At 47.9% G+C, this 72,089-nt stretch overlaps 1 protein-coding gene across 2 annotated transcripts; it reads left to right on the forward strand.

Moving 5' to 3' along the window:
- The first annotated feature begins 682 nt into the window (after positions 1 to 682).
- On the forward strand, positions 683 to 18,186 carry LOC149432912 (ephrin type-B receptor 4-like). 2 transcript variants are annotated; one of them, XM_089664815.1, is made up of 13 exons: positions 683 to 932; positions 1,072 to 1,401; positions 1,481 to 1,617; positions 2,918 to 3,080; positions 3,227 to 3,329; positions 3,507 to 3,571; positions 4,203 to 4,316; positions 6,453 to 6,700; positions 8,819 to 9,034; positions 9,808 to 9,957; positions 10,034 to 10,227; positions 15,756 to 15,914; positions 16,699 to 18,186. In XM_089664815.1, exons 1-13 carry the CDS (start codon positions 698 to 700, stop codon positions 16,811 to 16,813), a joined length of 2,229 nt encoding a protein of 742 aa, XP_089520941.1. In that variant the 5' UTR covers positions 683 to 697; the 3' UTR covers positions 16,814 to 18,186. The 2 variants fall into 2 exon arrangements, with proteins under 2 accessions (XP_089520941.1, XP_089520942.1); XM_089664816.1 differs by lacking the exon at positions 15,756 to 15,914.
- Positions 18,187 to 72,089: the final 53,903 nt, after the last annotated feature.

The following is a 72,089-nucleotide window of genomic DNA, read 5'->3' on the forward strand; positions in this document are numbered from 1 at the left end:
CATTACCCCCTCAACTGCCAGACCGGCCCATACTAGACTTGCTATCCCTCTCCCTGCAGCTCATTAATCTCATAACTGCCGATCTGCAGCTCCTTACCCCTCAGCTGCCAGACTGACACTTATCTGTGACCTGTCTACTCTCCACTGCAGCTCATTAATCCCTTATCTGGCTAACTGCAGCTCATTAACCCCTCAGGTGCTGGACTGACCCATACCGGCCGCTTTTTAACCCCTCAACTGCCAGACCGGTCTGCCACTCATGAATCCCTTAACTGACTAATGACACTCGTTAACCCCCCAGCTGCTGGATTGAGACACACTGCTCATTAATGACCTGACAATATGCTCCTTTTAACCCCTCAATTGCCAGACCAGGGCATATTGGCCTCATTACCCCTCAGGGGCTGCTCGTTAATCTCTTTTGCTGATTAACTGCTGCTTTGTTAACCTCTCATCTGCTGGACTGACACACGCTGCCTCTTGTTTACCCTCAACTGCAGCTCATTAACACTTCGGTGACCAGACCTACCCTCATCTTTTACCTGTTGCTCTTTAACCCCTCAGTTGCCAGGCTGACACAGAATGCTTGTTAACCCCGAGCTCTTTAACTTCTTAGGCCGGCTATACATGGGTCGATTTCTGAACGATTTTTCGTTCGAGAATCGAACCTAAGAATAATCGCTCTGTTAGTGGGGCAATGGCAGTGGGGCAACCGCACTGTCTATTCCCTCGACTCCGGAGCTCACAATCTAATCTGACCCTTTTCCTCTTTGCAGTTTGTCCCCCGGGAACTTTTAAACCCACCACTGGAGAGACGTTATGCCAGTCCTGTCCGGCGCACAGTCAGTCAACGACCTCCGGTGCCACCATGTGCAACTGCAAACCAGGGTATTTCCGGGCCCCTGGGGACCCCGTCAATTCCCCCTGCACCAGTAAGTTACTAAGTTGTGATAATCCCTATACTGCTACTAGAGCCCTATATATGATCGATGGTCATTTTATTACTATAATAATCAGAAAATAAAAGCTAGCAAGTATTGTTTCATTTTAATTCTTTTTCTCTGCTCTTAGCTCCGCCCTCGGCTCCTCGGAGTATTGTGCCGCATGTGAATGGCTCTACCGTAGATCTGGACTGGAGCGAGCCCCTTGACGCTGGTGGCCGGTTGGACTTGTATTACGAGGTGCAGTGCTCAGAGTGCGCCAGCGGTGTCACCTGCATCCCTTGTACCCGCTTGTCCTTCTTCCCCCGCCCGCAGAAGTTGATGGAACGCAGGATCCGAGTGTCAGGGCTCCGCCCCCGAGTTGCCTACACCTTCCGGGTCCTGGCGTTGAATGGCGTATCGGATCGCAGCGGATCGGCAGCCTCAGGGGAGGAGCTAAACGTCACCACCGACCGCGACTGTGAGTCACTTGACCTGCTGTGAGTTGTACGTTTGGGAAGCAGTACTACAGATCTAACCCTTCTCCTTCTGTCTTGCAGTGCCCCTCCCTGTGAACGGGATCCAGCAGATTACCGTGTCTGAGTCTTCTCTGACTCTGCGGTGGACCCCTCCGCTCCCTCCACAGTCACCAAATCGGGGGAACATTCTGGATTACGAAGTCAAGTACTATGAAAAGGTGCAGAATGCTACATTTATGTCCTTTGGGTTTAGATGTTCTTTAATATGGGGGTGAATGACTTTACACCGTTGCCCCAATGGGGAGGGTTTATTGCCTTCTTTTTGAAGCAAAACTGCTGAAAACCTCAGTTGACCTTGTCGTCTATCTTTTCTCATGAAGTCATGTCTCTCCTCAAGAGGATCTATCTCTTCTTAGGAGGACCTGTTTTTTCTTAGGAAGATTTGTCTTTTCTCAGGAGAACTTGTCTTTTCATAGGAAGACCTGTCTTTTCTCAAGGTCTTCGCTTTTCTCAGGAAGACCTATCTCTTGTTTGGAGGACCTGTCTTTTCTTAGGAGGACCTGTCTTTTCTTAGGAGGACCTGTCTTTTCTTAGGAGGACCTGTCTTCTTAGGAGGACCTGTCTTTTGTTAGGAAAATTTGTCTTTTCTCAGGAAGACCTATCTTTTCCTGGGAGGACCTATCTCTTCCTAGGAGGACCTATCTCTTCTTAGGTGGGCCTATTTCTTCTTAGGTGGACCTGTCTCCTCTTAGGAAAACCTGTCTTTTGTTAGGAAGATTTCTCTTTTCTCAGGAAGACCTATCTCTTCGTAGGTGGACCTGTCATCTCTTAGGAGGACCTGTCTTTTGTTAGGAAGATTTGTCTTTTCTCAGGAAGACCCATCTCTTCCTAGGAGGATCTATCTCTTCCTAGGAGGACCTATCTTTTCCTAGGAGAACCTATTTCTTCTTAGGTGGACCTGTCTCCTCTTAAGAGGACCCATCTTTTCTCAGGAAGACCCATCTTTTCTCAGGAAGACCTATCTTTTCCTAGGAGGGCCTATCTTTTCCTAGAAGGACCTATCTTTTCCTAGCAGGACCTATTTCTTCTTAGGGGGAACTGTCTCCTTTTAGGAGGACCTGTGTTTTGTTAGGAAGACCCGTCTTTTCTCAGGAAGACCCATCTTTTCCTAGGAGGACCTATCTTTTCCTAGGAGGACCTATTTTTCATACGTGGACCTGTCTCCTCTTAGGAGGACTTGTCTTTTCTAAAGAGGACCTGTCTTTCCATAAGAAGACCTATCTTTTTTCACAAAGGCCTGTCTTTTCTGAGAAGGACCTGATTTTCCTTAAGAGGACCTCTCATCTCTTAAGACGGCCTCAAAAGGATCTGTCTTTTCTCTTTCCTTAGGATGCCCTGTATTTTCTTAGGACACTCTGTCTTTCCTTAGGATGACATGTCTTTTCTTCAGGAGGACCTGTCTTTCCTCATGAGGACCCATATTTCATGGCATTAATAATCTCCTTCTCTGTTCCTCAGGATCAGGAAAAACCCCTCATCATGTTTCTGAAGACCCCTGGCAGCGAGGCACGCCTGGTAGGACTCCGCACAGGGACGGTATATGTGGTACAAGTGCGGGCGAGGACGGAAGCCGGTTATGGGGCGTTTAGCGGAGATGCCCTCTTCCGGACACTTTCACAGGGTGAGTGCAGGGGAAGGGGCAGTGTATGCCTCAGATAGCACCATTGATAGCCACCGTGAGATGGTCTAGCCCCAGTGTCCCTTCACTGTTTACTTCACTCTGTGTTCCCTGTAACATTATGGCTGACACATTGAATCTTGTTTCAGACCCAGCAAAACCTCAGCCTCAGGTGGAACTGATTGCTGGGACGGCCGGTGTGGGGGCAATCCTGGTGATCGTGGTTATCATCATTGCGGTAGTGTGTGTAAGGTAAGTGCTCCCAAAATGTATTCCTCTCTTCCATCACATGTGTGAGGAATTTGGAGTGCAGACCTCAGGGGTGAAGTCGCCTCACCCACTTTCTGAATAGCTCTTGCAAGTACAACAAACCTTTTCATTGCCATAAATAATCGATTTCCAACCTTTGCCATCTCTCTTTGTGTACAGGAAACATGGAAGCCACAAAGAGCCGGAGTACTGCGACAAACCGGGCCAGTACCTCATAGGACACAGTAAGTTGAAACAAACAACTAATACAGTATATCGAAAGCTTCAGTTACATATTCCTTCAGGGAACATGGAATCCATATTTGGTCCAACCAGTGTGATTCCCAGAAGTCTATGAAACAATAATTATATCGGGTTGTAACAGCAAACATTAAACACCTTATCTCCTCTGACCTCCCCATTAACTGCAGCCGGCTCTGAGATGCTACAACCACAACATCTGGTGCCACCAGTTGTCACATGCTCAAAGCCGCTTAGATCAGCCCTGGATCCATTCTGATGTTGGCAAGACAGAAGCTGAATGTCCTCAGCATGTTAGCATTGCCTTTATGCTTTAATTTGCAACCATGTGATTGGCTATTTTGTAGTGTGTTGTTATTGAGCAGCTGTATCTTCTAAAGCGGACATTGGGTTCATGTGTTTTTCGGCTGTGTCTTCATCTATGCCTTTTTAACTCCCAATTATATGGAAATGACATACTCAAACAGCCTATGTTTTTCTTTAAAGATACAGATGGGAGTCAAACCGTAAAGTCTTTCGGCCCTACTAAATATATGACCCAATAGGGCTTATGTAAAGTTGAAGTTGCCCTTCTTGTTTTTTTGTACTCCTTATTCATGGTTTATTCTGTTTCAGGCACAAAGTTGTACATCGATCCCTTCACCTACGAAGACCCCAACGAGGCTGTGAGGGAATTCGCCAAGGAGATCGACGTCTCCTACGTGAAAATTGAGGAGGTTATTGGAGCTGGTGAGGATCAAATATTGGAGGATGGTGGAGGTTGTTTCTTGAGTTATGGTGGATGTTTTTTGGTGGGGGATTAAACTGGGAGCAATTAGGGCATCAAAGGCTAACTAGGAAGTGTAAATGGTGTGTACAGAAGACACGTTCTAGGTTATCAGAGCTGGTGAGGACCAGACTGGGGATGGTGGAGGTTGTTTCTTGAGTTACGGTGGATGTTTTTTGGTGGGGGATTAGGGCATCAAAGGGTAACTAGGAAGTGTAAATGGTGTGTACAGAAGACACGTTCTAGGTTATCAGAGCTGGTGAGGACCAGACTGGGGATGGTGGAGGTTGTTTCTTGAGTTATGGTGGATGTTTTTTGGTGGGGGATTAAACTGGGAGCAATTAGGGCATCAAAGGGTAACTAGGAAGTGTAAATGGTGTGTACAGAAGACACGTTCTAGGTCATCAGAGCTGGTGAGGACCAAAGACTGGGGATGGTGGAGGTTGTTTCTTGAGTTACGGTGGATGTTTTTTGGTGGGGGATTAAACTGGGAGCAATTAGGGCATCAAAGGGTAACTAGGAAGTGTAAATGGTGTGTACAGAAGACACGTTCTAGGTTATCAGAGCTGGTGAGGACCAAAGACTGGGGATGGTGGAGGTTGTTTCTTGAGTTACGGTGGATGTTTTTTGGTGGGGGATTAAACTGGGAGCAATTAGGGCATCAAAGGGTAACTAGGAAGTGTAAATGATGTGCACAGAAGACAGGTCTAGGTCATCAGAGCTGGTGAGGACCGAAGACTGGGGATGGTGGAGGTTGTTTCTTCAGTTGTGAGGGATTCTACTGGGCACAATTAGAACATCAAAGGTTAAATAGGAAGTGTATATGACCAAAGAGAAGGCTGTGTAGGAGATGGGTGAATGTAGGAAGGAACAGGGCCATGAATCTATGTAGTAGAATTCACATTCTGTGTCGTCGGAGCTGTTGAGTATCAAAGATGGGAATGGTAGAGATTGTTCCTTTTTAATATGATGGATGTTTTTTTTGTTGACAGAATAAAATGAGCAGAGTTACACCATTGTAGGTTAAGTGGGAAGTGTGACTAACCAAAGAGAAGGTTGTGGTAGAGAATATGTAGGGGATGGGTGAACGTGTGAAGGAGCAGGGCTATGAATCAATTAGGTGTACAGAAGTCACGTTCTAGGTCATCGGAGCTGGTGAGGACCAAAGATTGGGGATATGGAGGTTGTTTTTTGAGTTATGGTGGAGGCTTCTTGGACTTAAGTTGGGCACTATTAGAGCATCAAAGGTTAAATAGGAAGAGTGAATGACCAAGGAGAAGCTTGTGTAGGAGATGGGTGAAGGTAGGAAAGAGCAGGGCTGTGAATCTTATGTGGTGTGTACTGAAGACACATTCTATGTTATCGGAGCTGGTGAGTACCAAAGATGGAAATGGTAGAGGTTGTTCCATTGATTATGATGGATGTTTTTTGTTGAGCGATTAAATTAGGCAAAGTTAGGTCATTGTAGGTTAAGTGGGAAGTGTAAATACCAAAGAAAAGGTTGTGGTGGGGAATTTGTAGGAGATGGGCGAACGTGTGAGGGAGCAGGGCCATGAATCTATAGGGTGCGTACAGAAGACACATTCCAGATAATCGGAGCTGGTGAGTACCAAAGATAGGGATGGTAGAGTTTGTTCCTTGAAGTATGATGGATGTTTTTTCTTGAGAGATCAAATAGGGCAGAGTCAGGTCATTGTAGGTCAAGTGGGTAGTGTAAATACCAAAGAGAAGGCTATGATGGAGAATATGTAGGAGATGGGTGAACATGTGAAGGAGCAGAGCCATGAATCTATATTACAGTATTACAGCACAGAAGATACATTCTAGGTAATTGGAGCTGGTGAGTACCAGAGATGGGGGTGGTGGAGGTTGGTCCTTGAATTATGATGGATTATGATTTCTGAGAAAGAAAAACTAGAAAAAAAATTGAAGTTGTAGAGAGATAGTGGGAGCAATTTAATTAGGTTTCTTCATATCGACCCTGTCGCCACTAATACCTAAATATCTAAAGAACATACGTTCAGTATTTGTGGGTGTTCGTTGGTTGTCTAGTAACAGTCAATCTTGTTGTATTTCTAATAACCTTTCCTCTCTGGCAGGTGAGTTTGGGGAAGTGTGTCGCGGCCGTCTGAAAGTTCCCGGGAAAAAAGAAAACTATGTGGCTATCAAAACGCTAAAGGGCGGATACACAGAACGTCAGCGGCGGGAGTTTCTGAGCGAGGCCAGCATCATGGGGCAGTTTCACCATCCTAATATCATCCACCTTGAGGGGGTCATAACCAACAACTGCCCTGTCATGATTATCACTGAATACATGGAGAATGGTGCCCTGGACTCCTTCCTTAGGGTAAGAAAACTTCCACATCCAGAGCTGATGACTATTTGTGGAATTGGCGTCTTGCAAGACTGTTTTTTGTATAAAAAACACATTCTAGAGAGAAACATGAATTCATATGATAACATTAGAAGTGTATTAGAGTATATCTCTGAATGACAAGTGGGATAGAGAACCACTGTATAATGGTATGGTTTGATAGTGGAAGAGATGATGGAGGAAGGGGTCATGGTGGGCTGGAAGAGATGATGGATAATGGTGTGATGATAGAAGGTGTGATGCTGGAAATGGTGATGGAAGGAGAGATTGAAGGTAATGGGGATGAAAAAAGGGATGATGAACAATGGCATAATGGAGGAAGGGGTGATGGTAGGTGGTCGATGTTGGAAGTGTTGATGGAGATAATGGCACAATGGAGGAAGGGGTGATGGTAGGTGGTCGATGTTGGAAGTGGTGATGGAGATAATGGTATAATGGAGGAAGGGGTGATGGTAGGTGGTCGATGTTGGAAGTGGTGATGGAGATAATGGTATGATGGAGGGATTGGTGATGGTAAGTGGTTGATGTTGGAAGTGGTGATGGAGATAATGGTATAATGGAGGAAGGGGTGATGGTAGGTGGTCGATGTTGGAAGTAGTGATGGAGATAATGGCATAATGGAGGAAGGGGTGATGGTAGGTGGTTGATGTTGGAAGTGGTGATGGAGATAATGGCATAATGGAGGAAGGACTGATGGTAGGTGGTCGATGTTGGAAGTGGTGATGGAGATAATGGCATAATGGAGGAAGGGGTAATGGTAAGTGGTCGATGATGGAAGTGGTGATGGAGATAATGGTATGATGGAGGGATTGGTGATGGTAAGTGGTTGATGATGGAAGTGGTGATGGAGATAATGGTATGATGGAGGGATTGGTGATGGTAGGCGGTCGATGTTGGAAGTGGTGATGGAGATAATGGTATGATGGAGGCATTGGTGATGGTAGGTGGTCGATGTTGGAAGTGGTGATGGAGATAATGGTATGATGGAGGAAGGGGTGATGGTAGGTGGTTGATGTTGGAAGTGGTGATGGAGATAATGGTATGATGGAGGGATTGGTGATGGTAAGTGGTTGATGATGAAAATGGTGATGGAGATAATGGTATGATGGAGGGATTGTTGATGGTAAGTGGTTGATGATGGAAGTGGTGATGGAGATAATGGTATGATGGAGGGATTGTCGATGGTAGGTGGTCGGTGTTTGAGCTGGTGATGAATAATGGTGTTATGGAGGAAGGGTGATAGTGGAAGGAGTGATGGAGGAAGGTGTGATGTTGGAAAGGGTGATGGAAGGAAACATTGATGAAGATAAGGGGAAGGAAGAAAGGGATGCTGGACAATGGTGTGATGGAAGTAGGGGTGATGTTGGAAGGCATTATGGAAGAAGGATTTGATGTAGTAAGGGTTGACGTACAGTTGTGTGATGGAGGAAAGGGTGATAGACAGTTGTGTGGCAGCTGAACAGTGGAAAATGTGATGGAGGAAGCTTTGTGTGATGGAGGAAGCTATGATGGGTGATTGTGTGCTGATGGAGGAAAGGTGATTTTGGGTGGTCGATGTTGGAATGGTAATGAATAATGGGATGATGGAAGAAGAGTGATGGAAGAATAGGGTTGATGGACAATTGTGTGATGAAGGGAAGGGGTGATGTCGGAAGGCATGATGAAGGAAGGATTGATGGAGTAAAGGTTGATGGACAATTGTGTGACGGAGGAAAGGGTTGATGGGCTGCGGTGGAAAAGGTGATGGAGAATGGGGTCACGGTTAAAGGGGTGATTGAGAAAACGGCAAAGGTGGAAATGTGATGAATGATTGTGTGATGGGCAGTTGTGCGATGGAGGAAGGGGTGGTACACAATAGTGTCCTGATGGAGGAAGGGGTGGTGGAAAATAGTGTGATGATGGAGGGTGATTGAGAGGTGATGGTGGAAAGGATGATGGAAAATGGAGTGAAGGGATGAATAAGAAGGGGTAAAAGAGAAAGACGTGATGAGTAACGGTTTGGCAGAGGAAGTTGTGATAGACAATTGTGTGGTCATAGTGGCAGCGGTATTGTACGTTTCAATTTTGCGTTTGTTGTCTTGGCCCTGACAGGCGAACGACGGGCAGTTCACGCCTATCCAATTGGTCGGGATGTTGCGTGGGATCGCTTCTGGCATGCGTTACCTAGCAGAGATGAATTACGTCCACCGAGACCTGGCGGCACGGAACATTCTGGTGAACAGCAACCTGGTGTGCAAAGTGTCCGATTTCGGCTTGTCCAGGTTCCTGCAGGAAGGATCCACTGACCCAACATATACGTCCTGTCTGGTAGGTAGTGGCTTTGAAAAGGTTTGGGGAACTACAACCAAAATGAGGGAACCACCATCTCTTGTTGGAGAGTTAACCTCCTGACAGTCTCTTCCTCTGTCTTCTTGAAACTATGTTAGGGAGGTCCCTGTGGTAAGCTCTTGAGTCTGTACACCTGCTGTGTCCATTATGAGGGGTTCCCACCATCCCTGTGCTGAGTTCCTGGGTCTGTACACCCGCTGTGCCCAGTATGAGGGGTTCCCTCCATCCCTGTGCTGAGTTCCCGGGTATGTACAATTGCTGTGCCCATTATAAAGGGTTCCCACCATCCCTGTGCTGAGTTCCCGAGTCTGTACCCCTGCTGTGCCTATTATGAGGGGTTCCCACCATCCCTGTGCTGAGTTCCCGGGTCTGTACACCCACTGTGCCCATTATGAGGGGTTCCCACCATCCCTGTGCTGAGTTCCCGGGTCTGTACACCCGCTGTGCCCAGAAACTACAACAAGGGCACTTTGCCTTTGAAGTCCTCACAATATAAAAGAAAGTCCATGAGGGGTCAGCACACCGGACTCCACCTATAGCTAAGATATCACATTCTGGAGACAAATGACATCATGCAGATAGTTTGCATTGCCATGTTTCTTTGTTGGGGACAGCAGGGGGCCCGAGCTTGGCAGGGGTCTGCCTGTCGGTGGGGCCCTGTCAGATAGACTGTCCTGGGGCCCCATTATATGTAGAAGGAAAGGAGTACAAAGCAAAGGTTCATTGAGCAACCTGCATCTGTCTCTTCTCAGGGCGGCAAAATACCGATTCGCTGGACAGCGCCAGAAGCCATCGCCTTCCGCAAGTTTACCTCCGCCAGTGACGTCTGGGGCTACGGCATCGTCATGTGGGAGGTCATGTCCTTCGGAGAGCGGCCATACTGGGACATGTCCAACCAAGACGTGAGTTCTCTCCTCTTCGTAGAGTCACCTCGCCCTCCCGAGGTCCCACTTACTAATCACGTGTCTATCCCTCTAGGTGATCAATGCCATAGAGCAGGACTACCGGCTCCCGGCGCCCCCCGACTGCCCCTCTGCGTTGCATCAGCTCATGCTGGACTGCTGGCAAAGGGACAGGGCTGCCCGCCCCCGCTTCTCGGAAATCGTCAGCGCCCTGGACAAGCTCATCCGCAACCCCGCCAGTCTGAAAATCACCGCCAGGGAACAGCCGGGGTAAGTGGGTGCCTGGACGCCAAGCGTCAAGTTAAGGGTTCAACCATGAAAGACAAAGAGTACCTGTCACCCATACATACGGCCTTGACTTGGGTCACTAAAATGAGCCATGTTTATTGTGATCACGGGTCTCTAGTGAATTCCTAGGCTGTGGCCTATTATTGCAGGCATTGTTGTGTATGTGTGACAGGTCCCCTTTAAAGACCTGTCCTGTTATCTATGACAAGAACGATGACAAAACATGGTTTCCAGACCCCAAAAAACTGGGGTTGAGGTAGGGGTGGGGGGTTCCGGCTGCAACAAATAGATATCAGGTAAACATCAGGAGCTTTGTGGTGCCTAGAAAAATAACTGCAGGCTCAGAAAATGAGAGTCACCAGACAGCTGCATAGGGAATGCTAATGGGAGCGAAGAAAGATCACAAATAAAAATGTCCCTTCTAACCAGGGGAGGACTGGCAATTTGGAAATTCGGGCACTGCCCGAGGGCCCGGGGTCAGTAGGGGGCCCCATGAGATGCCCCGGTACCTTTTTTATAGGCTTTTTTGAGTTTGGGCAAGGACACAGGGGCCCCATGATCCCCTATTGCCCGGGGGCCCCATGAGTTGTCAGTCCGCCCCTGCTTCTAACTAAACTGAATTTGATGTTTTACATTTTTTTTATAATATATTTTAATATTATGAAATTATTTAAAATATTATTCAATTATTATTAAAAATTGAATGGAAGGATTATACTTCAGTTATTATTACATAGTTAGTCTGGCTGAAAAAAAAAACAAAAGTCCATCCAGTTCAACCAAAAAAAAAAAAAGTTATAATCCGACACCCACAGTTGATCCAGAGGAAGGAAAAAAAAACAGCAAAGAACGATCCAATTTGCTCCTGCAGGGAAAAAGATTCCTTCCTGATCCCCCGAGAGGCAATCGGATATTCCCTGGATCACCTTTCCCTATAAATGTTATATCCAGTTATATTCTGTGTATCCAAGAAAGAATCCAGGACTTTCCTACAGCAATCCACTGAGCTGGCCACAACCAACTCTTGAGGGAGTCTATTCCACATTCTCACAGCTCTTACTGTGAAGAAACCTTTCCGTGTTTGGAGCAGGGGCGGACTGACCATTTGGAAACTCGAGCACTGCCTGGGGTCAGTAAGGGGCCCCATGAGACGCCCCTGGTACCTTTCATAGGCTTTTTTGAATGTGGGCGAGGACACGGGCCCCATGATCCCCTACTGCCCGGGGGCCCCATGAGTTGTCAGTCTGCCCCTGGTTTGGAGATGACATTTCTTTTCCTCCAGACGTAAAGAGCGCCCCCTTGTCCTCTGTGATGACCTCAGGGGGAAGAACTCTACGAGTTCATTATATGAACCACTGATGTATTTATACATTATTGTAGAAAATTAATTATATTTATTATAAATGAAAATATTATTGGACACATTTATATTATTGTAATATTTTATATTTCAATTAAAAAACTTCTTTATACTTTTTATAATACTCATACTATAATACTTTTATATTTTTTGAAATACTATATGTTACACGAGGAACATCCTTCACTTCCTTTCCCCGGGGACACGACAGGAAGTGAGATGAAATCTCCCCTCACAGGTGTCCCCATTGGAAGATTTCCCCTCTGTTCCTGTTTGGTGTTTGGATTTCCCTTTCTGTGACACCTGGACAAATAGAGGGTGAATCTCTCCATCGGGGACACAGACAGCAGTAAATACATGGCAGACTGTCTAACCCTTCTCGGCTACATCCAGAACGTCGAATGATACATTGTTGCAATGGATAAGTAAATGATAAAATCGCAGATTAATAATAGTGGTTCCCTAGGAGGCTCTGTAGGGTCTTGCTGGAGTGCAGCACTGAGGGGGTTATGCGAAGCGGGGGAAGCGAGACTGATTGCGGGAGCATTGCTCTCCAGGTCTGAGGTCGCAGTTCAGAGGTTAGAATGCAGCAGGGAGGAAGCCGCCATTGAAAGAACGGGGCGTAGCGGGGAGAGATAATGGGATTATTGTGCACTCAGCTTCCTAATTAACAGGCTCCGGCCCGGACAGATCTATCCTGTGCATGAAGGACGGAGGAAGGGGACGGTGCAGGAAGTCGGCTGCGTCGGGCCCTCATAGGTTAAATGTTGAAAATGTGAAATTCTTCATCAAATGCATCTCGTGTAACAAAGACGCACAGTGAAGTATATCTTCATTGTTTTTAGCCGCAGTTCATTATGATCCCTTTTATTAAAAAATTGGGGGGCGACTTTTCTTCCCTCTGAAATCTCAGAACAAGCTCTGCATTCTCATCTTCTGAAGTCTGAACCCGGCTGGTGATCCTGCCAGAAACCTTAACAAATGTCCCCTTCCTGTTTGTGACTGACCACGCCTGGAATGGAAGCAGATCTGTCTCAGTGTGGTCGGAGGGCGTCACTTCTTCTGACTTGGGAATTATGGGAAGCCGTTCTGACACGTGTCATGTCTTAAAATCGGATTACAGCAGCCACACCCACCTATTTGGGTGGCAGAGGCTCCTGCATGGTCCTGCCTACAGCTCCAGAGTGCAAGGTCCCCTAGAACCATTGACATTAGCTGCCATGTCCCCTCCAGGTTAAGTGACAGCGGCTCCTACAGCCTAAGTACTTCTTCTAGGGCCATCGCTCTCAGCTGCCATGCCCATGGTTGAGTGACAGTGCCTCCTGCATGTCCCTGCCTACAGCCTGAGAATGCAAAGTCCTCTAGGGCCATTGACTTCAGCTGCCATGCCCCCTCCAGTCTGAGTGAAAGTGGCTCCTGCACATTCCCACTAACAGCATGAGGATGCAAGGTCCTTTAGGTCCATTGACTTCAGCTGCCATGCCTCCTCCAGTCTGAGTGACCTTGCATCCTCATGCTGTAAGTGGGAATGTGTAGGAGCTGCTGTCACTCAGACTGGTTGCATTCTCCAACTACAGCATGAGGATGCAAGGTCCTCTAGGTCCATTGACTTCAGCTGCCATGCCCCCTCCAGTCTGAGTGACAGCAGCTCCTGAATTTCTATACCTACAGCATGAGAATGCAAGGTTCTCTAGGCCCATTGACTTCAGCTGCCATGCCCCCTCCAGTCTGAGTGACAGCAGCTCCTGAATTTCTATACCTACAGCATGAGAATGCAAGGTTCTCTAGGCCCATTGACTTCAGCTGCCATGCCCCCTCCAGTCTGAGTGACAGCAGCTCCTGAATTTCTATACCTACAGCATGAGAATGCAAGGTTCTCTAGGCCCATTGACTTCAGCTGCCATGCCCCCTCCAGTCTGAGTGACAGCAGCTCCTACACATTCCCACTTACAGCATGAGGATGCAAGGTCCTCTAGGTCCATTGACTTCAGCTGCCATGCCCCTTCCAGTCTGAGTAACAGCAGCTCCTAAATTTCTCCACCTACAGCATGAGAATGCAAGCTTCTCTAGGCCCATTGACTTCAGCTGCCTTGCCCCCTCCAGTTTGAGTGACAGCAGCTCCTACACATTCCCACTTACAGCATGAGGATGCAAGGTCCTTTGGGTCCATTGACTTCAGATACCATGCCCCCCCTAGTTAAAGTGACAGCGGCTTCTGCATATCTTCACCTACAGCATGAGAATGCAAGGTCCTCTAGGTCCATTGACTTCAGCTGCCATGCCTCCTCCAGTCTGAGTGACAGCAGCTCCTGAATTTCTCCAACTACAGCATGAGGATGCAAGGTCCTCTAGGGCCATTGACTTCAGCTGCCATGCCTCCTCCAGTCTGAGTGACAGCAGCTCCTGCATTCTCCAACTACAGCATGAGGATGCAAGGTCCTCTAGGTCCATTGACTTCAGCTGCCATGCCTCCTCCAGTCTGAGTGACAGCAGCTCCTGCATTCTCCAACTACAGCATGAGGATGCAAGGTCCTCTAGGTCCATTGACTTCAGCTGCCATGTCCCCTCCAGTCTGAGTAACAGCAGCTCCTGCACATCCCCTGAGAATGCAAGGTTCTTTAGGGCTGCTGATGTTAGCTGCCACATCCCCTGCAGTTTAAGTAACGTCAGCTCCTGCATTTCTCCATCTACATCCTGAGAACACAAGGTCTTCTAGGGTCCTTACTGTCAGCTGTCATGCCCAAGGTTGAATGACAGTAGCTCCTGAACATTCCCGCCCACAGCCTGAGAATAAAAAGTCCTCTAGGACCGTTGATGGTAACTGCCACACCCCCTTCAATTTGAGTGACAGCAGCTCCTGCACGCCCCTGCTTACACTCCGAGAATGCAAGTTCTTCTAGAGCTGTGGACATTGCTGTCATGCCTCCAAGGTCCTCTAGGGCCATTGACATCAACTGCCATTCGCCCTCCATTTTGAGCAAAAGCGACTTCTACCAACCCCCACTTACAGCCTAGGAATGTGAAGACCCTCTTGGGCCATTGCCATTACCTGCCACATTCACTCCAGTTTTGAGTGGCAGCAGCTCCTGGACATCCGAGATGCAAGGTCTCCTAGAACCAAGAACGTCAGTAGCCACGCCCCTTACAGTTTGAGTGACAGCAGCTCTTGCATGTCCCTGCCTACCGCCCAAGAACACAAGGTCTCCTGGGGTATGTGACGTCCCCTGCAGTCCTCACCCCCAGCCTCTTCTTCGGGGGATCAAGCAGTTGCGTGACCTCTGCTAAAAGTATTTCTTTGATATTTTTATTGGAAATATGTTTTTGAAAACTTTTTTTTCCCCGCTCGGTGTATTGTGTGACAGCTGCAGCCTGTTGGTCTCAGCCGGCAGTGTGGCTCTCTATGTGCTGGAGCCAGTAGGTTTGTTTGTAAACGAATCTGGTGTGATTGCCTTTCTGGGCTGCCAGTCACACTGATTTGGACAGATCATTGAGTGTGGGCCAACGGCCATCGATTACTCCATGAAGTCTTGGAGAACATGAAGAACATTACACCTTGCAGGCTCCTTGTCATGCTGGCCTTCCCGTGGGCCTCTTAGCATAGAACTCCAGGGCGAGTCCAGAGGTGGCAAAAAAAAATTACCCAAATGATGCAATATATGTGCAAGCTGAAATCAGGCTCTCGGTGGGAGTCAGCTTTGTGTGGTAGAGTGGTGGGATACTTTGCTCCAGGGTTGGAAGGTGGGTTTGCTCCAGGGTTGGAAGTTTGGTGATGTCACCAGCAGCCCAAAAAAGCCATTGCCATATAGTCTACCAATTGGGAGGAGGGCTCACAAGAGTACCTGCAGTAACCAACACATTTTTGGCCATAGGCAGTAAGATTTTGATTGGTGCGTTCGGGAAAATTCACCAACTGATTTGTTACACAAAGAGACCGCCTGAATTGAATGAGTTGGTTGTTTAAAAACTGACCACTGCCCTCCTTTGAGGAATCGTCCTATCAAAATCTTAAAGCCGTGACTCTGTGGTGCATCAGGTCTGTTTTGCAGAGCATAGACATTGTCCCTGGAATTTGGGGGGTCGGTTGTGTTTCTGCAGCATTTCTGACCACCGTGGATCTTCTTCTCCCCCCCCCCCCCACTTACCTCGGCAGGTCATCGCAGCAGCCTCTCCTGGACCAGCGCACACCCCACTACTCCTCCTTTGCCACGGTTGGCGAGTGGTTGCACGCAATCAAGATGGGCCGTTACGAAGAGGGATTCAGGAGCGCCGGATTCACCACCTTCAGCCGAGTGCGGCAGATCACCACAGAGTACGTCATCCAAGCAAGGAAATGTTTTGTCAGTGTCTGAAATACGAACTGTCTGTGTTACCCCCATAGCCTTGAGTCAGACTCTAAAGCTTCAGACTCAAGAGTCATTCGACCCACCTGCTTCTCATTCATGGACATCCTCATCTGCAGTCAGTCTTGTCTGGAAGACATCCTGCATCACCCAGACCTCTCATTAATTACCATCAAGGACTCTCCCCGTGTAGTCCAGGAGGTGTCCTCATTAAGCTGACTCTCATCAATGATAGAGGAGTTCTTTTCTCTCCTATCACTGCCATCCTTATATCCATCTATGCCAGCCCATAGGCCCACCCTTACACTCGCAGAATGCAGTCATAAAAGGCCCTGAGAGCCAACCACTTGAACTTTGAAGGCAGAGTGCCCGTGCGAACTGCAGTCTACAAAGGGCTTCTAACATTACTCTTCTATAACGTGCACTTACCTTGTAGGTAATTCCCATAATCACTAAATCTTTTCCATTTCAATGGGCTGGTCCTGTGGCATTCTGTGACTCCTCCCACTGGGAGCCTGAAATGCTAAGAGCATCGAGGACCTTGTTCATAATAACTACTTCAGTTTCAGTAATATGTAATAACAAGGCAGTAGAGGAGGTACCCGAGGGGGTTCATTGTTATCCAACAGGACATAGGGAACAGTAGAAAGTTCTTTACACGGAATGTAGGCTGGGGTTGTGTAGGGCCAAATTTAGAGAGAATTGGTTGGTTGGGCTCATGCATATTGAGTATAACTGTTGTTTCTCTTCCAGGGACCTCTTGCGGATGGGCATCACCCTGGCTGGCCATCAGAAGAAAATCCTATCCAGTCTACAACAAATCATTCCGCCGGAGAAGCTTCCGCCAGTTTCTGCACCGTGTTACTAATGGTTTTCAAAAGACTGTTGGACTGTAACCCAGTGCCTCCAGGAACTGACAGTTACCCAGTGCTTTCAAAGGCCAGTTGGACAGTTGCCCAGTGCCTTCAAAGGCCAGTTGGACAGTTACTCTGCCTTCAAAGGCCAGTTGGACAGTTACTCTGCCTTCAAAGGCCAGTTGGACAGTTTCCTAGTGCCTATATAGGAGAGTTGGACTGTTACCCAGTGCCTCCAAGGACAGTTGGACTGTTACCCAGTGCCTCCAAGGACAGTTGGACTGTTACCCAGTGCCTCCAAGGACAGTTGGACTGTTACCCAGTGCCTCCAAGGACAGTTGGACTGTTACCCAGTGCCTCCAAGGACAGTTGGACTGCAACACAGTGGCTTCAAAGGACAGTTATCCAGTGCCTTTAAGGGCCATCAGACTATCACCCGTTGCCTCAGTTAGGCAGTCGGACAGTCATCCATTTCCTTCAAAGGCCAGCCCACACAGTTGCCCAGTGCCTTCAAAGGATGGATGGACTGCGATGTGCTGCCTCCAAAGGCTTCTGGATTACAACTTTGCTCTTCACGTGATTACCGAACTGCAACTCAGTGCCTTCAGCCATTATACTGCAAGCTCGTGCCAAGAACTACCCAAGAGACTGCAATGAGAGTTTGCATCCTCTCCGTTTCTTGAACCACAAGTGGCCATTAAAGACAACGATTGGTCATTGAACCGTATACACTACCAGTTAATGTAACCCCTCTGTGACAACATTTTGACCGCAGAGTCAAAGACATCTTCTGAACCCTTGACGCTGGGCCACAATTAACCATTCCGTTGTGACCTTCGGCCTACAGTGAGCATTATAAATGGCCTGGTCAACCAAATGATGGACCATCGTTGGCCTACAGAGACCACTGGACTGTTACCATTGGCCTACAGCTGACCAGATGATTGACAATCTGGCTTACAGAGTCCGCTGGACTGTTATTGTTGGCCTACAGCTCACCAAAGTCTTCGGTCTTGGACCATGAGTCCAGGCATCAGGAGAAAGCCCCAATAATGATTTCTGCCGCCCAGTTGGTGTCCTCCATGATGTCACCGACATCACTGCAATATAAAGTGTGTGGCCACAACGTATAAGGCCTTCTACACGATGAACAGGGAACAGAATTATCGTACGTGCCTTTCTGCCGTGTACGCCGACCGATGCAACCGCCTCGCCGCCCCGTCTGGAACGTACATGTGGTTTCGTTATATAGCAGCTGTGAAGACCGCGGTTACTGACGATTGTACAGTACATGTATATATTTATATATATGCATTTGTGAAGATTCCATTCTGTTCCTTCCTTTTTATATTAAATTATTTGATATAAAAAATGGTGGAAGACTCAATTCTTTCCGGGGGGGGAACCCCTCACATGGCGTCATTGACATGAGGCATCACTTGATATTTGTTCAGGGCCCAGGACGTGAGCGTGACTGGTTTAGGTGCTCTTGAAGGCCATTTCCCCCACCAGTGTTTAAAGATTGCCACCAGAATTCCCACCAAACTACTCAAGAGAGAGCTTCATTATGGCTTGGTGGGAGGGGCAGAGACAACCTACTGCAGGGAAATTCCCCATTGTGGGAGGGGCAGAGACAACCTACTGCAGGGAAATTCCCCATTGTAGGAGGGGCAGAGACAACCTACTGCAGGGAATCTCTCCATTGTGGGAGGGGCAGAGACAACCTACTGCAGGGAATCTCTCCATTGTGGGAGGAGCAGAGACAACCTACTGCAGGGAATCTCTCCATTGTGGGAGGGGCAGAGACACAAACTACTGCAGGGAAATCTCCCCATTGTGGGAGGGGCAGAGACACAAACTACTGGGGGGAAATTAATTGTGGGAGGGGCAGAGACACAAACTACTGCCGGAAATGTCGACATTGTGGGAAGGGCAGTGACAAACTACTGCAGGGAAATCTCCCCATTGTGGGAGGGACAGAGACACAAACTACTGCGGGGAAATCTCCCCATTGTGGGAGGGGCAGAGACACAAACTACTGCGGGGAAATCTCCCTATTGTGGGAGGGGCAGAGACACAAAACACTGGGGAAATTTTCAATTGCAATAAACGAATATATAGACCGTGACAACCTACCACAGCCAACGCCGACTGATTCATGGTGTTGTCAGAAGCTCTTGGTGGTAGGTTGCATTGGTCTACCCAGTCATGCAACCAAAAGGTGCTTGAATTTGCTTGGAGATGGCTGAGTGTTTGGCTGGCATTGGATAGCACAGTGGGTGGAGCTGGGAACCCCCAGAGAGCATGGCTTCTTAAAATGCTAATTGCTTGGCTGGCATGGTGATCCTATCCAGTATCCCCCAGAAGTGAGTCCCCCCCTCCCCCGGACTGTATACAATATATATATATATACAGTATCCCCCAGAAGTGAGCCCCCCCTCCCCCGGACTGTATACAATGTATATATATATACAGTATCCCCCAGAAGTGAGCCCCCCTCCCCCGGACTGTATACAATGTATATATATATATACAGTATCTCCCAGAAGTGAGTCCCCCCCTCCCCCGGACTGTATACAATGTATATATATATATCCAGTATCTCCCAGAAGTGAGTCCCCCCCCCTCCCCCGGACTGTATACAATGTATATATATATATAGTATCTCCCAGAAGTGAGCCCCCCCCTCCCCCGGACTGTATACAATGTATATATATATCCAGTATCCCCCAGAAGTGAGCCCCCCCTCCCCCGGACTGTATACAATGTATATATATATCCAGTATCCCCCAGAAGTGAGCCCCCCCTCCCCCGGACTGTATACAGTGTATATATATATATCCAGTATCCCCCAGAAGTGAGCCCCCCCTCCCCCGGACTGTATACAATGTATATATATATACAGTATCCCCCAGAAGTGAGCCCCCCCTCCCCCGGACTGTATACAATGTATATATATATATACAGTATCCCCCAGAAGTGAGCCCCCCCTCCCCCGGACTGTATACAATGTATATATATATACAGTATCCCCCAGAAGTGAGCCCCCCCTCCCCCGGACTGTATACAATGTATATATATATATATATATATACAGTATCCCCCAGAAGTGAGTCCCCCCTCCCCCGGACTGTATACAATGTATATATATATATACAGTATCCCCCAGAAGTGAACCCCCCCCTCCCCCGGACTGTATACAATGTATATATATAGTATCCCCCAGAAGTGAGCCCCCCCTCCCCCGGACTGTATACAATGTATATATATATACAGTATCCCCCAGAAGTGAGCCCCCCTCCCCCGGACTGTATACAATGTATATATATAGTATCCCCCAGAAGTGAGTCCCCCCTCCCCCGGACTGTATACAATGTATATATATATATATATATATATATATATATATACAGTATCCCCCAGAAGTGAGTCCCCCCTCCCCCGGACTGTATACAATGTATATATATATATATACAGTATCCCCCAGAAGTGAGTCCCCCCCCTCCCCCGGACTGTATACAATGTATATATATATATACAGTATCCCCCAGAAGTGAGCCCCCCCTCCCCCGGACTGTATACAATGTATATATATATACAGTATCCCCCAGAAGTGAGTCCCCCCTCCCCCGGACTGTATACAATGTATATATATATATACAGTATCTCCCAGAAGTGAGTCCCCCCTCCCCCGGACTGTATACAATGTATATATATATATACAGTATCCCCCAGAAGTGAGTCCCCCCTCCCCCGGACTGTATACAATGTATATATATATATACAGTATCCCCCAGAAGTGAGTCCCCCCTCCCCCGGACTGTATACAGTGTATATATATATATATATATATACAGTATCTCCCAGAAGTGAGTCCCCCCCCCCCCTCACATAGTTGTCATTACCACCTCACAGGATTTTCTTTTGCTTTAATGTTTTTTATCTCTGGTATTTATCAGTTTATATTCATTTTATAGAGGATGTATATATATATATTTTTAGATTTTTAGCCCAATTCACAATACATGATTACAAATATTTTGGTGAAATATCAGGTCTGACCCCTATAATAGGGAACTGTATAAATCCATTTTTGTGATTGTCATCAATTGTTCAGGTACTGGCCAAATAATTTTTTTCATACATTTATGTTTTTTACCTATTCAAATTTTTTTTACTTTTTTATGTGTTAACATTTTTATGATGTATTTATATTTATTTTTTATCATTTTAGCCCAATTCATAATAAATTATTTAAAAATATATATATTTTGGTGAAAGATCAGGTCTGGCCCCTTATAGAGAGGACCTGTATATAATTTGGTTTTCGTTTTATTTTATCCATTTTTTTTTTAATGTTCGATTGGAATCGATCGGTCAGGTATTGGAATTTAGTGACTAAATAATAATTTTTTTTTTTTTTTAATGAAAATGTTTTTGAGACAATTTTGTGATTGGCGGTAACTAACGTTCCATGGTGAAGTATATGTGATACAACATGGCAGCGCACAAAAAAAAAGGTGAATTTTTTGTGCGTTGGCAGCGCATTTATTGATGAGCAGCGACATGTCCTCTACTAATTCTGCTGTCCTAGGCGGCGGTTGTGTTGGCGCCCCCCCCCCCAGCTGTTCAGCTCTGCTCAGGAAATGGTTTAATCTCGGCACAATGCGGAGTGTGATGGGGGGTCATTATATACAGATAAAGGCCGGGTGTGGCCCCCATATTGTACACTCATTTCTCTGTGTGTCTGAAGGACAATTGTCTTCTCTCTTCAATCAGCGCCTGTCCACCCCCCTGGGACCTCCTGACCTCCATTATCTGCTGCCTCTTCCTCCAGCCGCCCACCAGCCACTGTCCAGCCTGGATTCATCGGCCTGATGGATGGAGGGAGCTGGATAATCATTGACTGATGGTGGAGCTGACTCTCCAAAATGTCACCCGGCTCATCAGGGCAGCCCTGGGGTCACCGCTCACACAGGGGCCCAGCCCTGGGGTCACCGCTCACACAGGGGCCCCGGGAAGAGAAGCCAATAAAAGAAGAGTTGTAGGATCTGAGGAGCTTCCATGAGGGATTTCGGGTCTCTAGACAACCCCATTCCTGGAGATGATCAGTCCACCCAAAAATGATATTTGTATAAGAAATAAACATCTGGGTGGTGGGAACCCCTCATAATGGGCACGGCGGGCGTACAGGCCCGGGAACTCAGCACGGGGGTGGTGGGAACCCCTCATAATGGGCACGGCGGGCGTACAGGCCCGGGAACTCGGCACGGGGGTGGTGGGAACCCCTCATAATGGGCACGGCGGGCGTACAGGCCCGGGAACTCGGCACGGGGGTGGCGGGAACCCCTCATAATGGGCACGGCGGGCGTACAGGCCCGGGAACTCGGCACGGGGGTGGCGGGAACCCCTCATAATGGGCCCGGCGGGCGTACAGGCCCGGGAACTCGGCACGGGGGTGGCGGGAACCCCTCATAATGGGCCCGGCGGGCGTACAGGCTCGGGAACTCGGCACGGGGGTGGCGGGAACCCCTCATAATGGGCCCGGCGGGGGTACAGGCCCGGGAACTCGGCACGGGGATGGCGGGAACCCCTCATAATGGGCCCGGCGGGGGTACAGGCCCGGGAACTCGGCACGGGGATGGCGGGAACCCCTCATAATGGGCCCAGCGGGGGTACAGGCCCAAGAACTCGGCACGGGGATGGCGGGAACCCCTCATAATGGGCCCAGCGGGCGTACAGACCCGAGAACTCAGCACAGGGATGGTGGGAACCCCTCATAATCACTCCAGGGCTCTGGCCTCACCACCTACTAATAATGGAAGAAGCATAAAGGACAGGAGTTCAGACTTCACTGGCTGCATGCTTGGTGGCTCACCAGGTCCAGGATGATGGGCCCAGTGCAGGGGCGGACTGATAACTCATGGGTCCCATGGAAAATAGGGGATCATGGGGCCCCCAGAAAATAGAGGATCATGGGGCCCCCAGAAAAGGAATCATGGGGCCCCTGTGTCTTCACCCACACTCAAACCACTCCCAAAAAAGCCTATGAAAGGTACCAGGAGCATCTCATGGGGCCCCCTACTGACCCCGGGCCCTCAGGCAGTGCCCGAGTGTCCGAATGGTTAGCCCGCCCCTGGCCCAGAGCCTGTACCAGTGGCCAGTCTCACTTCTCTACCCTCCACCCAGAACTGATATTTCAGTGTTTGGTGGGTTCCGGGGTGGTAAGACGTCGGCTTCTAGAAGTTCCAGGACAGGAAGGGGGATGGAAGAATCCGGGGGAAGGTGACCCCGGCAGACTCCAACCACAATCAAATGATCAGATTTGGGTGGAGCCGGCCTGGACCTGGCAGCGATCATCATGGATAATTCATTGATTAGTTATTGATGAGGGTCCCGGGCCCCGATCAGGATGACAGTCCCTGGAAGGGGGGGGGGGAGTGAGCCCCCATCTGGAGTTTATTTAAGGCTGGAGGGGTAATTAGCAGAGTTTGTTTAAAGCTGTCTGCTGATGTTGGCGGAGGGGGGAGGGGGGGGAGTTTTGAGGAGGGGGGGGGCGGCTGAGCCGCGCTCAGGAAATGGGAGCCGACATGTTTACATTGCGCCAATTAGTGTAATTATTATAAATTGAGGGCTTTTTAATGAGTCCCCTCCCCCGCTCTTCCTGGGGGGAATCTGTGTGTGTCCTGAGCTGTGCTCTCCAGAGGTGCCCACCGGCCCTCCAGGGGTGCCGCTGAAAAGCGCCCCTCCACCCTCCCCCACCAAGGCGGCCCGGGTCTGACGTCTGGGCGCAGCGTGATTCCTGATTCATAGTCACATCATCATCGATGTATAAAATCGATCACCGAACTGATCAGATCCGGACGCAGGGACCTGACGCAGGATGTATATGGGATTGCGGGCCCCTGGGGGCCCCCTCACAGGCTGCAGTCCTATTCAGTCCCAATGCATGAAAAAAGGAAAAAACATTTCTAATTTTTGCAATGTGTTGTCCCGCGTACACCACGCAATACCGCACGTCGCGGTGACACACATTAATGTTGGATGGTATATATTGTGTCAGCCCTGGTTCCCCTCCCCCTCCCTCATCAGCATTTCTAAATAAAACTCTTCCATTTTCATGACATCCCTTATTTTTAGATCCGGTCATTGTCATATGTCATTTCTGGGTCTCTGTGCTTCTCTATGCAATGCTAAGCAGACTGTGGCTGGTGGGAGGGGCCGGCAGGGTGCTGTACATAGTTTCCTGAAGACATCACAGCCCTTTGCATCAGTACTCCTCTTGAGAGCCTTCAGTCCTAATGCAAGCAGTGGGCGGGCTCTTGGGAGGGGTTATGCAAATGTGAAAATGCCTTGATGAGGGAGGGGGGTGTCAGTCTGGAGGAGTGGGCGTTCCTAGGCAGGTTAAATTTGCATGAAGATGTCTATGTGGGATGCTAAGGCCTTTGTTCATGAAGGAACGGAAATGCAATGAATGAAAGGGGCGGGGCATTGGACTGTCAGGCTGGGGAGAAAAGAGCTGGATGGTGCTGGACGTCCTCCAGCCAGGAAATGAGGTGGAGCTCTGACTTACTCCATCTTCTAATGCACATTGTGAGAAGTTCCCAGTGTGCAGTGACATCAGAGGAAGCCATTCCAGTCCAGGTGAGGAGCCAGTACACCTGTGCAAGACTGAAGGGGAGGAGCCGTTACACCTGTGCAAGACTGAGGGGGAGGAGCCGGTACACCTGTGCAAGACTGAGGGGGAGGAGCCGGTATACCTGTGCAAGACTGAGGGGGAAGAGCCGGTACACCTGTGCAAGACTGAGGGGGAGGAGCTGGTACACCTGTGCAAGACTGAGGGGGAGGAGCTGGTACACCCATACAAGACTGAGTGGGAGGAGCCGGTACACCTGTTCAAGACTGAGGGGGAGGAGCCGGTACACCTGTGCAAGACTGAGGGGGAGGAGCCAGTACACCTGTGCTAGACTGAGAGGGAGGAGCTGGTACACCTGTGCAAGACTGGGGGGAGGGGCCGGTACACCTGTGCAAGACTGAGTGGGAGGAGCTGGTACACCTGTGCAAGACTGAGGGGGAGGAGCCGGTACACCTGTTCAAGAGCTTCATGGATTGGGTTTCCATGGCCGAGCAGCTGCATCCAAGGCTTACATCACCAAGTGCATTGCAAAACGTCGGATGCCGAGGTGTAAAGCACGCTGCCACTGGACTCTAGAGCAGTGGAGACGTGTTCTCTGGAGTAACCAATCACACTTCTCTGTCGGGCAATTCGATGGACATGTCTGGGTTTGGCGGTTGCCAGGAGAACGGTACTTGCCTGACTGCATTGTGCCAAGTGTAAAGTTTGGTGGAGGGGGATTATGGTGTGGGGTTGTTCTTCAGGGGTTGGGCTTGGCCCCCTAGTTCCAGTGAAGGGAACTCTTAAGGCGACATTTTGGACAATTCCATGCTCCCAACTTTGTGGGAAGAGTTTGGGGATGGCCCCTTCCTGTTCCAACATGACTGCCCACCAGTGCACAAAGCAAGGTCCATAAAGACATGGAGGAGCCAGTTTGGGGTGGAGGAACATGACTGTCCTGCACAGAGTCCTGACCTCAACCCCATAGAACACCTTTGGGATGAATTAGAGTGGAGACTGCGAGCCAGGCCTCCTCCCCCGACATCAGTGCCTGACCTGACAAATGTGCTTCTGGAAGAATGGTCCAACCTTCCCATAGACACCCTCCTAAACCTTGTGGACGGCCTTCCCAGAAGAGGTGAAGCTGTTATAGCTGCAAAGGGCGGGGCCAACTCAATATTGAACCCTACGGACTAAGACTGGGGGGCCATTAAAGGTCATGTGTGGGGAAAGGCCGGCTGACCAATACTAGGGGCAATATAGTGTATTAGGGGTCTTCAGATGTGATAAGTGCATTTGTGTTCTTTTTTTCATGCTTTCTACTTCCCTATTTTCTCCCAGTGATCCTGCCAGTAACACACTTCCTGTACTGGGGTGACAACGCTCGCTCACTGCATCTGTGGAGGAGTAGCATTGTCCCCCAAGGACAGGACTACAACCACCCCCCCTCTCCTAATCTCCTTAACATCGAGGGGGAGGTGTTCTGTAGTTAGCAGAGGTGAGCTGAACAGGAGGTTAGCACAGTGGATTTTCTGGCAGGATCAACTGGTTATTTTTTTTGTCCATTTAGTGAAGGTACACTTGGAACCACTTTCAATGGGATCATTAACAGACAAAAGGGAGCCAATAAGAGACCATTGTTGGGGGGTCCATAGACATTAAGGTGGATTCTGGTGGAGTTTAAGGGTACACTGGGCTTTAGATGACTCCTGGAGCCCTGTTCACCGATCTTGGAGCCCCGTTCATTGATCTTGGAGCCCCGTTCACTGATCCTGGAGCCCTGTTCACCGATCCTGGAGCCCCGTTCACCGATCTTGGAGCCCCGTTCACTGATCTTGGAGCCCCGTTCACCGATCCTGGAGCTTCGTTCACCGATCCTGGAGCACCGTTCGCCGATCCTGGAGCCCCGTTCGCCGATCTTGGAGCCCCGTTCACCGATCCTGGAGCCCCGTTCACCGATCCTGGAGCCCCGTTCACTGATCCTGGAGCCCACGCACTCTAACTATAAATAATTGAAGAGCCGATTCTTTCTATTTCACCAGAGAAGCTGAATTCGGTCTTCTGACGAATGTCGTCGAGTGTGAGCAGACAAACATCCCACATGGAAGTGTCGATCATCTGAGTTCACCTTTCAGAGGTCTGTGCAAGCATGCCGCATGGAGTGTAGAAATCTTCCCGGCACATCATCAGCCCCATTGTACCGGATGACAGATTTGTTGATCATTTGATTCCTGTGCACACAAGTACACAACAAGCACCTCGTATGAGGCATTGTCTGTGGCCCCGGGCCATGTGCCGGCCATGACTCAACCCAAAACAGAACGGATGGAAGTCCACAACTAGTACAAGGATTATTATTCCTGTAAGTTCTCAGAGGGTTTCCTTTTTCTACATAGATCTTTATATCACTAGAGGGGTCACCGGCAGGAGGAAGGAGGTCCCGATTCCTCTATATAGATCTCTAAATCACTAGAGGGGTCACCAGCAGGAGGAAGGAGGTCCCGATTCTTCTATATAGATCTTTATATCACTAGAGGGGTCACCAGCAGGAGGAAGGAGGTCCCGATTCTTCTATATAGATCTTTCTATCACTAGAGGGGTCACCGGCAGGAGGAAGGAGGTCCCGATTCCTCTATATAGATCTTTATATCACTAGAGGGATCACCGGCAGGAGGAAGGAGGTCCTGATTCCTCTATATAGATCTTTATATCACTAGAGGGGTCACCAGCAGGAGGAAGGAGGTCCCGATTCCTCTATATAGATCTATATATCACTAGAGGGGTCACCGGCAGGAGGAAGGAGGTCCTGATTCCTCTATATAGATCTTTATATCACTAGAGGGGTCACCGGCAGGAGGAAGGAGGTCCCGATTCCTCTATATAGATCTCTAAATCACTAGAGGGGTCACCAGCAGGAGGAAGGAGGTCCCGATTCTTCGATATAGATCTTTATATCACTAGAGGGGTCACCAGCAGGAGGAAGGGGGCCCTGGTCCTTCTATATAGATATTTAGTTAGACCTCATATAGAATACTGTATCCATTTCTGGAGACCTCACCTACAAAAAGATATTGATAAGATCTGGAGACAGGCAACAAGAATGATGAAAGTTCTGGGGGATAAACCTTATCAGGAGAGACTTCAAGAAGTTAATATGTACAGTCTGGAGGAAAGAAGGGAAAGGGGGGAACATGATTGAAACCATTAAATACTTTAGGGGTGTAAATAAAGTTCAGGAGGGCAGGATTACAATATGGGGATAAGATCAACAACACGGGACATGACCTCAAACTAGCAGGAGGAAAGTTCAAAACTAACCTTAGGAAGTATTATTTTACTGAAAGAGTAGCTGCAGCTTGGAACAGTCATCTCATCAGTAAAGTTAGACATGCTTGGAACAAACAGAGATCTATACCCAATCAATCTCTCTCTCTGTGTTCAGTAGGGTTGAGATCAGAGCTCTGTGCAGAACACCCACATTCCTCCACACCAAACTGATCAAACCATGTCTTTATGGAGCTTTCTTGACTTCCTGCAAAATTTTGGATTGTGTCTGTGGGAATTTGTGCTCATTCACCCAAAGGAACATTGGTGAGGTCAGATATTGATACTGGATGAGAAGACTTGGCTTGCAACCCATTTCATCCCATAGGTGCTCAGTAGGGTTGAGGTCAGGGCTCTGTACTGGACACTCGAGTTCCTCCACACCAAACTGACCAAACCATGTCTTTATTGAGCTGATTCCACTCTCCTGGGAAGACTTCCTACAAAACTTTGGATTGTGTCTGTGGGAATTTGTGCTCATTCACCCAAACGAACATTAGTGAGGTCAGGCATTGATAATGGATGAGAAGACTTGGTTCACAACCCATTTCATCAAAGGTTTCCAGTAGGGTTGAGGTCAGGGCTCTGTACAGGACACACAAGTTCCTCCACACCAAACTGACCAAACCATGTCTTTATGGAGTTGTCTCCACTCTCCTGGGAAGACTTCCTACAAAACTTTGGATTGTGTCTGTGGGAATTTCTGCTCATTCACCCAAACGAACATTGGTGAGGTCAGGCATTGATAATAGATGAGAAGACTTGGTTCACAACCCATTTCATCAAAGGTTTCCAGTAGGGTTAAGGTCAGGGCTCTGTACAGGACACACGAGTTCCTCCACACCAAACTGACCAAACCATGTCTTTATGGAGTTGTCTCCACTCTCCTGGGAAGACTTCCTACAAAACTTTGGATTGTGTCTGTGGGAATTTGTGCTCATTCACCCAAACGAACATTGGTTAGGTCAGGCGTTGATAATAGATGAGAAGACTTGGTTCACAACCCATTTCATCAAAGGTTTCCAGTAGGGTTGAGGTCAGGGCTCTGTACAGAACACTCAAGTTCCTCCACACCAAACTGACCAAACTATGTCTTTTTGGAGCTGTCTCCACTCTCCTGGGAAGACTTCCTACAAAACTTTGGTTTGTGTCTGTGGGAATTTGTGCTCATTCACCCAAAGGAACATTGGGGAGGTCAGGCATTGATAATGGATGAGGAGACTTGGCTCACAACCCATTTCATCAAAGGTTTCCAGTAGGGCTGAGGTCAGGGTTCTGTACAGAACACTCAAGTTCCTCCACACCAAGCTGGCCAGACCATATCTCTATGGAGCTGGCTTTGTACACAGGGGCACAGTCATGCTGGAACAGAAAAGGGTCTTCACCAAACTGTTCCCACAAGACACACCATATATTATCATTCTGCTTGTATCACTAGATCACATGAAGCAGATGTGTGAACATAGTATTTTTTACTCCATCGCCCAATAAAAATATTTAATCATTAAAAAAACACACACAGCTAAGCAGTTTAACAAATGTTTCCCCAAGTCAGACAGAGATGACTCTGCGATGATGTCACTGTACGCCGCCACTGGGAGTCACACCGGGAGTAACGAGATCTGTCTGGGGTGCCCCTGCGTATCTCATCACTGAGGGGTTAATGTGGCCCTAGAGGCAGAGGATAGCAGCACACCTGCTGCCAGACTCAGTGATGTATCTGTAGCCCACAGCTGTATATACACATATTGACAGCTATAGACCATGATGATGTGTATACCTGGGGCTAAGCCCTGACCTCCAGGATGCTCTCTAGCACTTTATACGTGAGGAGCTGTTGGAGGACACGGTGAACTCTTCCTGCTAGCAGACTGTAGAAATTGGACCAACTTAGATTCTATTGTAAGATCGTTAATGACCAGGTATGCCTCAATGTCCAGGATCATGTCCAAGTATTGGTGTAGCGCTACCCTCGTGAGGGCCACTGTGTTTCCAGGTCCCCATAAACTCCGCACAGCCAGGCAACGTGCATTTTCCACACTTTCACAAATAGTCAGTGAGCAGTCCATGAGCTCGGTTTTTGTTATTTTATTAGGGAATACAACTTGGATGGGATAATAGGGATTATGGGATGCCCAACTTGACTGAATCAATGCACAGGGACAACCTCCTTCCTATTTACAGAAACAGATCCTGGACTGTTCTTCTCCTGGAAAGCCATCAGTCTTTGTAGATCAGTAGCAGCAGCCCCTTACGGGTGAGGGACTCGCAGCCCCCCTCAAAAGTTACCTTAGCTTGTTGCAAACTACATGCAGAAGTGTCTCCTCCCCTGTAGAACTGCTCCCAGCTCCACAGCCTGCAGACATTACCAGCCCTCCTGGCTGCTCTGAAGATCTCCCAGGATAAAGATAAGGGTTCAAGCCCTTTGAAAAGCTTGCTACACGTGGTAGTCTCTCCTCTTGTGGATCCCAGGGTGTGATGATGTACTCACTCTGTTCTCCTTGCTCCCACTCAGGGGCGGACTGACAACTCATGGGGCCCCCAGGCAATAGGGGATCATGGGGCCCCTGTGTCCTTGGCCAAACTCAAAAAAGCCTATGAAAAGATACCAGGGGCATCTCATGGGGCCCCCTACTGACCCCGGGCCCTCGGGCAGTGCCCGAGTTTCCAAATGGTCAGTCCCCCCCTGCTCCCACTGCTTCCAGGCCTTGATCCTATTAATGATGTACTGCTAAATAGACCCTCCTGAGCCAGACCGAGCCTGATCTGGAGACCAGCCCCTTAGACTTAGGGGACCCCTCCAAGGCCACCGACAGTCTCCTCAGCAATCCATCTTTGACCCAACTCCCCCGCCAGCCTGTCTCTCTCATATTTATGTGCTGATCCACCACTCTACCAGGGCCTCCAGACCTGGGATTGGTAAGACTTCAACAAACATGCAGATTAGCGCTCCACCTCTTCTGCCCACTGGCTTCTGTAAGGTTCCAATGGTCCTCCAGAACCAAGCGGATGCAGCAGAGTCCCAGCCTGTTAAACCATCCAGCTTAACCTGCAGTAATCCGACCTTAATCACAGACACAGTTACCACGAGTCATACACAATAGATTTGCTCACACTGTTCTAGTAGCACACTAGAGGGTGCTTTAGAGTTTTTAGATTTCATGAGTGCAAGTTGATGCGAATGGAAGCAACTCAAGTAGCTCAGAGTAACTCAGAGGCAAACCAACATGCCTAGAAGAAAGTTAAGTCTACTTCAGAAGCCTCTGAAAATGTCCTGCTGCTTCTAAGTCTGATGGATATGTTCGGGAACCCTTTAGGTAGCCAGAAACGTGTCATCATGCTTCCCCAACTTTCCTCGGAGAATGGATGGGGACTTCAAGTACCGCGCGTGAACTGCAATCACGATCAGGTGAGCGTTACGGCAGGGGTTGGGCCCAGGACAGATCGATATTATCGCAGCTCGTCATCTTCATGGTTGTACCTCTTTGTCTGTAGACATCCTAAGGGGTCTAGTTATCAGTGTTCTCTCCCAAGAGTCACACAACCTTTACTCAAGATTCACCAATTTTTATAATTGGATCCTTTGGGAAAATGTCTGACTCATGGATGTAAACACTGATAAATAGACCCCTCAGAGGCCAACCAACATTTTTAGAAGAAAGTTAAGTCTACTTCAGAAGCCTCTGAAAATGTCCTGCTGCTTCGAAGTCTGATGGATATGTTCGGGAACCATTTGGGTAGCCAGAAACGTGTCATCATGCTTCCCCAACTTTCCTCAGAGAATGGATGGGGACTTTAAGTACCGCGCGTGAACCGCTATCACAATCAGGTGAGCGTTACGGCAGGGGCCTGGCCCAGGACAGATCGATATTATCGCAGCTCATCATCTTCATGGTTGTACCTCTTTGTCTGTAGACATCCTAAGGGGTCTATTTATCAGTGTTCTCTCCCGAGAGTCACACAACCTTTACTCAAGATTCACCCATTTTTATAATTGGATCCTTTGGGTAAATGTCTGACTCGCTGATAAATAGACCCCTAAGCACTCCTTCACACCTGAGCGTTTTGTAGCTTCAAGCCCAAAGCTCCAAGCCCCATTAAAAGGGTCCCTGTTCACATTTAATTGCTCAAGCTTCTGGAGCTCAACGCCGCGTTCTTAGTCCCTTTGACTTCATTAGAATCATGTAAAAAATGATGGGTTGCCCACGTTTTTCAAACGTTCCCATAATACAGGGTAGAACCCTCCGAGAGTTGTGTAGGCTATTGGGTAAATTTAGTTTGGTTCCCCTGTAATCAGTGGAGTAGGGGTTAACTGCTCCGCTCTGCTCAGTGTCTCATGGGCTGCTGCTCTGACTACTTCCTTTTGCATTCTAGAGCAGTGGTCTCCAAACTGTGGCCCTTTGCTTACCTTTATCCAGCCCTTGGGGCACTTTTCCTCCCCCTCATACAGGACACTATTCCTCCCACTGACATCAACAATGGGGCATAATTCCTGCTACTGACAGCAACAACAGGCACTATTCCTCTCACTGACACCAATAACGGAGAACTATTCCTTCCACTGAAACCAACAATGGGGCACCAATCCTCCCACTGACACCAATGATAGGGCATAATTCCTGCTACTGACAGCAACAACAGGCACTATTCCTCTCACTGACACCAATAACGGAGAACTATTCCTTCCACTGAAACCAACAATGGGGCACCAATCCTCCCACTGACACCAATGATAGGGCATAATTCCTGCTACTGACAGCAACAACGGGCACTATTCCTCTCACTGACACAAACAACGGGGAACTATTCCTTCCACTGACACCAATAACAGGGAACTATTCCTTCCACTGACACCAACAACAGGGAACTATTCCTTCCACTGATACCAACAATGGGGCACTATTCCACCCACTGTAGGGTTGCCACCTCATCCCTTTAAAACCAGACACATATTAATTAAAAAGGTTCTGTGGCTGATTAAAGTGGCAATTAAACCCACCTAGTGCTTTATCTGCATTAAATTGGCCTCAGAACCTGTGTAATTAATATGTGCTCAGTTTTTAAGGGATGAGGTGGTGACTCTATCACACTGACACCAATGATGGGGCATAATTCCTGCTACTAACATCAACAACATGCACTATTCTTCCCACTGACACCAATGGTGGGGCACTATTCCTTCCACTGACACCAATGATGGGACACTATTCCTCCCACTGTCACCAATGATGGGATACTATTCCTTCCACTGACACCAATGATGGGACACTATTCCCCCCACTGACACCAATGATGGGGCACTATTCCTCCCACTGATACCAATAATGGGGCACTATTCCTCCCACTGATACCAATGATGGGGCACTATTCCTCCCACTGATACTAATGATGGGGCACTATTCCTCCCACTGACACCAATGATGGGGCACTATTCCTCCCACTGACACCAATGATGGGGCACTATTCCCCCCACTGATACCAATAATGGGGCACTATTCCCCCCACTGACACCAATGATGGGGTACTATTCCTTCCACTGACATCAATGATGGGGCACTATTCCTTCCACTGACACCAATGATGGGGCACTATTCCTCCCACTGTCACCATTGATGGGACACTATTCCTTCCACTGACACCAATGATGGGGCACTATTCCTTCCACTGACACCAACGATGGGGCACTATTCCTCCCACTGATACTAATGATGGGACACTATTCCTCCCTCTGACACCAATGATGGGACACTATTCCTTCCACTGACACCAGCAATGGAGCACTATTCCTCTCACTGACACCAACAACTGGGCACTATTCGTGCTACTGACATCAACATGACACCAACAATGGGCCATTATTCCTCCCTCTGACACCAATGATGGGACACTATTCTTCCCACTGACACCAACAATAGTGAAACTATTCCTCTTACTGACACCAACAATGGGGCACTATTTCTCCTACATATACCAACAACATGGCACCATTCCTCCTGCTGACACCAATGATGGGGCACTATTCCTCCCACCGACAGCAACAATAGACCGATATTCCTCCCACTAACACTAATGATGGGGCACTATTTCCCCTTTTGACACCAACAATGGGCCACTGTTCCTCCCACTGACACCAACAAGGTGGCACTATTCCTTCAACTGACACTAATGATGAGGCACTATTTCTCCTACTGACACCAATGATGGGGCACTATTCCTTCCACTGACACCAATGATGGGGCACTATTCCTCCCACTGATACCAATGATGGGGCACTATTTCTCCTACTGACACCAATGATGGGACACTATTCCTCCCACTGACACTAATGATGAGGCACTATTTCTCCTACTGACACCAATGATGGGGCACTATTTCTCCTACTGACACCAATGATGGGGCACTATTTCTTCCACTGACACCAACAATAGAGCGCTATTCCTCACCCCCAATACCAAAGAAGAATTGTTTACTCCCACTGATGCCAGAACAATTTCTACAACCAATGACCACAGTCCAGCTCCCGCTAAAGTCTGAAGGACAGTAAACTGCCACTTTTTTCAGAAAGTTTGGAGACCCCTGCTCTAGAGGATTGTAGAATTATAGTGGGAGGAAGAGCAGTCTGAATATGTATGGAGCTCGAGCCAATCCCTGGGGAGGTGTGCCCAGTGGGTGGCTGGAGAGCCCATAAATAGTCTGAGGCCTAAGATAGTGAGACAGTTCCTGGGTCCAGCCCTGCTGGAGGAGACCCCAGTGCAGGGGCTCTGCCCCTGGGGCAGGATTACTGGAGGTGCCATTCAGAAGACATCAAGGTCACAGCTGAAGCTTTAGCTGGGGGGGTAAACCTGGTCCCGGAGTCAGTTTGGGTCTGAAGAAGCTCACTGCCATAAGGAAGTTAGGGAAAGAGTGTCCATCTGTCCTATGGTGGTGTGAGTCTGTGTCTCCCTGACTGAGGAGTGCCTGGTGGATATTGGAAGGAGGCAGCTGATGATCCTGCGGTATTGTGAGTAAAGCGACCTAAGTCTGGGATTTAGTGACTGTGCGCAGCTCTTAGTTCCCGGAAGGAAGACATAGTCCCTGTCAGCAGCAGAGAGTCATGTGGGACTTTTTCTTTTAGCGCAGCTCAGAGAGCGAAGAGTCCTCAAAAAGTTCAGCTCATCGGTTTTTGAGGTACCCCATGCTACCTTCACCCCATCCAAATTCAACGTCACAATAAAACCCTAAAAAAGACACCCCTAGACTGTTCCATTTGAGCCAATGAGAGTGGAGGAAATGCTGTTTGCCTGGCTTAGAGGGGGAAAAGTGTCAGTTCACCAGCGGCTCCACAAGTCTTCTTTTTTGGTACTTCCATTTATAAAAATGTGCAAAAAAACCCTCAAAATCACCTACATATGCTGCGCTCAAGTGTAAATGGGGGGGGGGGTGATAAATGTTTTATTTGGTTGAATTTTAAATAGTTAAAAAAAAAAGCTACGATTCTTCAAACAGGTTGCCGAAAAAGGTGGCAACAGTTAAAAACTGCTGACAATAAAAGCATTTATACCTCCTCGGGGAAGATCCCTTCTCCGGCTTCCCTCTATGAAAATAATGATTTAAGCCGAGTTTAGGGTGGTGTAAATTCTTGGTGAAAGTTTCAAGGAGGAAAAAAAAAGTGGGGTAAAGCCTTTCTCAATTGCCAGATTATAATAATATAATTATACAGCTTGCTACTTTCCGTGTGCCTGGTCCTCCTCTGTATATATTCCCTCTATCAGGCTCTGAACTGTCTCTTCCAGTTCTCTTGCTCAGTCCCCCCCCCCTCCCTCTCACGCTCACCTGTCTGGTATGTTAATGATAGTTTTAACATTCCTCCCAAATCCTTCTTTAATCCTACAGGTCTCAAATGCCCCCCTCCCCATCGGCTGATTCAGCCTGGGGGGGCAACTTGCAAACACAAAACTTTTCCATGCAAAGATCAGCAGGGTTGGCGGGCAGAGGGAGGGCTAATCCAAGGGTCTCAGTCAAGGATAGACTTAATGGAAGGAGGTCTTTGACAAGGTGTAGAGATAATACCAAGGTCTATGGAAGATGGATTGTTATTTCCAAGGTCTCTTGAGTAACTGGAAGGATAATGCGCGAGTCTCTACAATGTGCAGAGTTAGTAGCAGGGTCTTTGAGAAGCAGAGAGTTAATAAAAGGGTCTCTGGTTGGTGCAATTGAAAATCAGAGTCTCCGGGAAGGGTAGAAGGTCATAACTGGGTTCTTAGAAGAAAAAAGTTTAATCCAAGGTCCCTGTTACTATTAGGGTGACTGGAAGGGGTTAATACCAGTGTTTCTGGATAGAAAAAGTAAATGTCTAGGTTAGTGGAAGGGGGTTTTGAAAGTAGACTAAACACGTTTGAGAGCCAAAGCTCCCCTAGAACCCATGAGTGGAAGTCAGCGCATCCAATAATCAGTAGATGTGTGGCCATTTATGAACACGATAGTTTGAGGAGTGGGTGCAGGTTGTCAACTCTTGTAGTTTTCTGAAAGGTGGATAATTAATAGTAGGATTTCTAGTTGGTGAAGAAAAAATGGAAGGGTTTTGGAACTAGACTAAACACGTTTGAGAACCAAAGCTCCCTTAGAACACGAGTGGAAGTGCATCCAAAGACCAGCAAATGTGTGCCCATATATGGAGACAATAGCTTGAGGAGTGGGTGCAGGTTGATGACTGTTGTAGTTTTCTGAAAGGTGCAGAATTAATAATAGGCTTTCTGGTAGGTGAAGAGGAACCGGTAGGGTTTTGGAACTAGACTAAACATGTTTGAGAATCAAAGCTCCCCTAGAACCCATGAATGGAAGTCAGCGCATCCAATATTCAGTAGATGTGTGGCCATTTATGAATACAATAGTTTGAGGATTGGGTACAGGTTGTTGACTCTTGTAGTTTTCTGAAAAGTGGAGAATTAATAATAGACTGTCTGGTAGGTGAAGAACAAATGGAAGGGTTTTGGAACTAGACTAAACATGTTTGAGAACCAAAGCTCCTCTAGAACCCATGAGTGGAAGTCAGCGCATCCAATAATCAGTAGATGTGTGGCCATTTATGAACACAATAGTTTGAGGAGTGGGTGCAGGTTGTTGACTCTTGTAGTTTTCTGACAAGTGGAGAATTAATAATAGGCTCTCTGGTAGGTGAAAAGAAAATGGAAGGGTATTGGAACTAGACTATACATGTTTAAGAACCAAAGCTTCCCTAGAACCCATGAGTGGAAGTCAGCGCATCCAATAATCAGTAGATGTTTGGCCATTTATGAACACAATAGTTTGAGGAGTGGGTTCAGGTTGTTGACTCTTGTAGTTTTCTGACAAGTGGAGAATTAATAATAGGCTCTCTGGTAGGTGAAAAGAAAATGGAAGGGTATTGGAACTAGACTATACATGTTTAAGAACCAAAGCTTCCCTAGAACAAATGAGTGGAAGTGCATCCAAAGAACAGCAAATGTGTGCCCATATATGGAGACAATAGCTTGAGGAGTGGGTGCAGGTTGATGACTTGTAGGTTTCTGAAAGGTGGAGAATTAATATTAGGCTTTCGGGTAGGTGAAGAAAAAACGGAAGGGTTTTGGAACTAGACTAAACACGTTTGTGAGCCAAAGCTTCCCTAGAACCCATGAGTGGAAGTCAGCGCATCCAAAATTCAGTAGATGTGTGGCCATTTATGAACACAATAGTTTGAGGAGTGGGTGCAGGTTGTTGACTCTTGTAGTTTTCTGAAAAGTGGAGAATCAATAATAGGTTTTTGGGTAAGTGAAGAAGAATTGGTAGGGTTTTGGAACTAGACTAAACAAGTTTGAGAACCAAAGCTCCCCTAGAACAAATGAGTGGAAGTGCATTCAAAGACCAGCAAAGGTGTGCCCATTCATGAAGACAATAATTTGAAGAGTGGGTGCAGGTTGTTGTCTTATATAGTTTTCTGAAAGGTGGAGACTTAATAATAGACTCTTTGGTATGTGAAGAGTAAATACTAAGATCTTTTGGAAGGGGAAGAGTTCATTTTAAGGTTCATAGACGGAAGAAATCTTAATACAAGGTCTGTCAATATTGGAGTGACTAAAAAGGGGAATGCCAAGGTTAGTGGAAGGGAAAGGGGCTAATCCCAAGTTTTGGAGCTGAGCTACACTGCTTTGAGAAAAGCTCCCCAAGAACACATAGGTGAATATCACTGCTCTCCTAATAATTTAGGGGATGGGTTGAGGTTGTTGACTCTTGTAATTTTCTAGAAGATAGAATTAATATAGACTCTCTGGTAGGTGGAGAGTATATATCATGGTCTCCAAGAAGGTTGCTCCTAAACGTGAGTTTAGGAGCTTTTGGCGTTTTTTTTGCCAAAGCCCCTGAACTCAACTCAATAAAAGCCTATGTGTCCATGTACACCAGAGCTTAGGAGCAGTAGAGTTTAGGTGCAGGTAAACGTTCCTCTCCTGAATGCAGAAGAATCAACTTCAGGAAAGGAATGCTTGGCCAAAGAATACTAAACACAGCAAAAAACGTGCATAAATGTGTCTAAACGCTAGCCGTGTTTAGCGCTTGAGCCTTTATTCATGTCAATGGAAAATACTCTGGCCATTCAAGTGAACAAACATCCAAGTGTTTAGCATTTTTCTGCTGCCAGGAGAGCTGAACATCTAGAGGAGTTCATGTGTACATAAGGCCTTAGAGTCAATACCAAGTTTGCTAGAAGCAGGAAAGTTTAATACAAGGTTTCTGTTACTATTCAGTCGGAATTACCACGATTCTGAATGGGAAGGGGTTAATGCCCAGGTTAATGGAAGGCAAATGGGGTTTTATCGGGTTTTGGAACTGGACTAAACACCTTTGAGAAGAAAAGCTCCTCCCTTAGAACACATGAGTGGAAGTAAGTGAATCCAAAGACTAGAAAAGGTTTGTTTTCACGAATGAACAGAATAATTTGTGAAGTGGGTACAAGTAGTTTGTAGTTTTACGGAAATTGGAGAGTTAATTATGGGTTCCCCTACTGACCCCGGGCCCTTGGGCAGTAAATGGAGAGAGTAAATAGCAAGTAAATAGCAAGGTCTTCAGGAAGGATAAGTGCTAATACCAGACTTTCTAGAAAGAAGACCAATATAGTTGTCACGTACCTTGGTTGGAGGCCGAATTGAGTAGAGGGCTTCCCTTGTGGCTCTGAGCACCCATGAAAGTGGTGACAGAGGTACAAGGCTCAAAGAAGCATGGGTGCCAGTAGCTTGATGACTGCCATGGTCAGGGATGTAGTCAAGGTAAGACAGGCTCATACACAATGAGACAGCAGCGTGCTCAGAAAGCAGGCCAGGGTCGCTGATGTGCGTGCATGTGCACGAGCATGAGCTGCAGAGGAATGAGCATTAATTGCGCAGAAATTAGCACTCGTTGCGTAAGAATTAGCATTACTAGTTTCCTGACAGCAGTGATGTTTAGATAAGGGCGACTGGAAGATGCTAATACCGAGGACAGTGGAAAAGAAAGAGCCTAATCTTGGGTTTTGAAACTAGTCTAAAAAACATTGAGAAGCAAAGCTCCCCCAGAACACAGGTGAGTGCCACCTTGCACAGGATAATCTGGGGAATGCGTACAGTTGTTGACTCTTGCCATTTTCTGGAAGTTCTAAGGTTAATTATAGGTTCTCTGGTAGATAAATAGCAAATAACTGGATCTTCCTGATGGGTAAAGGTTAATACCAATGTTCCTAGAAGGAAGATAATGGAACAACGGTTCTTGGAGTGAAGGTATCTAGAAGAGGCTTACTATGGGTACTGGGAAGGAAAGCGGCAAATCCTGGGTTTTGGCATTGGACTAAACAGTTTTGAGAAACAAAAGTTCCCCTAGAACACAGGTGTCAAACTGACGGCCCTCCAGCTGTTGCCAAACAACAAATCCCAGGAGGCATTGCAAGAATGACAGTTACAAGCATGACTGCCAATGGCAGAAGCATGATGGTCTTCCTGATGGGTAAAGGTCTTCCTGATGGGTAAAGGTCTTCCTGATGGGTAAAGATCTTCCTGATGGGTAAAGGTCTTCCTGATGGGTAAAGGTCTTCCTGATGGGTAAAGGTCTTCCTGATGGGTAAAGGTCAATACCAATTTTCCTAGAAGGAAGATAATGGAACAAAGGTTCTTGAAGTGGAGGTACCTAGAAGAGGCTTTCTATGGGTACTGGGAAGGAAAACGGTAAATCCTGGGTTTTGGAATTTGTCTAAACACCTTTGAGAAACAAAAGTTCCCCTAGAACACGGGTGTCAAACTGGCAGCCCTACAGCTGTTGCCAATCTACAAGTCCCATGAGGCATTGCAAGATTGGCAGTTACAAGCATGACTTCCAAAGGCAGAAGCATGATGGTCTTCCTGATGGGTAAAGGTCTTCCTGATGGGTAAAGGTCTTCCTGATGGGTAAAGGTCTTCCTGATAGGTAAAGGTCTTCCTGATGGGTTAAGGTCTTCCTGATGGGTAAAGCTCTTCCTGAAGGGTAAAGGTCTTCCTGATAGGTAAAGGTCTTCCTGATGGGTTAAGGTCTTCCTGATGGGTAAAGCTCTTCCTGATGGGTAAAGGTCTTCCTGATAGGTAAAGGTCTTCCTGATGGGTTAAGGTCTTCCTGATGGGTAAAGCTCTTCCTGAAGGGTAAAGGCCTTCCTGATGGGTAAAGGTTAATACCAATGTTCCAAAAGGAAGATAATGGAACAACGGTTCTTGAAGTGAAGGTAACAAGGAGGCTTATTATGGGTACTGGGAAGGAAAGTGGCAAATCCTGGGCTTTAGAAATGGACTAAACACCTTTGAGAAACAAACGTTCCCCTAGAACACGGGTGTCAAACTGGCAGCTCTCCAGCTGTTGCCAAACTACAAGTCCCATGAGGCATTGCAAGATTGACAGTTACAAGCATGACTGCCAAAGGCAGAAGCGTGATGGCACTTGTAGTTTCGCAACAGCTGGAGGGCCCCCAGTTTGACACCCCTGCCCTAGAACACATGGGTGAATGTCACTGCACTCAGAATCATTTGAGGGATGGGCGCAAGTTTTTGAGGTGGTCTTGTCTGTACTGTGTGTTTCATGTAGGTCAGTTGTGTTTTGTGTACATGTATAGATGGAGCTGCTGTTCATCCTGTAGTGTGGAATACAGGACCAATATTGCTCCAGCATAATATATATGCTATCAATATTTCTTAATAAACGCATATTTTAATGACACCTTTGGTTTTATCTACACAGCTGGCAGTATAATCTCCATCTTCAAAAAAAGTCATAGTTACATGCGTTTGTGCCCATTTTATATGCACAAGTTTGAATTTATGTAATTTTTTTTGTTTATTATTATTATTATTATTATAGGTACTTATATAGTGCCATCAATTACGCAGCGCTTTATTCATTGTGAATGACTAAAGCCAAACTCCACTCATATTTTTTTAATTTTTTTTATTAAATCTTCCAAAAAAGTCATAGTTACATGCGTTTATGCCCATTTCATATGCACAAGTTTGAATTTATTTCATTTTTTTTTTAGTTTATCCATTGGGAGTGACTAAAGCCAAACTCCAGTCCTATTTTTTTTTTCTATTAAATCTTCAAAAAAAAGTCATAGTTACATGCAATTGTGCCCATTTTATATGCAAAAGTTTGAATTTATGTCATTTTGGGTTTTTTTTTTGTTTATACATTGGGAATGACTAAAGCCAAACTCCAGTCCTATTTTTTTTATTTTTTAATTAAATCTTCATAAAAGTCATAGTTACATGCGTTTGTGCCCATTTTATATGCACAAGTTTGAATTTACGTCATTTTTGGGTTTTTTTTGTTTATCCATTGGGAATGACTAAAGCCAAACTCCAGTCATATTTTTTTTATTTTTTCTTTAATTAAATCTTCAAAAAAAATTCATATTTACATGCGTTTGTGCCCATTTTATATGTACAAGTTTGAATTTATGTCATTTTTTTCATTTATCCATTGAGAATGACTAAAGCCAAACTCCAATCCTATTTTTTTTTTTTTTAATTAAATAGTGCCCCATCAATTTTACAAATAAAAATCAGCTCATTTGTTCTCCCCTCCATCACTGTCCCCTGCAGACCCCCCGCTCTGTGAACCAGTGCTGCTCCTCTTCTGGTTCTAAAGAGCCCCAATTAACCCACTTCCGGTGAGTGCATGCCATCATGAGCCCGCCCCCGAGGAGCGTGTCATCGCCTCGTCCTCTGCTCACAGAGCCCCTACTGAATATGGCCATAGAAAAGGATATTGATTATATTTCAGCACAAATTGATACCCATTACCTCATTTCAAACATTTCATTTCCATATTATATCGGTGGCATGCGAAAATGTGCCTTTTTATTGTAAAACATAACAATAATTACAAAGCTCTATGGAGCCAGCATTTAGTAAACAGCGAAGGTAAGTACTCCATCCATTAGTATCCGCATGTGCTTAGCTTGCTTGATGACACCACTCCACCTACCCCACTCACAGCTTTTTGTAGACTTCATCGGGAGTAGATTTCAACATAAATATTCTCCAAACTGGACAAAATACTTGGATTTGTAAGTGGAAATCTTCGAACTGCGCTCATATGGTACTCATGAGTGGGCTGCTTGGCAATCAGATGCTCACGGATATTTGAGATGATCTTACTCCCGTAGTATAGATGGCTGTATATAACATCCATGATAAATACAGCTGAAGCATGACTGAATTATTTTTAAAAAGAAAATTTTCTTCTGAACATAGCTCCTTTCATACACATGGGTGGAAAACATGGAAACTTGATTCTGCCTTGTTTGGAGGAAGCTGATTTCACTCCTGTAGGATAGAGGGTTGTATATAATTTGTAAAAGATATACGCTGCATTGCCAAAAGTATTGGGACACCCCTCCAAATCATTGTGTTCCATGGCCACTGTTTGCTTCTACAAACATTGGTGAAAGAATGGGTCGCTCTCAGGAGCTCAGTGACTCCAAGCGTTGTCCCGTGATAGGTGGCCACCTGGGCAATAAGTCCATCCGTGACATTTCCTGGCTACTAAATATTCCACGCTCTGTTAGTGGGATTATAACAAAGTGGAAGCTACTGGGAATAACAGCAACTCAGCCACCAAGTGGTAGGCCACGTCACATGACAGGGCGGGGTCAGCGCATGCTGAAGCGCACAGTGCGCAGAAGTCACCAACTGTCTGCAGAGTCAATAGCTAAAGACCTCCAAACTTGGTGTGGCCTTCAGATGAGCCCAACAACAGTGCGTAGAGAGCTTCATGGAATGGGTTTCCATGGCCAAGCAACTGCATCCAAGCCTTCCATCACCAAGTGCAATGCAAAGCGTCGGATGCCGTGGTGTAAAGCACACTGCCACTGGACTCTAGAGCAGTGGAGACGTGTTCTCTGGACGGACCAATCACGCTTCTCTGTCTGGCAATCCGATGCATGTGTTTGGATTTGGCAGTTGCCAGGAGAACGGTACTTTGTTGACTGCATTGTGCCAAGTGTAAAGTGTGGTGGAGGGGGGATTATGGTGTGGGGTTGTTTTTCAGGGGTTGGGCTTGGCCCCCTAGTTCCAGTGAAGGGAACTCTTAAGGCATCAGCATACCGAGACATTTTGGACAATTTCATACTCCCAACTTTGTGGGAAGAGTTTGGGGATGGCCCCTTCCTGTTCCAACATGACTGCACACCAGTGCACAAAGCAAGGTCCATAAAGACATGGAGGAGCCAGTTTGGGGTGGAGGAACTTGACTGGCCTGCACACAGTCCTGACCTCAACCCCATAGAACCCCTTTGGGATGAATTAGAGCGGAGACTGCGAGCCAGGCCTCCTCCCCCGACATCATTGCCTGACCTGACAAATGTGCTTCTGGAAGAATGGTCCAACCTTCCCATAGACACCCTCCTAAACCTTGTGGACGGCCTTTCCAGAAGAGTTGAAGCTGTTATAGCTGCAAAGGGCGGGGCCAACTCAATATTGAACCCTACGGACTAAAACTGGGATGCCATTAAAGTTCTTGATATCAGTTGTGACATTCAGATGGTAGGGTCAGAATTTGGAGTAAACAGCATGGTGTGGTGGATCCATTCTGCCTTGTATCAACGGTTCAGGCTGGTGGTGGTGGTGTCATGGTGTGGTGGATCCATCCTGCCTTGTATCAACGGTTCAGGCTGGTGGTGGTGTCATGGTGTGGTGGATCCATTCTGCCTTGTATCAACGGTTCAGACTGGTGGTGGTGTCATGGTGTGGGTGAGATTTTCTTGGCACACTTTGGGCCCATTAGTACCAACTGAGCATTGTTTAAATGCCACAACCTACCTGAGTATTGTTGCTGACCATGTCCATCCCTTTATGACTCCAGTGTCCCCATCTTCTGATGGCTCCTTCCAGCAGGATAATGCTCCATGTCACAAAGCTCCAATCATCTCCAACTGATTTCTGGAACATGACAATGAGGTCACTGTCTTCCAATGGCCTCCACAGTCACCAGATCTCCATCCAATAGAGCACCTTTGGGGATGTGGTGGAACGGGAGATTCGCATCATGGATGTGCAGCCAACAAATCTGCAGCAACTGCGTGATGCTATCATGTCAATATGAACCAAAATTTCCTCTGAGGAATGTTTCCAACACCTTGTTGAATCAATGCCATGAAGAATTAAGGTAGTTTTGAAGGCAAAAAGGTAAAGTCCATCCCGGGACTAGATTGAACCCCCTTGTTGATGTCATTGGGTGGGAAGAATCATGCCCCATCATTGGTATAATTGGGAGAAATTGTGCCCCATCATTGGTGTCAATGGGAGGCACTGTGACCAGTCGTTAATGTCATTGGGAGGAATTGCGCCCCTTCACTGGTTTCCAGTGGATGGAATTATGCCCCATTGTTGGTGTCTGAGGATGAAATATTGCCCCAAGGGCCATATGAAAGCAAGCAAAGGGCCACATCCGGCCCCCGGGCCACAGTTTGGAGACCACTGCTTTAAAGGAATCTACTTAAAGAGTAATTCCCTCTTTGAATGACTGGTAGATGAACCGGGACAACAGCTGTGAGAAGTCTGTTGCAAGAAGGGTTGCATGCTCACAAAAGTATCACATTCTGCATGAGGCTATACCACTGTGCTGCAGGAGACTACTAGAGGCTACCAATGTGCTGCAGGAGACTACTAGAGGCTACCAATGTGCTGCAGGAGACTACTAGAGGCTACCAATGTGCTGCAGGAGACTACTAGAGGCTACCACTGTGCTGCAGGAGACTACTAGAGGCTACCAATGTGCTGCAGGAGACTACTAGAGGCTACCACTGTGCTGCAGGAGACTACTAGAGGCTACCAATGTGCTGCAGGAGACTACTAGAGGCTACCAATGTGCTGCAGGAGACTACTAGAGACACTAATGTGCTGCAAGAGACTACTAGAGGCTACCAATGTGCTGCAAGAGACTATTAGCAGATACCAATGTGCTGCAGGAGACTACTAGAGGCTACCAATGTGCTGCAGGAGACTACTAGAGGCTACCAATGTGCTGCAGGAGACTACTAGAGGCTACCACTGTGCTGCAGGAGACTACTAGAGGCTACCAATGTGCTGCAGGAGACTACTAGAGGCTACCAATGTGCTGCAGGAGACTACTAGAGGCTACCAATGTGCTGCAGGAGACTACTAGAGGCTACCAATGTGCTGCAGGAGACTACTAGAAGCTATACCACTGTGCTGCAGGAGACTACTAGAGGCTACCAATGTGCTGCAGGAGACTACTAGAGGCTACCAATGTGCTGCAGGAGACTACTAGAGGCTACCAATGTGCTGCAGGAGACTACTAGAGGCTGCCAATGTGCTGCAAGAGACTATTAGCAGATACCAATGTGGTGCAGGAGACTACTAGAGGCTACCAATGTGCTGCAGGAGACTACTAGAGGCTACCAATGTGCTGCAGGAGACTACTGGAGACTACCAATGTGCTGCAAGAGACTACTAGATGCTACCAATGTGCTGCAGGAGGCTACTAAGGACTACAAATGTACTACAATAGACTATTAGCGGATACCAATGTGGTGCAGGAGACTACTAGAGGCTACCAATGTGCTGCAGGAGACTACTAGAGGCTACCAATGTGCTGCAGGAGACTACTAAAGACTACCAATGTGCTGCAGGAGACTACTAGAGGCTACCAATGTACTGCAGGAAACTACTTGAGGCTACCAATGTGCTGCAAGAGACTACTGTTGGCTACCAATGTGCTGCAAGAGACTACTAGAGGCTACCAATGTGCTGCAGGAGACTATTAGAGGTCTTTTAGATTCGCTTAAATATGTAGTTCTGAGATGATTCTTCACTGTTCTCATGATCATTGACACTCCACGAGGTGAGATCTTGCATGGTGCACCAGACCTAGGGAGACTGACACTTGTTTTGTGTTTCTTCCATTTGTGAATGATTGCACCAACTGTTGTCACCTTCTCACCAAGCTGCTTGGCCATAGTTTGGTAGCCCAGTCCAGCCTTGTGTAGGTCTACCATCTTGTCCCTGACATCCTTGGACAGCTCTTTGGTTTTTGCCATGGTGGAGAGTTTGGAATCTGATGGTTTGATTGCTCCTGTGGACAGGTGTCTTTTATACAGGTAACACAATGAGATTAGCAGCACTCCCTTTAAGAGACTGCTTCTAATCTCAGCTTGTTACCTGTATGAGACACCTGGGAGCCAGAAATCCTGCTGAATGATAGGGGATCAAATCCTTCTTTCCCTCATGAACATGCAGATCCGTCATCATTTGTTAGACGCATTTCTGCTGAATTTGTTGTTGTATTCTGTCTCTCAGTGTTACACCGAACATTCCATTGTTAGACCGATCATTTCTGTGTGAGGGGCGAACATTCCATTGTTAGACCGATCGTTTCTGTGTGAGGGGCGAACATTCAGCATCAGCCGGGGAGCAAATACACATTTCCTTCACTGTATATATAGCACATTGGATATAAATGTCTCCTAACATACGGCGTTGGAAGGGTGGAAGGGGTTGGGTTGGTTTTCTTCTAATCTCCTTCTCTCTGCACTTTCTCCTCCAGCAAACAGTTTAATTTGGTGATTATTTTTAGATTAGCTCTCGCCTTGTAAGCGCCTTGATTCGTGTTATTCTTTTACATACTTTTACACATTCTTTCATTGTATCCTGTGACCCCTTGGTTGGGAAATTTTCATGGAAATTATGAAACAGCCGCAGCAGACTCGTCGGGGTTTGGAAGGATTCTGGGAAGGCCTCGGGAGGTTGGAGGTCAATGTTCTCAGCTTAAATTTCCGTCATAGTTTGGCAGCTTTTCTGTGAGAAGAATATCACTCAGCCCGGGTGTTTGTAGTTTTCGATGGTTCTGCGGCGTGTGGTGACAAGACCCGTACAGAATATCAGACTTCAGAGGTGACAATCCGTGAACATCAATCACAGTGGTTGGAGGACAAGCCCCCTTCTGGGACTAGAGTCAAACTGTTCCTTCATTAGATTGCAAGCTCTGTAGAACGTATGGGTGACCTCTCAGCATTCATCATGAATTGATATTCCATATCTATTGTGTGTTACCTCTATGACTGTCCCCCCCCCCATCATCCAATGTGTTACATTCTCTAGTGTCCTCCTAAATTCATTCCATTCATATGTCCTAGAGTACCTTCTTCTCTTACGTGTGACATTTAGCAGAGAGATGTTCATTTTGGAAAATTTAGGCCATGCAAGTCAGCCAGTGGGGTCTGGAAGGGAAATATGGGGGTGATTTTGCACAAATAAAGAGAGGTAAAAGGTGTGAAGGGGTTAAGGTGCAAAAGTGTGTCAGTGCAGAGCTTAAGATGTTGGTCATAGGTAGTCCAGGTGTTAAGGCAGTAGGTATCTGGCAGTGCAGGGGTAAAGGAGGTAGGTATCTAGCAGTGCAGGGGTAAAGGAGGTAGGTATCTAGCAGTGCAGGGGTAAAGGCGGTAGGTATCTGGCAGTGCAGGGGTACAGGCGGTAGGTATCTGGCAGTGCAGGGGTAAAGGCGGTAGGTATCTGGCAGTGCAGGGGTAAAGGCGGTAGGTATTAGGTAGTGCAGGGGTAAAGGCGGTAGGTATTAGGTAGTGCAGGGGGAAAGGCGGTAGATATCTAGCAGTGCAGGGGTACAGGCGGTAGGTATCTGGCAGTGCAGGGGTAAAGGCGGTAGGTATCTAGCAGTGCAGGGGTAAAGGCGGTAGGTATCTGGCAGTGCAGGGGTACAGGCGGTAGGTATTAGGTAGTGCAGGGGTACAGGCGGTAGGTATTAGGTAGTGCAGGGGTAAAGGCGGTAGGTATTAGGTAGTGCAGGGGTAAAGGCGGTAGGTATTAGGTAGTGCAGGGGGAAAGGCGGTAGGTATCTAGCAGTGCAGGGGTAAAGGCGGTAGGTATCTGGCAGTGCAGGGGTAAAGGCGGTAGCTATCTAGCAGTGCAGGGGTAAAGGCGGTAGGTATCTGGCAGTGCAGGGGTAAAGGCGGTAGGTATTTAGCAGTGCAGGGGTACAGGCGGTAGGTATCTGGCAGTGCAGGGGTAAAGGCGGTAGGTATCTGGCAGTGCAGGGGTAAAGGCGGTAGGTATCTAGCAGTGCAGGGGTAAAGGCGGTAGGTATCTGGCAGTGCAGGGGTAAAGGCGGTAGGTATTTAGCAGTGCAGGGGTACAGGCGGTAGGTATCTGGCAGTGCAGGGGTAAAGGCGGTAGGTATCTAGCAGTGCAGGGGTAAAGGCGGTAGGTATCTGGCAGTGCAGGGGTTGGGGCAGTAGGACTCTAGCAGTGAAGGGGTTACGGTGATGGTGACTGCAGGCGTAGGCAAACGCTGGTCATGTGTAACCCGTTAGTTATCAGCTCTGGCACATGTGGGACCAGTTAGAGGCGGGTGGGGGGAGGAGGGAGCTAGGAAATGAGTAATTCCTATAATTGCTGTGGCCCCCTTCTCAGAGCCCCGTGTTTATATAGATTCTATACATATTATACATCTAGGCACCGCACCTGTCTGCTCATCCCCTCTCTCCATCCCATCCATGCCAGCCTGAGCACAAGAGCTTGCAGTCCATGGTGAGGCCTACACAGCTGAGTTTCACATACTTCTCTATGTGCCACATACATCCAATCACCTACCTGGAATCCTTGTGCCGCCCAAAACACTTAACCCAACCATCCCATGGAGCCTGAAACACGGGACTGTCGGAGCTAACATAGCGAATGCTGGTAATTAAAGGATGCCATTGCACTGATAGTCAGTGGAAGGAAGATTTCCTCTTACGTTGGTGGTCACTGGGAGGAGGAATGCCCCCTTATATTGGTGGCCAGTGAAAAAAGACAATCCTCCTTGCAACGGTGGGCAGTAGAAGGAAAAATTTCCCTCTGCGTTGGTGGTCTGTGGGAGCGAGCATGCCTCCTTACACTGGGGGTCAATGGAAGGGAGAACCCACCCCCCCTTACATTGGTGGTCATTAGAATGAAAATTTCCCCCTTTCATTGGTGATAAGGTGAAAGAATGTTCCTTAGATTGGTGGTCATTGGAAAGAAGAACGTCCCCTTACATTGGTCAGCGGTGGGAGGAAGAATTCACCTTACATAGGTTGTCAGAAGAAGGAAGAATGCCCCCTTACATTGGTGGTCAGAAGAAGGAAGAATGCCCCCTTACATAGGTGGTCAGAAGGAAGAATGCCCCCTTACATTGGTGGTCAGAAGAAGGAAGAATGCCCCCTAACGTAGGTGGTCAGAAGGAAGAATGCCCCCTTACATCGGTGGTCAGAAGAAGGAAGAATGCCCCCTTACATTGGTGGTCAGAAGAAGGAAGAATGCCCCCTTACATAGGTGGTCAGAAGGAAGAATGCCCCCTTACATTGGTGGTCAGAAGAAGGAAGAATGCCCCCTTACATTGGTGGTCAGAAGAAGGAAGAATGCCCCCTTACATAGGTGGTCAGAAGAAGTAAGAACTTCCCCTTACATAGGTGGTCAGAAGAAGGAAGAATGACCCCCTTACATTGGTGGTCATTGGAAAGAAGAACGTCCCCTTACATTGGTCAGCAGTGGGAGGAAGAATCCACCTTACATAGGTGGTCAGAAGAAGGAAGAATGCCCCCTTTTGTTGGTGGTCAGAAGAAGGAAGAATGCCCCCTTACATTGGTGGTCAGAAGAAGGAAGAACTCCCCCTTACATAGGTGGTCAGAAGAAGGAAGAATGCCCCCTTACATTGGTGATCATTGGAAAGAAGAACGTCCCCTTACATTGGTCAGCAGTGGGAGGAAGAATCCACCTTACATAGGTGGTCAGAAGAAGGAAGAATGCCCCCTTACACTGGTGGTCAGAAGAAGGAAGAATGCCCCCTTACGTTGGTGGTCAGAAGAAGGAAGACTCCCCCTTACATTGGTGGTCAGAAGAAGGAAGAATGCCCCCTTACATTGGTGGTCAGAAGAAGGAAGAATGGCCCTTACATTGGTGGATAATGGAAGGAAGACTCCCTCTTAAATTGCTGGTCAGAAGAAGGAAGAATGCCCCTTTACATTGGTGGTCAGAAGAAGGAAGAATGCTCCCTTATATCGGTGGTCAGAAGAAGGAAGAATGCCCCTATAAATTGGTGGTCAGAAGAAGGAAGAATGCTCCCTTACATTGTTGGATAATGGAAGGAAGACTCCCTCTTACATTGGTGGTCAGAAGAAGGAAGAATGCCCCTTACATTGGTGGATAATGGAAGGAAGACTCCCCCTTACATTGGTGGTCAGAAGAAGGAAGAATGCCCCTTTACAATGGTGGTCAGAAGAAGGAAGACTCCCCCTTACATTGGTGGATAATGGAAGGAAGACTCCCCCTTACATTGGTGGTCAGAAGAAGGAAGAATGCCCCTTTACATTGCTGGTCAGAAGAAGGACGAATGCCCCCTTACATTGGTGGTCAGAAGAAGGAAGAATGCTCCCTTACATTGTTGGATAATGGAAGGAAGAATGCCCCTTACACTGGTGATCAGAAGAAGGAAGAATGCCCCCTTAAATCGGTGGTCAGAAGAAGGAAGAATACCCCCTTACATCGGTGGTCAGAAGAAGGAAGAATGCCCCTTTAAATTGGTGGTCAGAAGAAGGAAGAATGCTCCCTTACATTGGTGGATAATGGAAGGAAGACTCCCCCTTACATTGGTGGTCAGAAGAAGGAAGAATGCCCCTTTACATTGGTGGTCAGAAGAAGGAAGAATGCCCCCTTACATTGGTGGATAATGGAAGGAAGACTCCCCCTTACATTGGTGATCAGAAGAAGGAAGAATGCCCCCTTACATTGGTGCATAATGGAAGAAAGAATGCCCCCTTACATTGGTGGTCAGTTGAAGGAAGAATGTCCCCTATATTGTTGGTCAGTGGGAGGAAGATTCCTCTTTACATTGGTGGTTGGTAGAATGAATAGTGCCTTCTGATATTGGTGATCAGTAGAATGCCCTTACATTGGTGGTCAGTGGGTAGAAGCGTGTCTCCTTCCATTGGTGGTCTGTGGGAGGAAGAATGCCCTCAGTGGTGAGTAGAAAGGATTCCTCCTGATTTTGGTGGTCAGTAGTAAGAAAATTGCCCCTGTACTTTGATGGTTGATGAGAGGAAGACTCTTTATTTCCATTGGTGATCAGAAGGAAGAGGAACGCCCCCTTACATTGATGGTTGATGGGAGGAAGGATTTTCCTTTCAATTGGTGGCCAGTAGGAAGAAGAATGCCCCTTTACATTGATGGTCGATGGGAGGAAGAACCTTCCTTTACATTGGTGGTCGGTAGAAAGAACAATGCCCCCTTACATTGATTGTTGATGGAAGGAACTACCTTCATTTCCATTGATGGTCAGTAGGAAGAAGAATGCCCCGTACTGTGATAGTTGATGGGAGGAAGGATCTTCCTTTCCATTGGTGGTCAGTAGGAAGAGCAATTCCCCTTACATTGATGGTCATTGGGAGGAAGAACCTTCCTTTCAATTGGTGGTCACTAGGAAGAAGATTGCCCTCTTACATTGATGGTTGATGGGAGAAAGAACCTTCCTTTCCATTGGTGGTCAGTAGGAAGAGGAATGCCCCCTTACATTGATGGTCGATGGGAGGAAGAACCTTCTTTTACATTGGTGGTCAGTAGAATGAATAATGTCTTCTTATATTGGTGATCAGTGGAAGGAAGTGGATATTTCTTACTGTGGTAGTCAGCGAGAAATAGAATGCCCCTTACATTGGTGGTCAGCGGAAAGCAGCATATCTCCTTACACTGGTGGTCTGTCAGAGGAAGAATGCCCTCAGTGATAAGTAGAAAGAATTCTCCTGATTTTGGTGGTCAGTAGAAAGAAGATTGCCCTGTACTGTGATGGTTGATGGAAGGAAGGGTCTTCCTTTCCATTGGTGGTCAGTAAGAAGAAGAATGCCCCTTACATTGATGATCGATGGGAGGGAGAATTTTCCTTTCCATTGGTGGTCAGTTGGAAGAAGAATGCCCCCTTACATTGATGGTCGATAAGAGGAAGAATTTTCCTTTCCATTGGTGGTCAGTAGGAAGAGGAATGCGCCTTACATTGATGGTAGATGGGAGAAAGAACCTTCCTTTCCATTGGTGGTCAGTAGGAAGAAGAATGCCCCCTTACATTGATGGTCGATGGGAGGAAGAATTTTCCTTTCCATTGGTGGTCACTAGGAAGAGGAATGCCCCTTGCATTGATGGTCGATGGGAGAAAGAACCTTCCTTTCCATTGGTGGTCAGTAGGAAGAAGAAAGCCCCCTTACATTGATGGTTGATGGGAGGAAGAATTTTCCTTTCCATTGGTGGTCAGTAGGAAGAAGAAAGAAGAATGCCCCTTACATTGATGGTCGATGGGAGGAAGAACCTTCCTTTCCATTGGTGGTCAGTTGGAGAATGAATGCCCCCTAAAGGTAGGTCAGATCCATTTGTTAGCACATTATGGGGTGCACACTGAAGGGACTGTTTTCTTGATGAGACAATCCAATTCATTTCATGTTGTATGGGACTACCATGCATCCCATAACCAAACACAAGAAAGTTGGGTTGTTGGAGGAAACTGTATCGTGTGGCAGGATGGATGTGGCCTTGTAATGATTCTGGAAGGCTGTATGGCGATCACTTTACAATCCTCCCATCTGAAAGACTTCATTCATAATTCTGTTTATTCCCAGCTTGTGATAAGTGTGTGACTCAGCAGCTGTCGTCTTACGGAAATCCTGCGTTTACCGCGCCGATTATAAAACAGACCACGTGGGAAGGAGATCTGAGCGCTGGTCTATCAGAACAATCCTCGTCCGTAGGTCTGGGATCCATGGATTCAATGCTACGCCAATCGAACCGGAAACTCCACAATGGAGCCTTTTATCCTTTCAAAGAAATCTCAAATTCAAGAAGAAAAATGTCAAATATTCCATCTCACGGGTCAGAGGATTGGGAATGGGAGGGGGCAACGGCGGCACACCGACAGGCTCAGTCTATGGGATGGCCTTTAGTATTTATTGCCGAGGAACTGCAAACAAGAGAGTAGTTTGGGGTGACAGGAGACTCCAAGACGAGGTTTGGGGTGACATTAGACTCCAAGACGAGGTTTGGGGTGACAGGAGGCTCCAAGACAAGGTTTGGGGTGATATGAGACTCCAAGACGAAGTTTGGGGTGACAGGAGACTCCAAGACGAGGTTTCTGGTGACATGAGGCTCCAAGACGAGGTTTGGGGTGACAGGAGGCTCCAAGACGAGGTTTGGGGTGACATGAGACTCCAAGACGAGGTTTGGGATGACAGGAGACTCCAAGACGAGATTTAGGGTGACAGGAGACTCCTAGACAAGGTTTGGGATGACAGGAGGCTCCAAGACGAGGTTTGGGGTGACAGGAGTCTTTGGGATGACAGGAGACTCCAAGACGAGGTTTGGGATGACAGGAGACTCCAAGACGAAGTTTGGGGTGACAGGAGGCTCCAAGACGAGGTTTGGGGTGACAGGAGGCTCCAAGACGAGGTTTGGGGTGACAGAAGGCTCCAAGACGAGGCTTGGGATGACAGGAGGCTCCAAGACGAGGTTTGGGATGACAGGAGGCTCCAAGACGAGGTTTGGGGTGACAGGAGGCTCCAAGACGAGGTTTGGGGTGACAGGAGACTCCAAGACGAGGCTTGGGATGACAGGAGGCTCCAAGACGAGGTTTGGGGTGACAGAAGGCTCCAAGACGAGGCTTGGGGTGACAGGAGGCTCCAAGACGAGGTTTGGGGTGACAGAAGGCTCCAAGACGAGGCTTGGGGTGACAGGAGGCTCCAAGACGAGGTTTGGGGTGACAGGAGGCTCCAAGACGAGGTTTGGGGTGACAGGAGGCTCCAAGACGAGGTTTGGGATGACAGGAGGCTCCAAGACGAGGCTTGGGATGACAGAAGGCTCCAAGACGAGGCTTGGGATGACAGGAGGCTCCAAGACGAGGTTTGGGGTGACAGAAGGCTCCAAGACGAGTCTTGGGGTGACAGGAGGCTCCAAGACGAGGTTTTGGGTGACAGGAGGCTCCAAGACGAGGTTTGGGGTGAAAGAAGGCTCCAAGACGAGTCTTGGGGTGACAGGAGGCTCCAAGACGAGGTTTGGGGTGACAGGAGGCTCCAAGACGAGCTTTGGGGTGACAGGAGACTCCAAGACGAGGCTTGGGATGACAGGAGGCTCCAAGACGAGGTTTGGGGTGACAGGAGGCTCCAAGACGAGGCTTGGGATGACAGGAGGCTCCAAGACGAGGTTTGGGGTGACAGAAGGCTCCAAGACGAGGCTTGGGATGACAGGAGGCTCCAAGACGAGATTTGGGGTGACAGGAGGCTCCAAGATGAGGTTTGGGGTGACAGAAGACTCTAAGACGACCAATAATGAGGACAAACTTCTCACGAATCTCCTCTAAGCTGCCCTTCCTGGAGGCACAAGGGAACGGCTAGTAGACGGGCTGAACGAAAAAAATTATTTCTTTTTGGATCGATTCGTTAAGTTACTATTTTATTTTGTTGCATTTGCAAGGAAATCAGTTTAGTTTTGTTTTTGTTTATTCGATTTCAACCAGATTCAAAATTTTTCCAATAGATTAGAAGTATTTGAATCGAATTTGAATCAAAAATATCAAATTGCTCCGAATTCATTGTGAAGAATAGTTATTTCTTTTCTATTCAAAATTAGAATTTCAGAAGACGACTACATTCTTTCTATTTTATTTTATTCTAATCTATTCTATTTTTTTCTATTCTGTTCCTTTATTTTCGCTTCTATATATTCTATTCTATTCTATTATTTTTGGATGTCAAATTTCAGAAGACGGATATCTAATACCCATAGTCCTTGAAGAAAACCAGCGATAGTCAGCCATGTCTTTACATTTTGATTTCCTTTTTGAATTAGTTTTGAATATGATTCGAATTCGGATAATTTGTTGTGTCAGACGAAATTTCATTTAGTTATTTCAGATTCATTTACTATTGTCATTTGGAGATTTGGATACACCTGAATCTCTGAATAACAAAAATTTGGTCCACATTTCGATTCGGAATGAAACGAACTGCACATGTCTAATGGCCGGTATATCTAGGACTCTCTCGGAGCCGTCCCAGTCCATGTAGCATCCTCTGGCATTTACATCCCTTCTGACACAGCACACCCAAAGTCCACAGCAAGGTCTTCTACTCACAATGTCCTAGGAACTGTCTGCCACCCAGCATACACTGGTAGATCCTCAGCGAGGGATATAAAAGGTCCTTCTCCAGACCTTGGACTTCAGAAGAGCGCCCTCCAGAGCTCATACAGCACACTGGCAGCCTCTAGAGGTCTCATACATCACACTGGCAGCCTCTAGAGGTCTCATACAGCACACTGGCAGCCTCTAGAGGTCTCATACAGCACACTGGTAGCCTCTAGAGGTCTCATACAGCACACTGGCAGCCTCTAGAGGTCTCATACAGCACACTGGCAGCCTCTAGAGGTCTCATACAGCACACTGGTAGCCTCTAGAGGTCTCATACAGCACACTGGTAGCCTCTAGAGGTCTCATACAGCACATTGGTAGCCTCTAGAGGTTTCAAACGGCACATTGGTAGCTTCTAGAGGTCTCATACTGCACACTGGTAGCCTCTAATAGTCTCATACAGGACACTGGTAGCCTCTAGAGGTCTCATACAGCACATTGGTAGCCTCTAGAGGTCTCATACAGCACACTGGTAGCCTCTAAAGGTCTCATACAGCACATTGGTAGCCTCTAGAGGTCTCATACAGCACACTGGCAGCCTCTAGAGGTCTCATACAGCACACTGGCAGCCTCTAGAGGTCTCATACAGCACACTGGTAGCCTCTAGAGGTCTCATACAGCACACTGGTAGCCTCTAGAGGTCTCATACAGCACACTGGTAGCCTCTAGAGGTCTCATACAGCACATTGGTAGCCTCTAGAGGTTTCATACAGCACATTGGTAGCCTCTAGAGGTCTCATACAGCACACTGGTAGCCTCTAATAGTCTCATACAGGACACTGGTAGCCTCTAGAGGTCTCATACAGCACATTGGTAGCCTCTAGAGGTCTCATACAGCACACTGGTAGCCTCTAAAGGTCTCATACAGCACATTGGTAGCCTCTAGAGGTCTCATACAGCACACTGGCAGCATCTAGAGGTCTCATACAGCACTCTGGTAGCCTCTAATAGTCTCATACAGCACACTGGTAGCCTCTAGAGGTCTCATACAGCACATTGGTAGCCTCTAATAGTCTCATACAGCACACTGGTAGCCTCTAGAGGTCTCATACAGCACACTGGTAGCCTCTATTAGTCTCATACAGCACACTGGTAGCCTCTAATAGTCTAATACAGCACAATGGTAGCCTCTAGAGGTCTCATACAGCACACTGGTAGCCTCTAATAGTCCCAAACAGCACACTGGTAGCCTCTAGAGGTCTCATACAGCACACTGGTAGCCTCTAATAGTCTCATACGGCACACTGGTAGCCTCTAATAGTCTCATACAGCACACTGGTAGCCTCTAGAGGTCTCATACAGCACACTGGTAGCCTCTAATAGTCCCAAACAGCACACTGGTAGCCTCTAAAGGTCTCATACAGCACACTGGTAGCCTCTAATAGTCTCATACGGCACACTGGTAGCCTCTAATAGTCTCATACAGCACATTGATAGCCTCTAGTGATCTCATTCAGCATGCTGGTAGCCTCTAGAGGTCTCATACAGCACATTGATAGCCTCCAGAGGATTCATACAGCACACTGGTAGCCTCTAATAGTCTCATACAGCACACTGGTAGCCTCTAGAGGTCTCATACAGCACATTGGTAGCCTCTAATAGTCTCATACAGCACATTGGTAGCCTCTAGAGGTCTCATACAGCACATTGGTAGACTCTAGAGGTCTCATACAGCACATTGGTAGCCTCTAATAGTCTCATACAGCACATTGATAGCCTCTAGTGGTCTCATTCAGCATGCTGGTAACCTCTAGAGGTCTCATACAGCACATTGGTAGCCTCTACAGGTCACATACAGCACATTGGTAGCCTCTACAGGTCTCATACAGCACATTGGTAGCCTCTACAGGTCTCATACAGCACACTGGTAGCATCTAGAGGTCTCATATGGCACATCTTTAGCAGTCTCTTGCAGCACATTGGTAATCTCTAGTAGTCTCTTGCAGCACAGTGGTAGCCTCTGGTAGTCTCTTGCAGCACAGTGGTAGCCTCTGGTAGTCTCTTGCAGCACAGTGGTAGCCTCTGGTAGTCTCTTGCAGTACATTTATTAGCCTTTAGTAGTCTCTTGCAATACATTGGAAGCCTCTAGTAATCGCTACTAGTTTCTTGCAGTAAATTAGTAGCCTCTAGTATTCTCTTACAGCACATTGGTAGTCTCTAGTAGTCTTTGGCAGTATATTGGGAGTCTCTTGCAGCGTATTGGTAGTCTCTTGTAGTTTCTTGCAGTACATTGGTAGTCTCTAGAGGTCTCATCTGTAGCCTCCAGTAATCTCATACAGCAAATTTGTAGCTTCTAGAAATCTCTTGCAGCACATTGGCAGTCTCTAGAGGTCTCATATGGCACATTTTTAGTCTTTAGCAGTCTCTGACAGTACATTGGTAGCCTCTAGAAGTCTCTTGCAGCACATTGGTAGTCTCTAGAGGTCTCATACGGCACATTTTTAGTCTTTAGCAGTCTCTAACAGTACATTGGTAGCCTTTAGCAGTTTCTTGCAGCACAGGAATAGCCTTTAGTAGTCTCTTGCAGCACAGTAGTAGCCTCTAGTAGTCTCTTGCAGCACAGTAGTAGCCTATAGTAGTCTTTTGCAGAACATTGGTAGCCTCTAGTAGTCTCATGCAGCACATTGGTAGCTTCTAGTAGTCTCTTGCAGCACATTGGTAGCCTTTAGTAGTCTCTTGCAGTACAGTGGTAGCCTTTAGTAGTCTCTTGCAGTACATTGGTAGCCTTTAGTAGTCTCTTTCAGCACATTGGTAGCCTCTAGTAGTCTCTTGAGCACATTGGCCGTCTCTAGAGATCTCCTACGGCACATCTTTAGTTTTTAGCAGTCCCTAACAGTACATTGATAGCCTCTAATAGTCTCTTGCAGCACAGTGGTAGCCTCTAGTAGTCTCTTGAGCACATTGGCCGTCTCTAGAGATCTCCTACGGCACATCTGTAGTGTTTAGCAGTCTCTAACAGTGTATTGGTAGCCTCTAGTAGTCTCTTGCAGCACAGTGGTAGCCTCTAGTAGTCTCTTGCAGCACAGTGGTAGCCTCTAGTAGTCTCTTTCAGCACATTGGTAGCCTCTAGTAGTCTCTTGAGCACATTGGCCGTCTCTAGAGATCTCCTACGGCACATCTGTAGTGTTTAGCAGTCTCTAACAGTACATTGGTAGCCTCTAGTAGTCTCTTGCAGCACAGTGGTAGCCTCTAGTAGTCTCTTGCAGCACAGTGGTAGCCTCTAGTAGTCTCATATCAGTTTTCGCTTACAGCACATCAGTAGGCTTTATCATTCTTGCAGTATGTTGGCATGAGGGTGTCTCTTAGCAATCCTTTTCCAAATGCCAGTGGCCTCTAACAGTCTCTTGTAAAGTGCAAACAGTATCTGGTAATGGACTTGTTATAACTGCAATTGTGTGTCCTAAACAGTCCCTATTTACCCGTTCCCATCACCTGACTGGCTACACCAAGTCTGTCCCACCAATCACAATCTTCAGCCACGAGACACTTATCACCTTCTATGTAGGTAGGTCCATTTGTTATGTCTGAAGTATTACTATACTATTACAGGTGATTGGCAGTTGCCTTTGATTTACCATGCGACTGTCATTTTCAAATCTCATTGAACTCAACTGAAAATAACTGTCAGTTTCTTGAAGGTAAGCCTCCTGTCCCTGGTGTGTTAGCTTTGTAGATGGACCCTATTGTCAGTGTTTGTGGCCCTTTATTATAAATCTTTTACCTCTTCAGCTATTCATCCCCCCCCCCATGGTGTGACGTGACCCCTCATACAGACAGGAGCTGCTGGGGGGGGGGGTGAAGTATAGAATATACATCCTGCACTATTGTTCTCCCTCCCCTGGGACCCGCCGGTGAGCCAGGTGTCCTGTTACCCCTGTCACTGCTACAATGGGGTAATTAGGAGCTAATAACCCCCTGTGACCTGAGTGCATTGTGTCCTACCCCAGGGGCAGCGCTGACTGAGGCGGGGAGACGGATGGCCATGGGCGGCAGGTGTCGATTCGCTCAGAGATACCTGTCTGCCCCTTCTCCATCATCATCCGTCACCAGCAGTATGACGTCCGGGGATAAAGTCACAGCATGACCCTCTTATCACAGAACATATCACGTGTCACTGCTTCCAGGACCAAGCCGAAAAGAAGAACACCACTAATTTCATCCGAATGTTACAGAGTGATCCTGAAGTCCCAGAGCCTCGGATACATCCTAAATATAGAACCATTTATCCAACTGTCCATCCAGAGCCTCTGGTTTATAGACCGGATATGTCCTAAATATAGAACCATTTATCCAACCGTCCATCCAGAGCCTCTGGTTTATAGACCGGATACATCCTAAATATAGAACCATTTATCCAACTGTCCATCCAGAGCCTCTGGTTTATAGACCGGATACGTCCTAAATATAGAGCCATTTATCCAACTGTCCATCCAGAGCCTCTGGTTTATAGACCGGATACGTCCTAAATATAGAGCCATTTATCCAACTGTCCATCCAGAGCCTCTGGTTTATAGACCGGATACGTCCTAAATATAGAGCCATTTATCCAACTGTCCAATCAGAGCCTCTGGTTCATAGACCGGATACGTCCTAAATATAGAACCATTTATCCAACTGTCCATCCAGAGTCTCTGGTTTATAGACCGGATACGTCCTAAATATAGAGCCATTTATCCAACTGTCCATCCAGAGCCTCTGGTTTATAGAGTGGATACATCCTAAATATAGAGCCATTTATCCAACTGTACACCCAGAGCCTCTGGTTTATAGACCGGATACGTCCTAAATATAGAGCCATTTATCCAACCGTCCATCCAGAGCCTCTGGTTTATAGAGCGGATACATCCTAAATATAGAGCCATTTATCCAACCGTCCATCCAGAGCCTCTGGTTTATAGACCGGATACATCCTAAATATGGAGCCATTTATCCAACCGTCCATCCGGAGCTTCTGGTTTATAGACCAGATACAACCTAAATATAGAGCCATTTATCCAACTGTACACCCGGAGCCTCTGGTTTATAGACCGGTTACGTCCTAAATATAGAACCATTTATCCAACTGTACACCCGGAGCCTCTGGTTTATAGACCGGATACGTCCTAAATATAGAGCCATTTATCCAACTGTCCATCCGGAGCCTCTGGTTTATAGACCGGATGCGTCCTAAATATAGAGCCATTTATCCAACTGTCCATCCAGAGCCTCTGGTTTATAGACCGGATGCGTCCTAAATATAGAGCCATTTATCCAACTGTCCATCCAGAGCCTCTGGTTTATAGACTGGATACGTCCTAAATATAGAGCCATTTATCCAACCGTCCATCCAGAGCCTCTGGTTTATAGACCGGATACATCCTAAATATAGAGCCATTTATCCAACTGTCCATTCAGAGCCTCTGGTTTATAGACCGGATACATCCTAAATATAGAGCCATTTATCCAACTGTCCAATCAGAGCCTCTGGTTTATAGACCGGATACATCCTAAATATAGAGCCATTTATCCAACCGTCCATCCAGAGCCTCTGGTTTATAGACCGGATACGTCCTAAATATAGAGCCATTTATCCAACTGTACACCCAGAGCCTCTGGTTTATAGACCGGATACATCCTAAATATAGAACCATTTATCCAACTGTCCATCCGGAGCCTCTGGTTTATAGACCGGATACATCCTAAATATAGAGCCATTTATCCAACTGTATACCCAGAGCCTCTGGTTTATAGACTGGATACATCCTAAATATAGAGCCATTTATCCAACTGTCCAATCAGAGCTTCTGGTTTATAGACCAGATACAACCTAAATATAGAGCCATTTATCCAACTGTACACCCGGAGCCTCTGGTTTATAGACCGGTTACGTCCTAAATATAGAACCATTTATCCAACTGTACACCCGGAGCCTCTGGTTTATAGACCGGTTACGTCCTAAATATAGAGCCATTTATCCAACTGTCCATCCAGAGCCTCTGGTTTATAGACCGGATACATCCTAAATATAGAACCATTTATCCAACTGTCCATCCAGAGCCTCTGGTTTATGGTATAAATATGGTCTATATACATAGAAGTAATATATAATAAAGCCGTTTGCATGGAGGGAATACTACACTGGCTTCTCATGTTTTTATCTTTCTCTCTGTGGATCCCAGGACTGTGTTTGATTTTTCAGCTGCTTCTTGGCACTGAGTGCTGTTGTTTGGCTTGTTGTTAACCAGGATTGCCCGTTCCTCCTCCAGCTCCGCTCCATTTCATCTAATGACAATCTCACTCAGGCCTGCGTGTATGATCTAATATTGATCAACACGTCCCATCCAGCTGCACATATTGCCTTTTAATTACGTACTTATTATAAATCCAACACCACTAGAAGTTCTCTTTGTTTATATAGCGCCTGCATATACTGTGGATTCCAGGAATAAACCAACACACCAGGAATATGATGATGCCACGGATACAAAAGGCTTCAGAGGCATACAGTCTTGTTTTGGGGCTCCAGTCAAATGGCACACAAGGGCATGGTTATGAATAGTGTAGATCAGTGGTTGTCAACTTACAAGGCATAAGGTGCCTAGAAGTATATACAATGCTGAACAGAGGACCAGGAGAGACTGCAGACATTCTGGAGGAAATGATGGTCAGAAACTGGGGACATGATAAAAGTGAGTTTGGAAAGTGAAGATATGCAGCAGGTTTGGTCGCAGACAGGGATATGCTGCAGGTTTGGTCGCAGACAGGGATATGCTGCAGAAGACAGTGAGAGACTGGGGACATGACACAGGTGTAGTTGGAAAATGAACATACTGCAAGTGGAGTTGGAGACTGAAGACATGCTACAGAAGACAGTGAGAGACTTGGAAGATGTTACAGGTATAATTGGAGGCTGAAGACATGCAGCAAGTTTGGTCGGAGGCTGAAGACATGCTATGGAAGACATTAATAGACTTGAAGCAGTTTAAAGTTGTGGTTGGAGATGGTGGACATACTAAAATTGTGGCTGGAGATGGAGGACATACTGCAGGTGTGATGAGATGCTTGACATACTAGAGCTGTGGTTGGAGACAGTGGATGTACTAGAGTTGTGGTTGGAGATGCTAGACATACTGCAGTTTTGTTTGTAGATGGTGGACATGCTAGAGTTGTGCTTGGAGATGGTGGATATACTAGAGATGTGCTTGGAGATGATGGACATACTACAGGTGTGGTTTGAGATGGTAGACATAGTAGAGTTGTGGCTAGAGATAGTGGACATACTACAGGTGTGATTGGAAATGGAGCACATACTAGAGTTGTGGTTGGAGACATGGACATACTATAGGTGTGGTTAGAGACGATGGACATACTAGAGTTGTGGCTGGAGATGGTGGACATACTGCAGTTTTGTGCGTAGATGGTGGACATACTAGAGTTGTACTTGGAGATGAAGGACATACTACAGGTGTGGTTAGAGATGGTGGACATACTACAGATGTGGTTGAAAATTAAGCACATACTCGAGTTGTGGTTGGAGACATGGATATACTACAGGAGTGGTTAGAGACGATGGACATACTAGAGTTGTGGCTGGAGACAGTTGAAATACTACAGTTGTGGTTGGGGATGGTGGACATACTACTGTTGTGGGTGAAGATGGTGCACATACCAAAGGTGTAATTGGAGACAGTAGACATTCTGCAGTTGTGGTTGGAGATGGAGGACATACTAGAGTTGTTTCTGGAGATGATGGACATACTAGAATTGTGGTTGCAGACAGTGGACTTACTATAGCTGTGGTTGGAGACAGTGGACATACTAGAGTTGTGGTTGGATACAGTGGACATACTAGAGTTGTGGTTGGATACAGTGGACATACTAGAGTTGTGGTTGGAGATGGAACACATACTACAGGTGTAGTTGGAGACAATGGACATTCTAGAGTTGTGGTTGGAGATGGAACACATACTATAGGTGTAGTTGGAGACAATGGACATTCTAGAGTTGTGGTTGGAGATGGAAGACATACTAGAGTTGTGGTTGCAGACAGTGGACATACTACAGGTGTGGTTGGAGTGGGTGGACATATTACAGGTGTGGTTGGAGATGGTGGACATATTAGAGTTGTGGCTGCAGACAGTGGACATACTACAGGTGTGGTTGAAGATGGTGCAGATACTACAGGTGTAGTTGGAGATTGTGGACATACTAGAGTTGTGTTTGAGATCGTGGACATAATAGAGTTGTGGTTGGAGATGGTGGACATACTAGAGTAGTGGTTGGAGATGGTGGACATACTACAGGTGTGGATGGAGACAGTGGACATACCACAGTTGTGGTTGAATACTAGGGACAACCTATAAAAGACAGGTAAGGTTGGAGACTGAAGATATGCTGCAGGTTTGGTTGGAGACATGCTGTAGGTGTAATTGGAGGATAGGGGCATTCTATAGAAGACAGTGAGTTACTGCGGATATATTACATATCTAGTTGGGAACTGGACATACTACAGGTGTGATTGGGGAGTGGGGAACATGCTATAGAAGACAGTGATTGGGGACAGGCTACAGGTATAGTTGGAGGCTGGGGTCGTACTGCAGAAGACAGTGAGAGAAACAAAAGACAAGGGTGCACAGGGGCTTAGTGCGTTTTTCTTTGTAAAGCGCTTTGTGAAGCTACCTTTAGAGGCACTATATAAAATAATTTTTTTTTTTATTATTATTATTACCTGATAATCCATTTATTAGATAAAAGTAAAAGCCATACGCATTCCTACAAAGTGTCATACGCATCAGTGCCCTGAGTACGCAACCCAAGTCTCAGAGAAACTAAGAACTGGAAGGGCTTCACCAAATTCTGGACATCTCACAGACATACATCTAACACATTTCAAGGGACGCTTCCTCTTCCTCGGTACAGAAGGTAAGCTCTGAGGAAAAGGGCATGTCCTTTGAAAGCGTGCATGTCTGTGAGATGTCCAGGACTTGGTGAAGCCCATCCACATCTTGGTTCCTCTGAGCCTTGGGTTGCGTACTCAATGCACTTATGCTCATGGCAGTTTGTAAGTATGCATTTGTCTTTTACTTTTATCTAATACACGGATTATCGTGTGATGCAGTGGGTCTTTGTGCCCCCTTGTCTTTTGTTGGTTCACAAGATTCCCTGGTCTGCAGAGGGAAGCATTGGAGAGGCATAACCCTCTATGTCAAGATGGGCTACAAGGACGTTTCCATATTGATCTAAAAAACTCCCCAGTGTTGCGGTGTTAGATCTCATCGCATATTTGGAGAGAATGGGGATGTTAGATGTGTGGCTGGAGACCAGGGCATGCTACAGGGTTGGTTGAAGACTGGAAGACAGTGAGGGACCGGAGACATTTTACAGGTGAGGTTGGAGACTCTGGACATGATTACAGGATTGGTTGGAGACACGCTGCAGAAGACAATGAGACACTGGGGACATCTTTACATGAGACTACAGATCCCGGCTTCACCCCTCTACAAATCAATGCTCCAGCTCCCACTACAGATTGCTGGGGTCCAGGAGTCCCACATCAAGTACCAAAATGGCCATAAGCTCTCCACCAGGGCATTAACCCACAGATAAAAAATCATTCTGTTAACTCCCCATTCTACAGCCACGGTCAAATATGATGTAAAATGTTTAAAATGATGCAGCTGTTTTTTGTTTTTCCAGCTTAACATATAAAATGATTGAAAGCGATTGACCGCCTACCATTTGACGTCATAGATCTAGAGATCAGAAGATTGGATAGTAACATATATGGGTGCCATTAGAGGAGTGCAGAGCGAGTTGGACATGAATCTACACATATGTGTTTATATACACTGCTCAAAAATTGAAAGGGAGACTTTGTAATCAGAGTCTAGCATCAAGCCATTGAAACTCCTGGGATATTGATCTGGTCAGGTAAGTAGCAGAGGGGGGTGGTAATCAGTTTCAGCTGCTTTGGTGTTAATGAGAAAAACAACAGGTGCACTAGATAGGCAACAATCAGACGACCCCCAAAACAGGAATGGTTTTACAGGTGGAGGCCACTGACATTTTTTTCCCTACTCATCTTTTCTGACTGTTTTTCACTCGTTTTGCATTTGGCCAGGGTCAGTGTCACTACTGGTAGCATGAGGCCATACCTGGACCCTACAGAGGTTGCACAGGCAGTCCAACTCCTCCAGGATGGCACATCAATACCTGCCATTGCCAGAAGGTTTGCTGCGTCTCCCAGCACAGTCTCAAGAGTATGGAGGAGATTCCAGGAGACAAGAGCATGGAGGAGATTCCAGGAGACAAGAGCATGGAGGAGATTCCAGGAGACAAGAGCATGGAAGAGATTCCAGGAGATGAGAGCACGGAAGAGATTCCAGGAGACAAGAGCACGGAGGAGATTCCAGGAGACAAGAGCACGGAGGAAATTCCAGGAGACAAGAGCATTGAGGAGATTTCAGGAGACGAGAGCACGGAGGAGATTCCAGGAGACGAGAGCACGGAGGAGATTCCAAGAGACAAGAGCATGGAAGAGATTCCAGGAGACAAGAGCACGGAGGAGATTCCAGGAGACAAGAGCATGGAGGATATTCCAGGAGACAAGAGCACGGAGGAGATTCCAGGAGACAGGCAGTTCCTCTAGGAGAGCTGGACAGGGCCGTAGAAGGTCATTAACCCATCACCAAGACCGGTATCTGCTCCTTTGTGCAAGGAGGAACAGGATGAGCCCTGCCAGAGCCCTACAAAATGACCTCCAGCAGGCCACTGGTGTGAATGTCTCTGACAAAACAATCAGAAACAGACTTCATGAGGGTGGCCTGAGAGCCCGACATCCTCTAGTGGGCCCTGTGCTCACTGTCTGGCACCATAGAGCTGGATTGGTATTGGCCACTGAACACCAGAATTGGCAGGTCCACCACTGGCCTCCTGTGCTTTTCACAGATGAGAGCAGGTTCCCCCTGAGCACATGTGACAGACGTGAAAGGGTCTGGAGAAGCCATGGAGAACGTTCTGCTGCCTGTAACATGGTTCAGCATGACTGTTTTGGTGGTGGGTCAGTGATGGTCTGGGGAGGCATATCCATGGAGGGATGCACAGACCTCTACAGGCTAGACAATGGTACCCTGACTGCCATTAGGTATCGAGATGAAATCCTTGGACCCATTGTCAGACCCTACGCTAGTGCAGTGGGCCCTGGGTTCCTCCTGGTGCAGTGGGTCCTGGGTTCCTCCTGGTGCACGTCAATGCCCGGCCTCATGTGGGGAGAGTATGCAGGCAGTTCCTGGAGGACTATTATTACACAGTATTTATATAGCGCCAACAGTTTGCTCAGCGCTTTACAATAGAAGGGAGACAGTACAATTACAATACATTTCAGTACAGAAGGAATGTGAGGGCCATGCTCATGGAGCTTACAATCTAAAGGATGAAGGAATTGATACCATTGAATGGCCCCCACGCTCTCCTGACCTAAATCCAATAGAACCCCTCTGGGATGTCATGTTTCAGTCCTTCCGACGCCACCAGGTTGCACCTCAGACTGTCCAGGAACTCAGCGATGCCCTGGTCCAGATCTGGGAGGAAATCCCCCAGGAGATTAATCCCCATTGAGATCTGATGGGTTTTCAGAGTCTTCCTTTCATTGTTTTGAGCCGTGTAATATCCTAAATTCAATCTCAGGAAAAGTACATGAAATATAGGAAAATACGCAATAAAAAGAGATATTTTTATGATGTTGGTCAGTTTAGAAAACCAGAGACATTTTCAGGGACAAACCCAACACTGGGAGTGTCCCTGGAAATCTGAACCATTTGGGAGCTTTGGAATCTGGAACATTGGCCCTGATAGTCATCCTGGAATTATGGCGCCCATGGCGACCAGTCTAGTGCGCTGCAACTACCAGATCTGATGATAAAATATCGCCATCTTGTGGTTCTGGTTGGTATGACAGGCATGGAGAGACCATAAAATGCAATAAAGAAAGACAGGAGTCCATCTGTAAATCTTCAACTGAAAAAAGAAAAGAAGGTGCTACTACCCATCCAATGCTCATCCCGGGAACTAGGCAGGTGCATGATCCACAGTTGCTTATCCATTCCAGAATTAAATGAAATGGATCCGCACTACCGCCTTTGCTCTAAAATCTTCCTTTTGTTAAACTGACCACAGTAAAAACGTCACCAGTACAAAGGTGGACGCGTTTCGGCTTAACAAGCCTTAATCATGACTAACCTTTGTATCTGCTTTGTTTTTGATTGTGGTTGATTTAATAAAACGAAGATTTTAGAGCAATGGCGGTAATGCGGATAGAGTTCATTTACATCTGTAAATCTTGTCATCCATGAATCTCAGGCTTGTCCTTATATTCTCTTCATTAACTGACCAGCAGTTTAACCCCTTCCAGTCCGGACACTTTCCCCCACTTCCAGTCCGGACACTTTCCCCCCCTTCCAGTCTAGACACTTTCCCCCCCTTCCAGTTCGGACACTTTCCCCCCCTTCCAGTCCGGACACTTTCCCCCCCTTCCAGTCCGGACACTTTCCCCCCCTTCCAGTCCGGACACTTTCACCCCCTTCCAGTCCGGACACTTTCCCCCCCTTCCAGTCCGGACACTTTCCCCCCCTTCCAGTCCGGACACTTTCCCCCCCTTCCAGTCTAGACACTTTCCCCCCCTTCCAGTTCGGACACTTTCCCCTCCCTTCCAGTCCGGACGCTTTCCCCCCCTTCCAGTCCGGACACTTTCACCCCCTTCCAGTCCGGACACTTTCCCCCCCTTCCAGTCCGGACACTTTCCCCCCCTTCCAGTCTGGACACTTTCCCCCCCTTCAAGTTCGGACACTTTCCCCCCCTTCCTGTCCGGACACTTTCCCCCCCTTCCAGTCCGGACGCTTTCCCCCCCTTCCAGTCCGGACGCTTTCCCCCCTTCCAGTCCAGACGCTTTCACCCCCTTCCAGTCCGGACGCTTTCACCCCCTTCCAGCTCGGACACTTTCACCCCCTTCCAGCTCGGACACTTTCACCCCCTTCCAGTCCGGACACTTTCACCCCCTTCCAGTCCGGACACTTTCATCCCCTTCCAGTCCGGACGCTTTCCCTCTCTTCCAGTCCGGACACTTTCCCCCCCTTCCAGTCCGGACACTTTTACCCCCTTCCAGTCAGGACACTTTTTCACCCTTCCAGTCCGGACACTTTCCCCCCCTTCCAGTCCGGACACTTTCCCCCCCTTCCAGTCCGGACGCTTTACCCACCTTCCAGTCCGGACACTTTCCCCCCCTTCCAGTCCGGACACTTTCCCCCCTTCCAGTCCGGACACTTTCCCCTCCCTTCCAGTCCGGACGCTTCCCCCCCCTTCCAGTCCGGACACTTTCATCCCCTTCCAGTCCGGACGCTTTCCCCCTCTTTCAGTCCGGACACTTTTACCCCCTTCCTGTCCGGACACTTTCCCCCCCTTCCAGTCCGGACACTTTCCCCCCCTTCCAGTCCGAACACTTCCCCCACCTTCCTGTCCGGACACTTTCCCCCCCTTCCAATCCGGACACTTCCCCCCCCCTTCCTGTCCGGACGCTTTCACCCCCTTCCTGTCCGGACACTTTCCCCCCCCTTCCAGTCCGGACACTTTCCCCCCCTTCCAGTCCGGACACTTTCACCCCCATCCTGTCCGGACACTTTTTCGCCCTTCCAGTCCGGACACTTTCATCCCCTTCCAGTCCGGACGCTTTCCCCCTCTTCCAGTCCGGACACTTTTACCCCCTTCCTGTCCGGACACTTTCACCCCCTTCCAGTCCGGACAATTTCACCCCCTTCCTGTCCGGACACTCCCCCCCCTTCCAGTCCGGACACTTTCCCCCCCCTTCCAGTCTGGACACTTCCCCCCTTCCTGTCCGGACACTTTCCCCCCTTCCAGTCCGGACGCTTCCCCCCCCTTCCTGTCCGGACGCTTTCACCCCCATCCTGTCCGGACACTTTCACCCCCATCCTGTCCGGACACTTTCACCCCCTATCAGTCCGGACACTTTCACCCCCTTTCTGTCTGGACACTTTCCCCCCCTTCCAGTCGGGACACTTTCCCCCCCTTCCAGTCTGGACACTTTCACCCCCTTCCAGTCCGGACACTTTCCCACCTTCCAGTCCGGACACTTTCACCCCCTTCCAGTCCGGACACTTTTCCCACCTTCCAGTCCGGACACTTTCACCCCCTTCCAGTCCGGACACTTTCCCCCCTTCCAGTCCGGACACTTTCCCCCCCTTCCAGTCCGGACACTTTTCCCACCTTCCAGTCCGGACACTTTCCCCCCCTTCCAGTCCGGACACTTTCCCCCTTCCAGTCCGGACACTTCCCCCCCCTTCCAGTCCGGACACTTTCACCCCTTTCCAGTCCGAACACTTTCACCCCCTTCCAGTCCGGACACTTTCCCCCCCTTCCAGTCAGAACACTTTCCCCCCCTTCCAGTCCGGACATTTTCCCCCCCTTCCAGTCTGGACACTTTCACCCCCTTCCAGTCCGGACGCTTTCACCCCCTTCCAGTCCGGACGCTTTCCCCCCCTTCCAGTCCGGACGCTTTCCCCCCCTTCCAGTCCGGACGCTTTACCCACCTTCCACTCCGGACACTTTCCCCCCTTCCAGTCCGGACACTTTCCCCCCTTCCAGTCCGGACACTTTCCCCTCCCTTCCAGTCCGGACGCTTTCCCCCCCTTCCAGTCCGGACACTTTCACCCCCTTGCAGTCCGGACACTTTCACCCCCTTCCAGTCCGGACACTTTCACCCCTTTCCAGTCCGAACACTTTCACCCCCTTCCAGTCCGGACACTTTCCCCCCCCTTCCAGTCAGAACACTTTCCCCCCCTTCCAGTCCGGACACTTTCCCCCCTTCCAGTCCGGACACTTTCCCCCCCTTCCAGTCCGGACACTTTCACCCCCTTCCAGTCCGGACACTTTCACCCCCTTCCAGTCCGGACACTTTTCCCACCTTCCAGTCCGGACACTTTCACCCCCTTCCAGTCCGGACACTTTTCCCACCTTCCAGTCAGGACACTTTCCCCCCTTCCAGTCCGGACACTTTTCCCCCCTTCCAGTCCGGACACTTTCCCCCCCTTCCAGTCCGACACTTTCCCCCTTCCAGTCCGGACACTTTCACCCCTTCCAGTCCGGACACTTTCACCCCTTTCCAGTCCAGACACTTTCCCCCCCCGTCCAGTCCGGACACTTTCCCCCCCCGTCCAGGCCGGACACTTTCACCCCCTTCCAGTCCGGACACTTTCCCCTCCCTTCCAGTCCGGACACTTCCCCCCCTTCCAGTCCGGACACTTCCCCCCCTTCCAGTCCAGACACTTCCCCCCCTTCCAGTCCGGACACTTTCACCCCCTTCCAGTCCGGACACTTTCCCCCCCCTTCCAGTTCGGACACTTTCCCCCCCTTCCTGTCCGGACACTTTCCCCCCCTTCCAGTCCGGACACTTTCCCCCCTTCCAGTCCGGACACTTTCCCCCCTTCCTGTCCGGACACTTTCACCCCACTTCCAGTCCGGACACTTTCCCCCCCTTCCAGTCCGGACACTTCCCCCCCTTCCAGTCCGGACACTTTCCCCCCCTTCCAGTCCGGACACTTCCCCCCCTTCCAGTCCGGACACTTTCCCCCCCTTCCAGTCGGGACGCTTTCCCCCCCTTCCAGTCCGGACGCTTTCACCCCCTTCCAGTCCGGACGTTTTCCCCCCCTTCCAGTCCGGACACTTTCCCCCCCTTCCAGTCCGGACGCTTTCCCCCCCTTCCAGTCCGGACGCTTTCACCCCCTTCCAGTCCGGACGTTTTCCCCCCCTTCCAGTCCGGACGCTTTCTCCCCCTTCCAGTCCGGACGCTTTCCCCCCCTTCCAGTCCGGACGCTTTCCCCCCTTCCAGTCCGGACGCTTTCACCCCCTTCCAGTCCGGACGCTTTCACCCCCTTCCAGCTCGGACACTTTCACCCCCTTCCAGCTCGGACACTTTCACCCCCTTCCAGTCCGGACACTTTCACCCCCTTCCAGTCCGGACACTTTCATCCCCTTCCAGTCCGGACGCTTTCCCCCTCTTCCAGTCCGGACACTTTCCCCCCCTTCCAGTCCGGACACTTTTACCCCCTTCCAGTCCGGACACTTTTTCACCCTTCCAGTCCGGACACTTTCCCCCCCTTCCAGTCCGGACACTTTCCCCCCCTTCCAGTCCGGACACTTTCACCCCCTTCCAGTCCGGACACTTTCACCCCCTTCCAGTTCAGACACTTTCACCCCCTTCCAGTCTGGACACTTTCACCCCCTTCCAGTCCAGACGCTTTCACCCCCTTCCAGTCCGGACGCTTTCCCCCCCTTCCAGTCCGGACGCTTTCCCCCCCTTCCAGTCCGGACGCTTTACCCACCTTCCAGTCCGGACACTTTCCCCCCCTTCCAGTCCGGACACTTTCCCCCCTTCCAGTCCGGACACTTTCCCCTCCCTTCCAGTCCGGACGCTTCCCCCCCCTTCCAGTCCGGACACTTTCATCCCCTTCCAGTCCGGACGCTTTCCCCCTCTTTCAGTCCGGACACTTTTACCCCCTTCCTGTCCGGACACTTTCCCCCCCTTCCAGTCCGGACACTTTCCCCCCCTTCCAGTCCGAACACTTCCCCCACCTTCCTGTCCGGACACTTTCCCCCCCTTCCAGTCCGGACAC

This window comes from Staurois parvus, unplaced genomic scaffold (assembly GCF_062004578.1).
Source record: "Staurois parvus isolate SC_StPar_1 unplaced genomic scaffold, SC_StPar_1.0 ptg002054l, whole genome shotgun sequence".
NCBI classification, from domain to species: domain Eukaryota; kingdom Metazoa; phylum Chordata; class Amphibia; order Anura; family Ranidae; genus Staurois; species Staurois parvus.

Excerpts from the sequence above, each read along its gene's own strand:
- LOC149432912 (XM_089664815.1), top strand. The coding sequence starts at position 698 with ATGGCAGTGGGGCAACCGCACTGTCTATTCCCTCGACTCCGGAGCTCA. Across the intron at positions 1,618-2,917 it reads AAGTCAAGTACTATGAAAAG|GATCAGGAAAAACCCCTCAT; the intron begins GTGCAGAATGCT and ends TCTGTTCCTCAG. Across the intron at positions 15,915-16,698 it reads GTGCGGCAGATCACCACAGA|GGACCTCTTGCGGATGGGCA; the intron begins GTACGTCATCCA and ends TTTCTCTTCCAG.